The 72,089-nt window shown below is 38.5% G+C and overlaps 3 protein-coding genes across 3 annotated transcripts; 1 reads left to right on the top strand and 2 right to left on the bottom strand.

Moving 5' to 3' along the window:
- Nucleotides 1–3,417: 3,417 nt before the first annotated feature.
- Nucleotides 3,418–4,152, bottom strand: LOC127677687 (taste receptor type 2 member 7-like). Its single transcript, XM_052172713.1, is given in 1 exon segment — nt 3,418–4,152. A coding segment is annotated over 1 exon segment (735 nt).
- A 10,383-nt stretch (nt 4,153–14,535) lies between these two features.
- LOC127677686 (taste receptor type 2 member 7) lies at nt 14,536–15,474 on the top strand. Its single transcript, XM_052172712.1, has one exon. It carries the CDS (start codon nt 14,536–14,538, stop codon nt 15,472–15,474), a length of 939 nt encoding a protein of 312 aa, XP_052028672.1.
- An 18,989-nt stretch (nt 15,475–34,463) lies between these two features.
- On the bottom strand, nt 34,464–39,052 carry LOC127678131 (uncharacterized protein DDB_G0290685-like). The gene is made up of 5 exons (XM_052172917.1): nt 38,961–39,052; nt 37,762–37,788; nt 36,620–36,652; nt 35,244–35,555; nt 34,464–34,492 (listed from the first exon to the last, which is right to left on the bottom strand). Exons 1-5 carry the CDS (start codon nt 39,037–39,039, stop codon nt 34,464–34,466), a joined length of 480 nt encoding a protein of 159 aa, XP_052028877.1. The 5' UTR covers nt 39,040–39,052.
- Between the last annotated feature and the right edge of the window lie 33,037 nt (nt 39,053–72,089).

The raw sequence follows: 72,089 nt of genomic DNA, 5'->3' as shown, positions 1-72,089 counted from the left end.
AAGGAACAGAAACATAAAGAAATTTAACTATTCTTTCTGTAGTCCATTCACTGAGTTCTCATAAAGAAAGACTGAAAACTGTCCTCATTGCTATAGTAAAAGCACCTGTGCAAATCTGTAGTGTGTAGCTAAAGAAAACAAACCATGGTATTCCGGCTAAGCACTGGCATCGGCAGTCTCAGTCTGGTTGCTAGCCTGGTAGCCGAAACCACATGTTTCTCCTAGCCAATGCCTCTCCCACAAACACTTGCTTTGCCTCTCCAGAACACCATGTTCGATCTCTCAATCACCAGGGCCAGTTGACAGCTGCTCTCTCAAGTCTGTGCCCCACTGTGCCCCAGTGTGATTACCCCAGTGCGCCCCACTGTGGTTACCTCTCTCCTGTCCCATCTTGCTGTTCCAAAGCCTGGCTGAATTCTGGCCCTGAAAGGTTCTTTCCCTCTGGCCCACCTGAGTGGCAGCGAATGGAAAACAACAGACAATCTTAGTTTAAATTTAACAGATGACACAACCGCTGAACCCAGAACCGACCATCCTAAACACATCTACTACTCTATGCTGGAAATTTTCAGTCGGCAGAAGCTGCCACAAGGTCTAACAGTTCCCCGGCTACATCTTGATTCCTCTCACTTCCCATCTTTCTATTAAAAGGGTTGTTTCTTCTTCCTGTGTCCCCTCTTCCTCTCTTAGATTCAGTCCTCCTTTTTGCCCAGCAATTGGCTTGTCATCTTTATTATCTAATCAATTAATTAGGGGAAAATTCCCCTACACAAATCTGCCATTTAGCTTTCTTTCTTTTTCTTTTCTTTTTTTTAAATCTCCACATGATTTATAACAATTAATACACTGAGGAAGCAAGCTTTCCTATGTAAGGCCAATTTCATCCTAGCAAGGATAAACTCAGGTTGCCAGGCTTGTAAAACCTTTGCATTTTAGATTGTATTCCTGTCCCATTGCTTTAAAAAAAAATAACCTTTTAATTGTACTATCATTACATCATTTCCTTTTTCTCTCTTCTCCATCCGAACACTTCTATGTACAACCCCCTGATCTCTCTTATCTTTTGAAATAAACCCAGACTGGTTGTGAACCAGCCCTTTCTCACATCTGTCAGCTTGTCAAGTTCTGGAGTCACAGATTTGTATTACCATACTGGCATCTCTATAATGGAGATCCTTTATCCCTAGCTACATTTATTCTACTTCTTTTGGTTCTCTTCACCATGTTTCATCTCTCTCTCTCATTGTTTCATTTCCATTCTTTCCTGCACTTGAATTTTCTTCTTTTCTTTTAATCATTAAGTTTTTGATAGGATTATTACCCAGTTTTGGTAGGCACACAAAAGCATGTTCTTTTTTTAATTGAGTATCTTCTTCATTTACATTGCCAATGGTAAAACCTTTCCTAATTTCCCTCTCCCAAAAGCCCCCCTTCCCAATGATTCCCTCCCCGTACTCCCTCTCCCTGCATCCAAGCACAACACAGTCCCACATCCTCTACAATTTCCCCCAGCCATCTTTTTTCCCTTTGTTGTGGCCTCTATTGAGCCTTTACCTGACCAAAGACCACTCCTCCCACTGATGCCCCAAAAAGCATTCCTCTGCCACATTTTTGGCTGGAACCATGTATACCCCTTGGTTGATGATTCAGTCCCTGGGAGTCTTGGGGTGTCTGGTTGTCCGAAGTCATTGTTTTCCCATGGGGCTATATACCCCTTCAGCTCCTCCGGACAACCCTCCAGATCCTCCGTTGGGGACCCCAAGCTCAGTCCAAGCTTGGTTGCTAGTTTCTGCTTCTAAATGCGTAAGACTCTGGCAGGGCCCCTCAGGAGACAGCCATGGGATGCTCCTTTTGGTACATGCTTCTCATCATAGTGTCGGGGTTTGCTGACTATTTATAGGATGAATCCCCAGGTAGGGCACTCACTGGGTGGCCTTTACTTCAGACTGCTCCACACATTGCCTCCCTTGTTGCACCTGTGAGCATTTTGTTCCATTTCTCAGAGGAACCATAGCTCCCTCACTTAAGTCATTCTACTGGAGCTTCCTGTTCTGGGTTTCTATTATGACATTGACACATGTGTAAATCATGGTACTTGGCTCATAACATTACTACTTGTCATTGTCCTCCTCTTCTACCCCTTCACCTGTTTGTCTTTTCTTTCTCTAAGCAGTCCCATTCCTGCTTTCATGAAATACACACACACACACACACACACACAAACACGCATACAGCTTTGAATCTAGGTTCTATGTATGAGAGGATATGGAATATTTGTCTTCCTTTCACTGTATTATGCTTTCCTATATCTCTTCTCTGACCTTTAAGCTTCTTCGTACTCCCTAAAACTGACTTTTTAATTTTTATTCTACAACATACATACATACATACATACATACATACATGCATGCATGCATGCATCCAAGTCTATATTCTCTATTTCAGAAAAAAAAAATACGCAGGTTTTGTTTTTTGTCCACGTCTGGCTTATTTCAATTACAATGATCTCCAATTCTGTTCATGTTTTTTGCTAAATACACGATCCCATCCTTCTTTGTGCCCGAATACAATTTCATTGTGTATATGTACATTTTCTTTATTGATTCATTTATTGATGAATGTCTAGTTGTGCCATATTTTAGCTATTATAAATAGTGCTGCAATAAATATGACAGTCACAGTGCAAGTATCTTTGTGGGACACTGACATAGTCTTTTAGGTATGTACCCAGGTTTAGGAAATTTCATATACAGCAACTTTGCATGTCTCTATCGCTATTTTTCTCTCCCATTCAATATAAACTTACATAAAAATTAATTTTCAGAACAAATTATAACAAATAACTACAGAAGAAAGGACATTTTCATAGTCAGTTCTGAATCACTCCTCCAAATGCAAAGCTGCCTGACAAATTCAAAACAATTGTAACAGCATCCCACTGCTGTTTGCATTCTTTGGAAAAGCAGGTGATTTGTTCTTATGGCCTGACTTAGGGTTTTCTTCTTAGGTCATTGAACTATATTAATGATTGAAGAAGAGCCAATAACAAGTGACAATTTTTGTTGTGGAGACATGTGTTCCTTATGTGATTCTGACTGTCCTGGAGCCTTTTATGTAGTCTGTCATTGAACACACAAAGATCTGCCTGCCCCACCTGCCAATTCTAGAATTCAAACCTGGGTACATACCTAAAAGACTATGTCAGTGTTCCACAAAGATACTTGCACTGTGACTGTCGTCTTTATTGCACCACTATTTATAATAGCTAAAATATGGCACAAACTAGATAGATAGAGTTCATCCTTGTGAAAAGGATGTCACTACAGGAAATCAATATTCATATAAAAAGGAAGGATAATGATCTTGTCCTCCTTTCTCTTAGAAAGCAATAGCTTTTCTTCAGATATGTCCATGATGCTAATATTTTCTTCCCTTTAACATAGCCTTTACTCTACAAAGCACCCTCATGGATGCCTGTTTTAGTTTACTGTTCCCCAGGATCAGGATAAATGAATGGCTTGAAGGATAGATTAGAGCTATGAGCTCCTCCCAAATTACCACTAATGCACTCTCTGGCATAAGGTAGCTGGAGGTGGCTATGAGAAAGGCCAGGCAGTAGACAACAAACAGGGCAAGGAAGGAAATTACTGCTTTTGTGGCTTTCACATGAGCTGTTGTACTGGGATCTTTGTACCCTGTTACATTGGGTTGCATCTGCTTGGTGTGTCTCCATAGGGAGAGGATCAAGAGGAGAAATGAGACCAGGGAAACAGAAAAGGGGAATAGCATGACCAAGTTGAGATTTACCTTGACAGAAGCATGACCAGCTTTATTTACTTTGCATCTCAAAGTGGAGTTTGTTCTCTTCTTTGTCTTGACACAATGTCTGAAATCATCATTCAAATTTTCAGTGACTGAGAGGCTAAAACACAGGGAGAGAATCACGCATGCCAGTAGAGTCCTGAGAATTAGCTTGTCAATTCTCCACTTTATTCAGAGGAAAAGAGGGTGGAAGAAGGTTGATATCTTGAAGAAATAGAAAATGCTGAGGCAGGTGGCAAACCAGACACTTAAATGGTTGGTAAGTGTCCAGAAGAAGTCAATGGTCCTCATTTCTTTACCACTGTTGTAGGTGTCTGGATACCCCACCATGTAATAAGGACACATGCTCCACTATGTTCATAGCAGCCCTGTTTATAATAGCCAGAAGCTGGAAAGAACTCTGTTGCCCATCAATGGAGGAATGGATACCAAACATATGGTATATATATACACAATGGAGTACTATTCAGCCATTAGAAACAATGAATTCATGAAATTCTTAGACAAATGGATGGAGCTGTAGAACATCATACTAAGTGAGGTAACCCAGTCTCAAAAGATCACTCACGGTATGCACTCACTGATAAACAGATATTAGCCTAGAAACTTGGAATACCCAAGACATAATACACATGTCAAATGATGTCCAAGCAGAATGGAGGAGTGGCCCCCTGGTTGTGGAAAGGCTCAATGCAGCAGTATAGGGCAATAGCAGAACAGGGCAGTGGGAAAAGTTGGAAGGGGAACAGGGGGAGGGAAGAGGGCTTATGGGACTTGCAGGGAGTGGGGGCCAAGAAAGGGGAAATCATTTGAAATGTAAATAAAAATACATAGAATAAAGAAAAAGAAAAAAGAGATAGAGAACATGCCATGGGCAAACTGGATTTCAGAACACTGAATATTGTTCTGCACAATGATTTTACCATATTTTCAGACTGGCAATTTTTATTATTTCATGTTAATCAAAGTCCAAAAGTACCCCCAACCAAAAATCCAAGTGTTCCTGTGAGTATCAGAAAATAAAAAATATCTGAGAGCAAAGATGAAAAAAAGAATAATAGTGGATGACTTCAACACTCCACTCTCCTCAATGAACCAATCAGGAAAATAGAAACTAAACAGGGATACAGTGAAACTAATTGAAGCTTTGGAGCAATTAGATTTAACAGATATATATAGATCATTTTATCCTAAAGTTTTTCTCAGCACCTCATGGTACCTTCTCCAAAATCGATCATATAATTTGTCACAAGACAGACCTCAACAAATATACGAAGATCAAACTAATACCATGCCTACTATCAGATCGCTATGGAATAAAAGTGGTCTTCAATAGCAACAAAAACAACAGAAAGCCCACATACACATGGTAACTGAACAATACTCTACTCAATGATACCTTGGGCAAGGAAGAAATAAAGAAGGAAATCAAAGACATTTTAGAATTTAATGAAAACGAAGACACAACATACCCAAATCTATGGGACACAATGAAAGCAGTGCTAAGAGGAGAACTCATAGCCCTGAGTATCTCCAAAAAGAAAATGGAGAGAGCATACACTAGCAGCTTAATGACACACCTGAAAGCTCTGGAACAAAAAGAAGCTAATTCACCCAGGAGAAGAAGAAGACAGGAAACCATCAAACTCAGGGCTGAAATCAATTAAGTAGAAACTAAGAGATACACACAAAGAAACCAGGAGCTGGTTCTTTGAGAAAATCAACAAGATAGATAAACCCTTAGCCAGACTAATCAAAGGGCACAGAGACAGCATCCAAATTAACAAACTTAGAAATGAAAAGAAAGATATAACAGCAGAAACTGAGGAAATTCAAAAAATCATCAGATCCTATTCCAAAAGCCTATCCTCAACACAACTGGAGAATCTGGAGAAAATGGACAATTTCCTAGACAGATACCAAACACCAAAATTAAATCAGGACCTAATAGATCATCTAAACAGTCCCATAACCCCTAAAGAAATAAAAGGGGTCATAGAAAGTCTCCCAACAGGAATGGATACAGAAAATGTGGTATATTTACACAATGGAATACTACTCAGCAATTAAAAACAATGAATTCATGAAATTCTTAGGCAAATGGTTGGATCTGGAGAATATCATCCTATTCTCCAGTACAAGTAACCCAATCACAAAAGAACACACAGGGAATACAGTCACTGATAAGTGGATATTAGCTCAGAAACTCAATACCCAAGACACTATTCACATATCAAATGACTCCCAAGAAGAAGGAAGGAGAGGTCCCAGATACTGGAAAGACTTGATTCAACATTGTAGGGGAGTATCAGGACAGAGAAAGGGGAGGGGGTGATTGGAGAATGGGTGGAGAGAAGAGGGCTTATGAGACATCTGGGGAGGGGGGAACTGGGAAAGGGGAAAGCATTTGGAATGTAAACAAAGAATATAGAAAATAAAATTTAAAAAAGAAAGATATTATGATTTGGAAAATAGAAAAAAAGAATTTTATTGAGTATTTTTACATCAATATTCATAAGCAAGATTGGTCTGAAGCTCTCTTTGTTGGATTTTTGTGTGGCTTAGGAATCAGAGTAATTCAAAGAATTAATTAGGTAGTGTTCTTTCTGTTCCTATTTTATGAAATATTTTGAGGAGTGTTGGTATTAGGTCTTCTTTGAAGGTATGGAAGAACTCTGCACTAAACCCATTTGGTCCTGGGTTTTTTTGTTTTGTTTTGGTTTGGTTTGTTTGGTAGGTTTGGTTTTTGGTTGGGAGATATTTAATGACTTTTACTTTAGGGGATATAGACCAGTATAGATAGTTTACCTTCTCTGAATTCAACATTGGTAGATGATATCTGTCTAGAAAAAAATTATCCATTACATCTAGATTTTTCCAGTTTTGTTGAGTACAGGCTTTTGTAATAGGATCTGATGATTTGTTTTTTAATTTCTTCAATTTCTGTTATTTCTCTCCTTTTTCCTTTCTGATTTTGTTAATTTGGATTCTGTCTCTGAGACCTTTAACTAGTTTGGCTAGGGGTTTATCTTTCTTGTTGATCTTCTCAAAGAACCAGCTTTTGGTTTTGTTGATTCTTTGTACCATTCTCTTTGTTTCTATTTAGTTTATTTCAGCCCTGAGTTTGCTGACTTTGACAATTTCCTGCCCTCTGTTCCAATTTCATACAAAAAACTAAAAACCCAGGACATTGAAAACAATTCTCAACAATAAAAGAACTTCTGGAGGAATCACCACTCCTCACACAGAGCAATAGTGATAAATATATATATAAAAAAAAAAAAACCAGCATGGTAGTACAGAGACAGACAGGTTGATCAATGACAAAGAAGCCAAAAAATATACAATGGGAAAAAAGCATCTTCAATGAATGGTGCTGGTCTAACTGGCAAGTCCATATGTAGAAAAATGAAAATAGATCCATATTCGCCACCTTGCACAGAGCTCAAGTCCAAATGAATCCAACATAAAATGAGATACACTAAATTTAATAGAAGAGAAAGTGGAAAGTGTTTCTAACCCATTGGCACTGTGGAGGGTAGGTAGGGGATTTCTGAAACAGAACTCCAATGGCTTAGGCTCTAAGATCAAGAACTGATAAATGGCACCTCATGAACATGAAAAGCATCTGTAAGGTAAAGGACACAGTCAATAGGACAAATAAGCAACCCACCTACTGGGGGGAAAGTCTTCACTAACCCCATGTCTGATACAGGGCTAATATCCAAATATATAAAGAACTCAAGATGCTAACCTCCAAATAACCAAACAGCCAATCAAAAAATGAAGTATAGAAACAGAGAATTCACAACAGAGGAGTCTTGAATGCCCAAGAAGCTCTTTTTAAAAAACATTTAAAGTCCTTAGTCATCAAGAAAATCAAAGTCATCAAAACGACCCTGAGATTCTACCTTACATCAATCAGAATGTTTAAGATCCAAAACTCAGGTAACAGAAAATTTTGGCAAGGATGTGGAGAAAGATGAACACTCCTCCATCACTGGTGGGATTGCAAATTGGTATAACCACTCTGGGAATCACTCTGGAGATTCCTCAGATAATTGGAAACAGATATATATATGAAGACCCAGCTATGCCACTCTTGGGCATATACCCAAAAGATGCCCCACCCTATCACAGGGGCATGTGTACCATTATGTTCATAGTGGCCTTATCTGTGATAACAAGAAGCTGGAAATAACACAAATGGAAGATGTGGTTCATTTACACAAGGAAATACTATACATATCACATGAGTGATTAGGACTGATTATGAAACTCATGAATACATATATCCCTTGATCATTGTGACAGTCCAACCTGGGTCATTTTTTTTAAATTTTAAAAATTCTAATATTTTTAGAATTGCATGCAATATATTTTGATCATATTCAGTCTTGAATTCTTTCTCTAATTACTCCCTATCCCTCTCCTTACTCCTTTTTTCAATTTAATAACCCATAGAATCCAACTGGGGCTGTTCATGTAACTCTTGGCATGGGGCCATCCACGTATGATTGACCTAAACACATATATTTTTATATCACTTTGTTTCTAAGAAATTCTGTGTTCTTTAGTCTCTTCTTTCCAGCAAAAAAAAAAAAAAGTCAGTAAAAATTGTCTTAATTCACTCTTTCAAAGATTTTAATTTGGTGTGTGGTAAACTGCATCTTTGTTACACATACAAAACTTTTTAGATAAGAATGACATCATAGAATATTAGAAGGTATAAATACCCAAGAAATATTATATTAAAATATCATATAGTAAAGTGTTTTTCAGTAATCTTAAACAAGAATCAGTTTGTGTGTAAAGAGTAAGAGTTTAGAATTGTTCTCACAAATAATATATCTGTATAATAGACCTCCACCCAAGGCTAAAAGGATATTGCAGAAGAGAGAGTGAAGCTATTATAAGATCTATAAATTTAATAGCTGAGTAGTATTCCATAGTGTAAATATACCACATTTTCTGTATCCATTCCTCCATTGAGGGACATCTGGGTTCTTTCCAGCTTCTGGCTATTATAAATAAGGCTGCCATGAACATAGTAGAGCTCTTATAATGTATCCTTATTATATGGTGGGGAATCTCAGGGTATATGTCCAGGAGTGGTATAGCAGGGTCCTTCTGTAGTATCATGCCCAGTTTTCTGAGGAACCGCCAGATTGATTTCCAGAGTGGTTGTACCAGCTTGCAACCCCACCAGCAGTGGAGGAAGGTTCCTCTTTCTCCACATCCTTGCCAGCACCTGTTCTCTCCTGAGATTTTGATCTTAGCTATTCTGACTGGTGTGATGTGAAATCTCAGGGTTTTTTTTTTTTATTTTCATTTCCTTGATGGCTAAGGATGTTGAACATTTCTTTAGGTGTTTCTCCGCCATTTGATATTCCTCAGATGAAAATACTTCGATGAAGTTTTTAGGCAAGTGGGTGGAACTGGAGAATGTCATCCTGAGTAAGGTGACCCAATCACAAGGTATGCACTCATTGATAAGTGGATATTAACCCAGAAGCTCGGAATACCCAAGACACAATTCACATATCAAATGATGCCCAAGAAGGAAGGAGAAGCCCCTGGTCCTGGAAAGGCTCAGTGTAGCAGTGTAGGGGAATACCAGGACAGGGAAGCGGGAAGGGAGACCACCCATCCGGGAGAACAGAGGGATGGAAGAGGCCTTATGGGACTTTCAGGGAGGGGGATTCAGGAAGGGGAAATCATTTGAAATGTAAATAAAGAATATATCAAATAAAAATATGAAAATAAAAAGGCCTAGAAATTTTATGTGGCAACAATGAGTGTTTTCTAGACAATATAGGCCAGCCACACATACACACTCACAGTCATTATGGAAGCATGCACAAGACTCGTAGGAAAAAATAGACGAAAATCTCAACATGGAGGGTACATGAAGTTAGACGTAGTCCCACCCCTAAATTAGGAGCTCTTAGCAGTTGATAGCTAATAAGAGTGAGAAAAGTTGTTTTCTTTAAGAATGTGATCTTTGGTAGGTTAATCATGGCCCAGGGATTGTCCCCACACTCAAGAGTATTTAGGCAGCACAAATTGTACTTGTGGACTATTTAAGAAAAGAAACAAGTTGGAAATCAGGTAGATAAAGAGGTCAGAGTGTGTCTGGGGAGTTGTGGGAGGTATATGAATGTGATCAGAATACATTGTATGGAATTAATGAACATTTTTAAAAGAATATATACTATACTGGTATAGTGAAATTTATCTTCCTTGTGCTGCTAGAAATAAGACTTTAGATATTTAAGTGAGTTTGGTAATGGGGAAGGTAGAGCTAATATTGAAATATGGATTCTATATCTTATTTCCTAAACATAAATATACTTAAAGGCATTATTTATTTTGATAGATGTATTATGGATATTTGGAATGTGAAAAATAGCACATAAGAAGTGTGAGTAATTTGATTAATTTGGAGATCATCTGCCTATGATATCAATGTCACCATCATGAAAATGGACACTTTCAACACCTTATGTTTCATGAGAACATGTTACATGAAAAAGAGACATTTAAGATAATCAATAGCAGTTTTTATCATGGCTTGATTAACTTATCATATTACATATCATAAATTAAGGTGACCACTAAATGTGACTTTACCAGTAAGATGGCACATTAAGAAACATTAAAAATTCAGCTATGGAGCTCATGTCTGCAATCTCAGCACTTGGGAAGGTGAGGCAAAAATTATTTCCATGATTTTGAAGCCAGCCTGGGTTATCTAGTGACCAGCCTTGGCTACAGAGAGAGATTCTTTACTTTGGGATTTCATTTTATAACCATCAAATTGAACAAAACCAATAAAATGAGTGACAGCTCATGCTGCTAAGGATGTACAGTAAAAGAAACATTTATTCACTAATAATAGAAGTACAAACTCGTACAGCCACTATAAAAATTAGTTTCATGGCTCCTCAGGAATATAGGAGCCAATCTACCTCAAGATCCAGCTATACCACTCTTTTTTACACCTAAAGGTCATTTCATACTGCCACAGAAACAATATTCAATCATGTTCAGTGTTTTACTATACATAATAGTCAACAATTGGAAAAAAACCTAGATATTTCTCAACAGAAGAATGGATGCAGAAAATGATGCATTTCCACACTCAGCCATTAAAATAAAACAAAAATGAAATTTGAATGGAAATGGAAGGAACTAGGAAAAAATCATCCTGAGTGAGGTAATCCAGACTGAGAAACAAATATTATCAATGCCTTGCTCAGCCATCATCAGAGACACTTTCTCTTGCAGCTGATGGAAACAAACACAGAGACACACAGCCAGAGAGCAAGAACTCTTATAACACTCAAGTCTTTTTTTTTATTCAATATATTCTTTACTTACATTTCAAATGACTTTCCCTTTCCTTGATCCCCCTTCCCCAAAAGTCCCATAAGCACTTTTCCCTCCCCGTGTTCCCCAATCCACCACTTCCCACTTCCCTGTCCTCTTAGTCCCCTTCACTGCTGCACTGAGCCTTTCCAGGACCTCTCTTTCCTTCTTCTTGGACATCATTTGATATGTGAATTGTGTCTTGGGTATTCCAACCTTCTAGGATAATATCCACTTATAAGTGAGTGCATACCATGAGTGTTCTTTTGTAATTGGGTTGCCTCACTTAGGATGATATTCTCCAGTTCCATCCATTTGTCTAAGAATTTCATTAATTTATTGCTTCTAATGGCTGAATAGTACTCCATTGTGTATATATACCACATTTTCTGTATCCATTCCTCCGTTGAGGGACATCTGCATTCTTTCCAGCTTCTGGCTATTATAAATAGGGCTACTATGAATATAGTGTAAAATGTGCCCTTATTACATGCTGGGGAATCATCTGGGTATATGTCCAGGAGTGGTATAGCAGGGTCCTCCTGTAGTATCATGTCCAGTTTTCTGAGGAACTACCAGACTGATTTCTGGGGTGGACGTACCAGCTTGCAACCTCACTAGCAGTGGAGGGGTGTTCCTCTTTCTCCACATCCTTGCCAGCACCTGTTTTCTCCTAGTTTTTTATCTTAGTCATTCTGACAGGTGTGATGTGAAATCTCAGGGTTGTTTTGATTTGCATTTCAAGTCCAAGTGAATCAACGACATCCACATAGAACCAGACACACTGAAACTAACAGAAAAAAACTGGGAAAGACCCTTGAGGACATGGGCACAGAGGAAAATTTCCTGAGCAGAACCCCAATGGTTTATGCTCTAAGATCAAGAATTGACAAATGGGACCTCATAAAATTACTGAAGACATTGTCAAAAGGACAAAATGGCAACCAGCAAATTGGGAAAAAATCTTCACCAACCCTACATCTGACAGAGGGCTTATATCCAAGATATACAAAGAACTTAAGAAGGTAGACTCCAAAGAGCCAAATAAACCCATTAAAAATGGGGTACAGAGCTAAACAAAGAATTTTCACCAGAGGAATATCGAATGGCGGAGAAGCACCTAAAGAAATGTTCAATATCCTTAGTCATCAGGGAAATGCAAATCAAAACACTCTGTCTTAAATACATTGTTTCTATCAAATCCCTCTCCTCAGTGCTCAGTAAATGCTTAGGAAGAAGACTCAGAAATAATGTAAGCAATAGAGAGAACAGAGGTCAAAAGAAAGCAAGGCCCTCTAAATCAACATGATCAATGCCCATATGAACAGAGGCTGAGGCAGCATGGACAGAGCCTACACAGGTCTGCACCAGTCCATTGTGTATATGTTATGACTTCCAGTTTAATGTTTTTATGGGACTCCTAAGAGTGTGAAGGAGTGGTTCTGTTTTGTATGCCTTCTCTAGAAATCTTTTCCTTTTGTTTGTTTTGTGTTATTCTGGTGTGTTAGAAGCTTATTTATTTTATTATTATCCTTTACAAACTTCTTTCTTCTATACCAATAGAAATAAATGGAGTAAATCTGAATGGGAGGTTAGGTGGGAATAAGCTGGGAGGAGGAGAGAGAGGAAAACCAAAGTGAGGATATATTGTAGTGAGAAAATCTTTTTTCAATAAAAAGAAAAATAAGGAAGACCCTTGAGGACATCGGTACAGGGGGAAAGTTCCTGAACAGAACACCAATAGTGTATGCTCTAAGATAAAGAATTGACAAATGGGACCACATAAAATTACAAAGTTTCTGTAAAGCAAAGGACACCATCAAAAGGACAAATCGGCAACCAACAAATTGGAAAAAGATCTTCACCAACTCTACATCAGACAGAGGGCTACCCTCCTCACTGGCTACAGCAAAAGCATCCCACATACACATACACACCTCATTTGGGTGGCACAGTAGAATCGGTCCTGGTGTCATGAACACAGGTGAGCTAGCCTGCAGCAGGGAAGAGAGCTGGTCCAGCACCTCACAGGCTATAGCACTCAGAAGAACACTCTACATCTCACCTGGGCAGCACAATAGAGCCCTCCCTGGTGACATGGTCACAGAGAGCAAGCCCCAAGGGCATGAGAATAGGAAAGCTGGCCCTACCCCTCTAGGAATTGCTATACCACATTACGAGGTCAGTCCTATAGATCCAAAGCAGCAGGATCTTAATTACACAGGGCAACAGCAGAATATATGAAAGGAGTCTTAGTGAAGATCCGGTATTGATAGCATAGCAGAAACCAGATGCCTTCAACAGACCAATGTGTCATTGCAAGAAAATTTTCAAGCAAAAGTGCCTGAACAAAAGGGTATACTGTGACACACTATGGCATACTACAACGTCCACATGTTGTTCTTGGTTTTGGTTTTGTTGTTTTGTTGTTGTTGTTGTTGTTGTTAGGTTTTGGTAGTGGTGGTAGTGGTGATGGTGGTTGTGGTTTGGTTTGGTTTGGATTTGGGTTTTGTTGGGTTTTGGGAGTGTTGTAAAAACAGAGGGTGGGCATGGAGAAATGAGTAGAATGGAATTCATGATGTGAAATTCAACAAGAATCAATAAAAAGATTTTTTATGAAGAGTTAAATTCATAGGGAATGTTTGTTAAACTTTCTTAAAGGGTCTATTTCTCAATGTGAAGTCAAAATTTAAATTCCTTAATAATAAGAAACACAATTGTATACTATGATGGGAGTCCTCCACAAATTTCAACTACTGCCAGTTTTCTAATTGCTAGGAAATTCTTGAGAGCTGAGTTGCCTAAATTAACACAGAAACTCAACTAAATTTGGTTCAGTTGATCTTTTGCTACACTCTTAAGTTGTAAAATATTCTTTTAAAAATGTTCATTGTTAATCTAAAATTCAAATTTAACTGAGTGCTCTATGTTTTTATTTATTCAATCTAGTAGCTGTGATGAGGTTACTAGCATGATTTCTGAATCTCAAATTTGTAAAAACTTAGCCTCAGATAAAGAGCTTGGGACCATGGAAAGGAATTGGGTAAATTTGCATCTTAGCAAATAGTAGCTCAGTCTAAATTAACTGTGTAGAATGACCTCTGGAGAAGATAAATGGGCATACAATACACAAGCTAAGGATTGTCAAACAAACTGTTTTAAAGACAAATTGAGATTTAGATAAACTGTCTACAGTCTTCATATATAATTCTAATCTTCATCACAGGACAGACTGCAACATAAGAAGGTAAAGACAAGGACAGCGAAACTTAAACAGCCAAGTGTAGAAACCAAACTACATCAAGTCAGCCAGAAACTAATTGGATACTTCTCTACATTAAAATGACATATGAAACAGATACTACCTTAATGCTTATAGCAGTTGGTGAAGCCTTAGTAGGGATCTTAGGAAATGCATTCATTGCTCTGGTAAACTTCATGGGCTGGATGAAGAATAGGAAGATTGCCTCTATTGATTTAATCCTCTCAAGTCTGGCCATGTCCAGAATTTGTCTACAGTGTATAATCCTATTAGATTGTATTATATTGGTGCAGTATCCAGACACCTACAACAGTGGTAAAGAAATGAGGACCATTGACTTCTTCTGGACACTTACCAACCATTTAAGTGTCTGGTTTGCCACCTGCCTCAGCATTTTCTATTTCTTCAAGATATCAACCTTCTTCCACCCTCTTTTCCTCTGGATAAAGTGGAGAATTGACAAGCTAATTCTCAGGACTCTACTGGCATGCGTGATTCTCTCCCTGTGTTTTAGCCTCCCAGTCACTGAAAATGTGAATGATGATTTCAGAGGTTGTGTCAAGACAAAGAAGAGAATAAACTCTACTTTGAGATGCAAAGTAAATAAAGCTGGTCATGCTTCTGTCAAGGTAAATCTCAACTTGGTCATGCTGTTCCCCTTTTCTATTTCCCTGGTCTCATTTCTCCTCTTGATCCTTTCCCTATGGAGACACACCAAGCAGATGCAACCCAATGTAACAGGGTACAAAGATCCCAGTACAACAGCTCATGTGAAAGCCACAAAAGCAGTAATTTCCTTCCTTGCCCTGTTTGTTGTCTACTGCCTGGCCTTTCTCATAGCCACCTCCAGCTACTTTATGCCAGAGAGTACATTAGCGGTAATTTGGGGGGAGCTCATAGCTCTAATCTATCCTTCAAGCCATTCATTTATCCTGATCCTGGGGAACAGTAAACTAAAACAGGCATCCATGAGGGTGCTTTGTAGAGTAAAGGCTATGTTAAAGGGAAGAAAATATTAGCATCATGGACATATCTGAAGAAAAGCTATTGCTTTCTAATAGAAAGGAGGACAAGATCATTATCCTTCCTTTATACATGAATATTGATTTCCTGTAGTGACATCCTTTTAACAAACTTAAATGGAATCTTGGGAAATCTCATATACAGCAACTTTGCATGTTTCTATCACTATTTTTCACTCCCATTCAATATAAGTTGACATAAAAATTAATTTTCAGAACAAATTATAACAAATAACTACAGAAGAAAGGACATTTTCATAGTCAATTCTGAATCACTTCTCCAAATGCAAAGCTGCCTGACAAATTCAAAACAATTGTAACAGCATCCCACTGCTGTTTGCATTCTTTGGAAAAGCAGGTGATTTGTTCTTATGGCCTGACTTAGGGTTTTCTTCTTAGGTGATTGAACTGTATTAATGATTGAAGAAGAGCCAAGTACCAAGTGACAATTTTTGCTGTGGAGACATGTGTTCCTTATTGTGATTCTGACTATCCTGGAGCCTGTTATGTAGACTAGTCTGTCATCGAACACACAAAGATCTGCCTGCCCCACCTGCTGGTTCTAGAATTCAAGACCTGCACCACCACAGCTGGTTCAAATGACAATTCTTAAGAAATGTTTTAGAAATAAATATTTTACTAGAAATTAACACTGAGTGTAAGTGCTATTTAGGTATAAATTATGATTAAATGTTATATTTATTTAGAAAATTATTTAGGATTATAGAACCATGATGAAAAATATTCTAGACTAAGTTTTATAAAGAAACTTTCTGGAAAATTTCTATTTATTGCATATTGAAACAAATTTCTCCAAAAAAAAACCTACAAATTCGCTCTGGACATCTAGACTGTACCAAGCAGTGGTTATAAAAATATCATGAGAGGATATGACCTTTAGTACTGAAGATAGAATCATTTATACTAAACCTGGGTACATAATTAAAGACTATGTCAGTGTCCCACAAAGATACTTGCACTGTCACTGTCATGTTTAATGCAGCACTGTTTATAATAGCTAAAATATGGCACAAAACTAGACATTCATCAATAAATGAATCAATAAAGAAAATGTACATATACACAATGAAATTGTATTCGGGCACAAAGAAAGATGCAATCATGTATTTAGCAAAAACATGAACAGAATTGGAGATCATTGTAATTGAAATAAGCCAGACGTGGACAAAAAACAAAACCTGTGTATTTTTTTTCTGAAGTAGAGAATATAGACTTGGATGGATGGATGGATGGATGGATGGATGGATGGATGGATGGATGGATGTTGTAGAATAAAAATTAAAAAGTGGCTTTTAGGGAGTACGAAGAAGCTTAAAGGTCAGAGAAGAGATATAGGAAAGCATAATACAGTGAAAGGAAGACAAATATTCCATATCCTCTCATACATAGAACCTAGATTCAAAGCTGTGTGTGTGTGTGTGTGTGTGTGTGTGTGTGTGTGTGTTTCATGAAAGCAGAAATGGACTGCTTAGAGAAAGAAAAGACAAACAGGTGAAGGGGTAGAAGAGGAGGACAATGACAAGTAGTAATGGTATGAGCCAAGTACCATGATTTACACATGTGTCAATGTCATAATAGAAACCCAGAACAGGAAGCTCCAGTAGAATGACTTAAGTGAGGGAGCTATGGTTCCTCTGAGAAATGGAACAAAATGCTCACAGGAGCAACAAGGGGGGCAATGTGTGGAGCAGTCTGAAGTAAAGGCCACCCAGTGAGTGCCCTACCTGGGGATTCATCCTATAAATAGTCAGCAAACCCCGACACTATGATGAGAAGCATGTACCAAAAAGAGCATGCCATGGCTGTCTCCAGAGGGGCCCTGCCAGAGTCTTATGAATTCAGAAGCAGAAACTAGCAACCAAGCTTGGACTGAGCTTGGGGTCCCCAACGGAGGATCTGGAGGGTTGTCCGGAGGAGCTGAAGGAGTATATAGCCCCATGGGAAAACAATGACTTCGGACAACCAGACACCCCAAGACTCCCAGGGACTGAATCATCAACCAAGGGGTATACATGGTTCCAGCCAAAAATGTGGCAGAGGAATGCTTTTGGGGACATCAGTGGGAGGAGTGGTCTTTGGTCAGGTAAAGGCTCAATAGAGGCCACAACAAAGGGAAAATGATGGGGCGGGAAGTTGTGGAGGATGTGGGACTGTGATGGGTAGAGGTATATACATGGAGGCAGGGGGAGGGAGGGGGGAGCAAAGCATTGGGGAGGGGGGCTTTTGGGAGAGAGAAATTGGGAAAGGTTTTACCACTGACAATGTAAATGAAGAAGATACACAATAATAAAAAAAAAGGAAACATGATTTTGTGTGCCTACCAAAACTGGGTAATAATCCTATCAAAAACTTAACAATTAAAAGGAAAGAAGAAAATGCAAGTGCAGAAAAGAACGGAAATGAAACAATGAGAGAGAGAGATGAAAAATGGCGAAGAGAACCAAAAGAAGTAGAATAAATATAGCTAGCTATAAAAGATCTCCACTATAGAGATGCCAGTATGGTAATACAAATCTGTGACTCCAGAACTTGACAAGCTGACAGATGTGAGAAAGGGCTGGTTCACAACCAGTCAGGGTTTATTTCAAAAGATAAGAGAAATCAGGGGGACATACATAGAAGTGTTCGGATGGAGGAGAGAGAAAAAGGAAATGATGTAATGATAGTACAATTAAAAGGTTTTTTTTTTTTTTAAGCAATGGGACAGGAATACAATCTAAAATGCAAAGGTCCTTGGTTCACAAGCCTGGCAACCTGAGTTCATCCTTGCTAGGATGAAATTGGCCTTACATAAGAAAGCTTGTTTCCTCGGTGTATTAATTGTTATAAATCATGTGGAGATTTAAAAAAAGAAAAGAAAAAGAAAGAAAGTTAAATGGCAGATTTATGTAGGGAAAATTTCCCCTAATTAATTGATTAGATAATAAAGATGACAAGCCAATTGCTGGGCAAAAAGGAGGACTGAGTCTAAAAGAGGAAGAGGGGACACGGGAAGAAGAAACAACCCTTTTTACAGAAAGATCGTAAGTGAGAGGAATCAAGATGTAGACGGGGAACTGTTAGACCTGGTGGCAGCTTCTGCCAATGGAAAATTTCCAACATAGAATAGTAGATGAGTTTAGGATGGTAGGTTCTGCGTTCAGTGGTTGTGTCATCTGTTGATTTTAAACTAAAATTGTCTGTTGTTTTCCATTCTCGGCCACTCAGGTGGGCCAGAGGGAAAGAACCTTTCAGAGCCAGAATTCAGCCAGGCTTTGGAACAGGAAGATGGGGCAGGAGAGAGGTAACCACAGTGGGGCGCACTGGGGTAACCACAGTGGGGAACAGTGGGGCAGACTGGAGAGAGCAGCTGGCAACTGGCCATGGTGACTGAGAGATCGAACATGGAGCTCTGGAGAGGCAAAGCAAGTGTTTGTGGGAGAGGCATTGGCTAGGAGAAACATGTGGTTTCAGCTACCAGGCTAGCAACCAGACTGAGACTGCCAATGCCAGTGCTTAGCCGGAACACCATGGTTTGTTTTCTTTAGCTACATACTACAGATTTGCACAGGTGCTTTTACTGTAGCAATGAGGACAGTCTTTCTTTATGAGAACTCAGTGAATGGACTACAGAAAGAATAGTTAAATTTCTTTATGTTTCTGTTCCTTGTATGCTCAGTAGATAGTCATTCATAACTTAACTACATTCTGTAATGAATCACAGAAAACACTATTGAAGACAAATCATATTTAAATAGATGTAGTTACAAACCATAATTACACAACTGAAAGTTGCTTAAGATGAGGAATCATTTTATACTGATTCAGGGTAGATCTATATACCCAGAAAGTAAAATTAGAAAGGATTGTCAACTTGATGCATCTTGAAGTCAACACGATGGCATGCCTCTGGGTATTTCCTACAGGCAGATGAGAAAGGAAGACTCTTCCCCAGAATCATCAACATGTCTGCTGACAGCCAGAATAAAGATATTTGCATGAAAGGTGGTGATGGCTTTGCCTGCTCATCTTTACTATTTGCTAGTGAGTTACTCCATCACTGATACTTCTCCTGCAGTCGTTTCTTGATGTTGGGATCTAGACTTTTTTTACCCAGTCTTCCAAAGGTAGATTGAGGAAAAGCATTCGTTCAGATATCCCAAAGCTCTTTGATGCCAGATTGACACTGCTGAGACATCCATTCTCATACAATAAGAAGCTACTGGGTCCTCTAGTAGCCAGTATAGTTCTTTAACTCAGTCTACAAAAAAAATCACACCAGTAAATCATGTTTGTACTGTATATGAATTCTACCAGTGCTATCTCTCTAACTCTGACTAACTCAGGCTGTGGTACCAGAAATGGGGTCACTTCTGGGATAAACCTCTCCATGAATTCTTTTTTTTTTATTCGATATAATTTATTTACATTTCAAATGATTTCCCTTTTCTAGCCCCCCCTTTTTTTTATTCGATATAATTTATTTACATTTCAAATGTTCTCCATGAATTCTTATGTGGTTTTTTTTTTTTTTGAACTAGTATGCAGAAGGAATGTGGAAGAATCTGTCACTTTGAACTTTTAAAAAGTCTCAAATAGTAAAAGCAGTGCTTAAAGGATCATTTTGGGAGAAGTTTGATAGATAAAAATGCTAGGAGAAATGAAGACAGTGGAGGCTTGTTTCACAGTACTTCAGAGAGGAACAAGCGGGACTGGGTTAGAGTCCATTGATATGATATGCTACCAAGAATCTGATTGTATTCTTCTAGTGTCCCGAAAACTTTGGTAATGTTAAAATGGAAGACTATGATTAAGTCTGTTTATCCTTAGAAATTTCAAGACACGGTAGCATTCGGGCTGAGTCATAGCTATTAATGACCATTTCAATCAAGATCTATAATGGAAGAGGGGAAAACATGGAGCAGAACAATAAAACTTGAAATTTTCCAATAAAATGTATGTGTACAAGTGTAAAGGCTCATACAAGGAGAGTGCACGGACATTTCGCGTGATGAGTCCATGTCCTGTGATTAAAGTTAATGGGAACCTACAATATTGAATTCAAATAGAATGACAGATGGCCCAGGTCCTTCAATAATACAGCTTTGTGTCATAACTCCAGACAAAGAAGCAAAACCTAAGTAGGTGATTGTTTAATATGGAAAAAAATAAATAGGAAAAGAAGATAGTTATAAATAACAGCTAAGGCCATGTAACTAATTAAAGAAATAAGAATTATAATTCATATATCTCTGCCATATTTTAACATGTATACATATATATTAAGAATATTTTCCTCTTTTTCTATAGCATTAAATAGAGCAGTATAATAGAACAGATAATATTGGAATTTAAGAGTTGTAAATCTATATTGTCCAATTGAATTTTTGAAAAATTAATCACTTCTCAAGGGACTTAGCCATTTATTCAAGTGGAAGAAGACTGTTTTCTTTGCTGTCCATTGGACAATTATTCCATGTTAGGCAAAATTATGACCTTGCTATTGACTTCACTTGGCAACTAAGCATGGCATCAGATTGAATAGCTCCTTGACAACAGGTGGGCTTAACATGGCTAACTTGATTGTAAATGTGAATGAATATGGCATCAACTAAAAGAAATGCCTGGAGTAGAGACTAGAAGGGTAGAATACTAGAAGGATTAAAAGAAAAAGTATGGTAGTTGGAATAAGAATGTTCCCTTAGGTTTATAGTGCTTAGGGAGTAGCACTATGTCAAAGGATTGGAGGTGTGGCCATTTTGGGGAAAGTATATCATCAAAGGTAGGCTTTGGGGTTTCAAAAACCCAAGTCAAACCCAGAGACTCTCTTCTTCATGCTGCCTACGGATCAAGATGTAGACTCTCAGCTCCTACTCCATCACCATATCTGCCTGCCTGCTTTTGTCTCACCATGACAATGATGAATCGAACTTTTGAAACTGCAAACAAACCTTGATTAAATGGTTTCCTTTCAAAGAGTTGTTGTGGCCATGGTGTCTTTTCACAGCAATAAAACATTGACTAAGATAGAGGGTTAGTACATTTCTCAGAATAGGCAATACCTGGCAGTCAAGACAGAAGATGATTGAAGGAAACTCACTGCTGCATTCGCCTACCAGCCTTTACTATCTGCTAGGCTGTGTCTACTCTTTCTGCCGCAATCCTTCGACAATATTACAATCCAGTTTGGTTGGGTTTTCTTTGCTTTGTTTTGTTTTCATTTGCTTTTTGGAGGTTTTGGGTGGTATTTAATTTTTTGTTTGTTTGATTTGGGGTGGGGTGTTTGTTAGTTTTTGTTTTCCAATATGAACTCAAGACCAGGTTTCATCAGGGATCCTTCAGGCTATCTGTGATAGTTAGTAATTATGAAGGAGTCCAGACTCACATACTGAGCAGCTACCAGATTCTGTCTCTCCAGTGTTCAGATAGCAGTTGTTGGACTGTCTAGCCTATATCATGGAACCCAAAGAAATACATGTCGCTATCAAATCTGTCCAGCTGAATAAGGGAGATGACACGGGAGACTCTTCTCGACGCAGTTTATTCAGGAATGTTACTTCAGGAAGCCCCCAATCCTAGCCCATTGCCCCAGTTATATATCCCAGCCTGCACCAATCAGTGACCGCCATGTGGAGGCTCATGATAGGATCGAGAAGATGGCCTGGGAGTGGCGAAGATGACGTCAAAGGGTGCATGCTCACTTCTCCAGTGCGTAGGTGACTCTTAAAGGGGAATGTGGGGGAGCATTGCTGAGTGATGTGACTTGACAACCAGCCCAGGCTCCATTTTAGATTGGCCGCTGTGCCCGCTCCCCACATTTTCTCCTTTTTTATTTTGCAAAAATGGCAGAGAGAATGCCTGACTTAGGTTGTCCCGTGTAACACTGTTCCTTACCCGTCATCAAGTTACAAACAGCATTGGTTTGCTCTCTGTCTTAGGTTGGTAACACGTCCACGAGATCTTACCCGTCATTGACTACTTCCCTAGCATGCCGAGCCACACTTGAGGGGATTGACCCACCTCTATAGCCACGAAGGCTTGCACCATTAGAGCTTGTTATCTCGACTGTCTCGTCCTCATTTTACACAGACACCTCAACATGAAGAAGCTAATCAGAGTCAGGCATATGGCTAGGGACCCAATGCCCACCCACTCCTTCAGATGGGACATGGCTTCGGTCCTAAAAGGCAGCTATATCTCCATCAAAAGGTAAGGCAGGAAGCATCAGTGGGAGCAGTCCCACCAACAGTATCCATGGCTTCATCTTCCTTGTGCTGTGAAATAGGTCGTGTGGTGATTACCCACGTCAATCTTTCAGGGATCCACAGTGGTTTGTCTTGATCCTGTGGAAAGACACAAACAGACCCTCTTGCCCAAATTAACACAGGGTCAGGGCCATGCCATTTGCCCGTCAAAATATCCTTCCACATCACTTGTCCCTTTTCAGTGGTATCAGGATAAGCATGATGTTCACCTTGTATATCCGATTGAAAAAAATTCAAAGTCAGAAGAGCAAGAGAGACACATTCTTTAGGGGTTCAGCCTTGGCCAATTCCCCCTTTTTGTTTAAGAAGACATTCTTTGAACGTGCGATGGGCACGTTCGATGATACCCTGACCCTGAGGATTATAGGGTAAGCCATGTAATAAGGAAATTCCCATAACTTGGCAGAAGGCAACAAAGGATGAAGAAGTATATGCTGGACCGTTATCGGTTTTCAGAGAGCTGGGCATACCCCATGCACTCCAAGCCTCCAGACAATGAGCAATAACATGTTTAGTAGTCTCTCCACTATGGAGGGAGGCAAAAATTACACCAGAAGCAGTATCTATAGAAACATGCACAAATCTTAATCTTCCAAATTCTGGTATATGAGTCACATCCATCTGCCAAACATGCAAAGGGCACAAGCCTCATAGATTAACACCCAAAGAGGCTTGTGGAAGTAAAGGGGCACAGGAGGTACAACTTTTTACTATATCCCTGGCTTCTGCCATAGTGATCTTAAATTTAGCCATTTAGTCTTTGAATTTACATTAAAATTGGAATGAAACTTTTGAGCACAATCAAAAGGAGTGGAATTTAAAAAACGCAAAAATAGAGCAAGAGGCTCTATCTGCCAAATCATTACCTTCAGTCAGTGGTCCTGGCAATTCAGTATGTGCTCTAATATGTTGTACAAGAAACGGATGATCTCTTTGCCAAATCATGGCTTGTAATTGAACCAACAAATCCCCAATAGTACTTTTCAAATTTATTTGTCCAGTAATCTCCAAATGTTTTAAAATATTGACAACATATAAAGAGTCAGAAATCAAATTGAAGGAACCAAGAAACTGTTCAAAGACACACATTACTATTTGCAGTTCAATTACCTGTGGTGATGCAGGTGAGAATGAAATAACTACTGGCGGCGAGCCAGAAAGAACATAAGCTCCCGCTCCTGTCTTTGAGCTATCACTATATATTACAGGGCTATCTTTCAAAGGCATGGTGGAAGTCCTTTTTGGAAATATTATGGGATGTTCTTTAACCAATTGTAACAATGGATCCTTGGGATAATGATTATCAATAGTGCCACCAAACATACAGTGCACTATAGCCCAATCATCATCTGTGGCTGTAAGTACTCCGAATTATTGAGAGGAATAGGGGATAATTAGACTCGCAGGCTCTGATCCAAAATACTGCAAACATTGTTGAATTCCCATTAACACTAACTAAGCAACAGTGGTAGGATAATGAGACAGCATTTTAGCTGGAGAAATTCTAGGGTGTACCCACAACAAGGGAGTACGTTGCCATAGCACTGTTTTAGGTTGAACTTCAGTTGGTAAGAAATATTATGCTAATTTAGAAGTATCTTAGAGGCCTGTTTTTCCTGGGTTGGGTCACGCTATGTGTTGTTGTTTAATATAACTCCAACCCTGAGTTACTCGTTTTAAACTAACTTCTTTGTTACTAATATAATAATTTTTAATCAAGTCCAATAACTTATAAGCCGATACTCTATAGTCAAGACATGCAAAACATACTTATACCTTTAAGACCAATCAGAAACAAAAATGAAGCAACTACACGAATCTTATACATTTAAACCAAACTTTTTTTTTTCTAGGTGCAATTTCAAGAGAAAAAGCACTTTTTAAATAACCATCAGCCTACTTGCCCTACAATTTGAGAAGCTGCTGGCCCTTTTAAAAGCAGCTTTTCTCTAGCTGTGCTTAACTCGTAGCTAAATGCAGGGCAGCTTAAATCAGACTCTGCTGTGTAAACTGAGACTAGATCAAGAGATGGACCTCCAGTAGATGAAGATTTTACCAATTTTTTTTTCAACATGAAATAAAGTTTTTACCATTTTTTCTTTTCAACATGAAACATAGGACAATCATTCAAACAACTAAACAAGGACAGACACATGTGGACAAATTGGTGCACCAAATACAATACATAGAGAGGAAAGAGTACTTGTAACCAGTACTAATAATATCTCCAGTAGGGTCCATAGAGGAAACAGGACGTCTCCATGTTTCCCCTTGTCCCTAAGAAAGCTTTGAATCTATTTCCTTCTTTTTTTCTCTTTCTCTTTTATGTTTCTAAAATCTGTGTTTTGTCTTTTGCTCTTTTTATGTTATTTTATTTTATGCCCCATTCCTCTATCCAGTCTGGTTATTGGCAAATCGGCCCTGTCCTAGAAGCATCAAGGTGGTTCTGGAGCCGAGGGCTGGACTTTCAGCTTCACAGACTCCATTTCCTCCACTAACTTTTCCAGCTCATCATCCTTAGAACTATCAGAGCTGTCACCCTTCTCTGACTTTACTGAACGCTCCTCTTTCACTAGCTCAAGAGCTGCACTTCCTCTTTCAATCTCAGCTGTACACTTTCCTTCTCAATCTACAAGGCAAGAATGAACAAGCTTCCATATCGATTGCATACTCGGATGTACAATTCCTTGCTCCCTAGCAAAATCTATATCCTTTCCCAACTTATCCCAGCTAGGGAGAGTCAAATGTCCTGAGACAGCGAACCAGGGAGCAACTTCATTCACAGCCCAAAGAAATTTCTGTAATGTAGATTCTTTCAATTCTAACCCTTTCGCTTCTTACAGGCTCTTAAGCGCTGCAAGCAAAGATCTACTAGAAGATATGTTACCCATAATGAGTTATAGTCCAAACCTGGAACCTTATTGTCTCTTAACCCAAGAACTTTCACTTGTCCCACTTACCCGGGAACTTACCAGCTAGCTGCCCTGACTGCGACGAGTTCTGAGATCCCTATACGGGCCACCACTTGTCGCTACCAAATCAGTCCAGCCAAATAAGGGAGAAGACATGGGAGACTCTTCTCCATGTAGTTTATTCAGGAACGTTACTTCAGGAAGCCCCCGATCCTAGCCCATTGCCCCAGTTATATATCCCAGCCTGCACCAATCAGTGACCGCCACATGGAGGCTCATGATAGGATCAAGACAATGGCCTGGGAGTGGCCTGATATGACGTCAAAGTGCACATGTGCACTTCTCCAATGCGTATATGACTCTTATAGGGGAACGTGGGGAAGCATTGCTGAGTGATGTGACTTGGCAACCAGCCTAGGCACCATTTTAGACTGGCTGCCGTGCCCGCTCCCCACGATACATGCCCTTCGTGCTGTATATTCTTTTTAATGGCTCATTCTTCTAGAAAACCCTGCTAGTACAGATCAAAATTTCAAACACAATTAACGTAAAATACTATGGAGAAACAACAGCAACAACATATGACAACAGACTAAGTACAAAGACCTCCAGCAGAAATTTTCTCTATGTTCTATTTCCCATGTGTATTTTCTCTAGTACTTTGGGCTTCCTTTTATTTTCTGTGAAGTCATCTACTCCCTACCTACTATGCAGCTACTTATAAGCATCATGGCTTTCTCTCTTCACCGTATTCTTGCTTTAGTTAGCTGCAAAGACTTACAGTTTACCTACCTTACAATTTCTCTTTTAATCTAATAAAATTGTCCTTGAGCTTTTCCTGAGTTTTTCCTTAAATTATTTTGTTGAGAAGAATAAGAAATGTGGGAAATTACCCATTTCCCCAAGAACACATTGCACCATAGGGGCGGCTCCCCAACTTCAGTTACAAAAATTTGTATATATTTGAATTCTTTCTCAAGCATTTATTGCATAGTAAGCAATAGATAGTTAGGTATATAGTGAATTTAATTATTCTACCCTTAATCAGATATTGGCTATGACTGTGGACTCACTGTCTATTTTGTAATCTACCAGGTTTTCATTTCATTATACCAAACATATAAAGATAACCAACTATGAAATTCCATTTCAAGCTATTCATTTCTATGGGTATGGAATAACTCTATCTCAGATCAGGAAGATAGCCAATCAGTTAGAATTATATAATTAAGCTTTATAGTCAAATTTATGCAGATCAGCATGCTTTTTTTGTCTTTTTAAATTTTGTTTTTATTTTTATTTATTCATATATCTGTATAGATACATATGAGTGCATGCATTCATGGGAGGTGGAAAATAGTGTTTGATTCATTGGAACAAGGTGGTTGGAAGACAGCTGACATGATTTCTGGAAACAAAACTTGGTTTTTTGCAAGAGCAATAGGTATTCTTAATCTTTGAAGCTTCTGTAAGGGCAGGTGTTTCTAAATAATACCTCTGGCAGAGGCCTCTTGTCAGTACTGGGGATGAAAAGCATTGTTATTGCTATTAGGAATACAGGACTCAATAGAAGACAGTGCTTAGACACAATCATGACAGTTCTAAGAAAGAGAAAAAAGGTGTTTTAGCTACATGTGTGGACACTCCCCTGTAACCCCAGCACTTAAAAGACAGAGTCAGGAAACTCAGAAGTTCAGGGTCACCTTTGGCTACATATCAAGTTCAGGACTGTCTGGGTTGTATAAGACTTTATCTCAGAAATAATTATTGTATTACTAACAAGAGGTTGATGTCTGGAGTGGGAGAAAATGTGCTCACAGTGAGCTTTCATGTGATCTAGACTATGAAGGATCAGGGAAAATCAAATACTAATGCACAGCTAATTTTACACACATATCTTGCTGTTTCAGTAGGGATGGAAAGACATAAACCAGAAATGGAAATCAGTCCCATGCTGGTAAAGAGCTATGAACAGCATATCAATTTAGAGTTTGTTCTTCATTTTATTGACAATGAGAAGATTGTGGAAGTAGTGTCGTCAGACATGTCTTTGCCAGCATTTCAAACTGGCATATGAACTTTGTTGTTGAGAGTCATAATGGGACAAGCTAATATACTAGCAGGTGATCATCCTGAAATGCCTCCTTAGGATTATTATATTACCTGCAACAGGTGAGGACCCCATTCAGCAAGGCTGTGGAGGGCTAATTTTAGGAAAGATTCCTGCTATTAATATGCTTTTCCTGTTATTATTATACATATATAATAATAAGTAATAGCACACCCCTTTAGAGCAGATCTCTGCAGATCCATGAAGATGTACTGTCTTATAGTGATGCTGTGTAGACAAATAGATAACTTAAGTTTTAATGATGATCCTATAAGAATTCCTAAAATTATATCTGTGATTATTAAGCTCTTTTATTTTTTTATTTGATATATTCTTTATTTACATTTCAAGTGATTCTCCCTTTCCTGGATTCCCCCCTCCCCAAAAGTCCCATAAGCCCTCTTCCCTGCCCCTGTTCCCCAATCCACCCCTTCCCACTTCCCTGTCTTGGTATTCCCCTACACATCTACACTGATCATTTCCAGGACCAAGGGCCACTCCTTCCTTCTTCTTGGGCATCATTTGATATGTGAATTGTGTCTTGGGTATTCCAAGATTAAGCTCTTTTATAAACTACTAGGTCCTTTTCTGATAATCAAAATTGCGATGAGAACTATGCCAGTCTCCCAAGTGTCACAAGTTAATTGCTCTTAAATGGCAACCAGACTTTCCTACTCAGAGCACATTCCAAGAGGTTGTAAAACAATTAACTAAGGGTCATAAAAAGGGAACTAACTATTTATTATAGATGTTAGGACAAAAAATAAAATATTGACTGGGTTTATCTATACCAAACTTCACTTATAACTTAGTTATGGTTTTAAACTTTCTACAAACCTGTAGAGAAGGCAAATGATAGATGGTTACTCCTTATGTATATGCATGTGAACATTCTCTTTTGTAAACTTCTATTTCAATTTATGACTTGGTATTTTGTGTGAACTTGTGATGAACCTTGTAACATGTAATCATATATTCTGAAAGATGTATAAGCGCTGAGGACAAAGAAATGAGGGAGAATTAGAGTAGAAATTTTCCCCCTTCCCCATTTAGAGTAGAAATTTCCCTTTGTAGAAGAATTTTTCCCTTTCTCCACTTAGGATCCCTCTTAGAATTTCTGCTTTTCCCTCTTAGAAAGCTTTCATAGGGAACTTTTTACAACTTAGTAATAAACTTATTAACTACTTCCCTAAGTGTCCCATTTTTTTTCTCCCTGAAACTTCTGACTAGCAGGTTGAAAGTTAGAGCCCAGCAGCTCCTGCTGAGACAGTACAAAGGCAATTTACCTAATCCTTGGCAGTTTAAGGAAGAGGTGTTAAATGCCAGAAGCTGCAGTCTCTGGCCTCAGAGAATCACAGAAGGCAGGTCAGCTACATTAGCATAGTAACTTAGACTTAGATAAATAAACTTTTTATTATACAGCAACCCTAAATTTTCCATAAGACAAAATCTTACCCCAGAATTTCATAAGACAGAGCCTTATCCTCCACCAGCACTCTTCCCCATTCTGCTGCCTCAAGAAGAACTGACAAAAAGAAACACCTCTGCCAGGTCGGCTCCTGGCTCTTGGTGATACTATAAAGTTGTATGTAAAGAACAATAGAATCTCCTGACTGAGAAATTTGTTTTAATGTGAGCAGACTGCTAGTTTCTCTGTGGGAATAAAAAATAGATCAATGTGAAGGAGAAAAGAGATGGAAATTAGTACTCCTTTCAGAAGAAAGAATAGGAAGATAATCAACTTTAAGCAAGCAAGGCCAGTAGTTGGTATCTTGCTACAAAAACAAGGAAAGATATGATATGAACAGGTTTGTTTGTTAATGTCCTGCCTGATCTCCATCTTTGTGTTACTTAAGGCAATGCTGATTTGGATATGACCTTTGCTATGTAGTCCTCATTGTCATAGGTAGTAGGTCACTACATAGGAAATTATTATCCATTATTTTTTTGTCTGAGGTTACAAGGTTTACTGAGTTTTATTTTTACTTATTTTCTGCTTTTTCTAGATTTTAGATAAGTGTTTTCATGGATAATTGAGAAATATCAAAAGTAGAGGCTCCTAGCCTACTTGCATCATATGCAAATAACTCCTTTCATCCTCTCCTAAGTCAGTTTTCATATGTTTCTATACTCCAGTTTATATGTTTCAGACATTTTGTGTCATTCAACTTCCCCTGAGATACCTGCAGAGTGAAACCTGCAGAGTAGAAAGAGCCAGGTAGGTTGGGAGGGAGGGGGAGGATAATGAAGCCAAAATGCAGGTAGTGGAGGGCCCTCAGTTCAGGTGGCAGATCCATTGGGCTCTGCTACCAGAAGATTTAACTTAGGATGTCTTACAAATTAGTATGCCAGTTGTTGTGCCCAGCGATTGTGTTAACTGCTGATCCTAAACTGAGTTTGTGTAGTGTCTTCCTTCACGAGGTGACTCAACTGGGTTGCAGGGAGAAAGATATGTCAGCAAAGCATGGGTTTGCAAGAAGTGCACCCCAAGAAGCCATGGGAATTTGGAAGCATGGGGCTGACATGGCAGCAACCCTCCCTGGGAACTTAGTAAGCTGAGTGGAGATATTTCAGAGCTCTGGGTCAGAGAGTCAGCCAAAATGAGAACATTTCAGCCTGCCTACCAGTGCATGACCAACCTGCCTGCTAGTACCTTACAGGCATAGCGTGGTTTGGTTTTTGTTAATATTTCATGCTACAGATGGTGTCCAACATGGCAGGCTAGAATCCACTAGAAATTTAATACTCTTAGCCTGTGAGTTAGAAATTTTGTTAAAAACTTGGAGGTTTGGCAAGTGGAGCAGGATCAAGTCACATGACTCAAGCAGGGAATCTTAAAACAAAGAAAGGTCTCTAGTACCTCTGCTGTGAAAGGAGAGAAGATGGAAACTACCTACTTCTCGAGGCAGATATTGATTGAACTGTGAATTTATAAAATTGGGATTTTTTGAGAATATATTTATATTCAGATTTTGTCTTAATCATATGGGGAATTTCGCCCACGGTTCAGAACTAAGATAGGGAAAATTGGTCACTGACTCCAAGTAGAGAACAGTGACAGTTGCCTGCTATGAACAGGTATTGATGGAAGTCTGTGGCTCCAGGCAGAGAGCATAACAGATAGATATTATAAAAAGTATTTATAAATAGAAGTCTGTGGCTCCAGGTTGAGAGCAAAACAGATACGTGGTATATTAAAGTCTACAGGGAACTCATATTCTTTTAATGTGAGCTCCACATGAATTTTGGGCTGAAATCCTGTTTCAACTAGCTGCCTGCTTCTTATTAGCAAGTAATAATAGAAGCATGAATAAACTGCTTTTATAGTTAGTAGAAGAGAATACAGATTTTCAAAATGAGTAGGATTATAAGGCGTTTTGGTTGTTCTATTATTCCTCTGGAAGCGATGGCAGGATTTAAGATTTCCTATTTGCCAACTGAAGAATATGCTGATTGGGGAGAAAGGTCTTGTCTTTGTGTCTTTAGAAAAGGTGATTAGACTCTGGATACCCTCCAGAGTTACATGGATCAGATGTGATAGAGGCAGACAGCCTGAATATAAATTCAGATGAATCAAACGAAAAATATTCTTTGTGCCATCCATCACATGGCACAATTGAAGACTTATGATTGAAGCATAATTTCATCCTAACTAGTCTAAACATCTTGTACAGACCAATACAATCTATACAGATATCTTGATGATAGTAAAGTTTTGTTTTGAGAATTATATATTGCAGAATGTACAGCTTTAGTGAGATCAGCAGATGTGCTGAACTGACCTTCTTGAACTCCTGATCTCATGGACTTTCAGCGGGATCCAGTCAGGACATAGACATCATCAGAGTCTACCCTTCTTCCATCCCCAAAGATATCTCAATGCCCATGTTCAGTAGGAAGTAGTTATGAAGAGTCATCACCCTGGTTCCCTGGACTTGGAGATCTGGGGGCAGTTATTCTAAGTTATCTTTCTGGCAAATTTAGAAATGGTCATAATTTGAACATGGAAGAAATAGCTAGAATTTATTGTGTAGCCATAATCTTACTTGGTAGAAATCTGTATAATAGTTAGTAAGTTGAAGTCATAATGTCTTACTTTGGTGCAGAATTTACTTTGATACAAATTTATGGTTTTCATTGGTATAAATTTCTTATTGATATAAAATTGGGATTAATATTCTTATTCTCATATAGGCATCATGACTATACAACACATTTAAGAATACAGTCCTTCTATAACTGTTCTTATAAATTGATCTGAGGTGATTAAACATGTGAGTTAAGGGCCAGATAGTAAATTCATGGCTGTGAGTTTATTGTTATGGTATTTTCAAGATATCTTAATTAGAAATAGCTGAGAGTAGTTAAAAGACAACAATCCAGATTACTTTACATAGATAGATGATTTTCAAAAATATAAGAAATCCAGAGTGTGACATTTAACGTTATTTATTCACCTGTTATTGAGACATATCTGCACCTAACAGGATTCAAAGAAATAGCTGAGCATCTCTACTTCCAGGTGAGGTTATACATTGTGGCGAGGTGGCTACTAGGCAGAAATTGCCTATTTCTCCTACAGATCTGTACTGGTCTTGAGAGGACATAAGTTACAGGTTAGAGGAGCTTAGTTCTGCTGAGACAGAATAAGGTAGTACTTAATAATTCCTGTTTTTCAAGCTCTGGCAGAATATCCTGGGCCAAAAGACTGAGGACTGATGCTCCAACTCCCTAACATACTGGAGCTGTATAGGTAGGCAGCTATTTCTACAATTTGTCTCAGTTCTGAATGTTGTTAGACTTCCTATATTTTCAGATAATATTGGTCATCCTAGGATTTTTGACAGGGTTAAAAGACTAGTTATAGTCTCATAGCCAATCCAGGATATTTAGTATTGAGGGAAGACATTTAAGAAGAGTGTTTTCAGATAGTATACAAGCAAAACCAAGACATAACATGGATTTATAAGCCTTTTTTAAGTTAGGATAGTTAACAGAGTGTTCTATTTAATTAACAAAAAATGATGGACTGGGTGTTAGGTGTATTTTGTACTTTATAAATTATGAAATGGTAATAGTTGTGCTCAATTTATATATGAGAAAAGAGCCTTTTAATTGGACAAAAAGGAGAAGTGTTATGGATAGCCCTAGTGCTGATTATATTTTGATGTTAATTCTGCTTCCCCAGTAGGGGCCTCCTGAAACAAGGAGTGAATCTGATACTCATATGACTTCTTGTGAACCTTCCATAAATAAAGATTTCAAGGAACCAATCACTGGGCTAGGAGTAGGCAGGATTTGTGGGACAGAGAGAGAAAGGGGTAGGCAGGAGAAAGATACTTTCTTTGGACAAAAGGGACAATGAGGCCAAAATGTAGGTAGTAGAGGCATCCAGTTCAAGTGGTGGATCCATTGGGATCTGCTACTGGAGGTTTTAACTTAGAATAGCTGACAAATTAAGATGCTAATTGTTGCTCCCAGAAATTGTGTTACCTGCTGATCCTAAATTATAAAAAAAGAAAGAAAGAAGAAAAGAAAAGAAGAGAAGAGAAGAGAAGAGAAGAGAAGAGAAGAGAAGAGAAGAGAAGAGAAGAGAAGAGAAGAGAAAAGAAAAGAAAAGAAAAGAAAAGAAAAGAAAAGAAAAGAAAAGAAAAGAAAAAAGAAAAGAGCCAGGTAGTCAAGTTGCTCTGCTCAGATCACAGCTTAACTTTTTCAATAACACTAATGCTGAACATGAGATGTTTAGGACTTTGATGGAAGCCACTAAAGTATTCATTTTTATCTTCTACATTCTGGGATACTTGTATTCCACATGTTTCTGCAGTCAGGAAAGTGAAGAAGGTCTAGATGGAGTAGAGTCCTTACCTTGACTGTATTGAGCCTACCAGTTGCAAGAGGTGGCTAATCTAGCCAGTTCTCTCTCTCTCTCTCTCTCTCTCTCTCTCTCTCTCTCTCTCTCTCTCTCTCTCTCTCTCTCTCTCTCTCTCTCTCTCTCCCTCTCTCCCTCTCTCTCCATCACTCCTTCCTTCCCTCCCTCTTTCTCCATCCCTCCCCCTCTCTTCTCTCTTTTACCCTCCTTGCTTCATTTCCTCACTCCACTCAGAGACTTGAGAACACACACACACATACACACACACACACACACACATGTACATATATCATAAGTGAATTTCCTCTCATAACTTTTTCTAAGGTGCGATAACCAAGTTCCTCAAATTGGAGAGAAGGAGAAGATATTCCAACTTCACAAATATGTTGTATGTTTTGTTACAGTTCTGGATGCTGGAACTGCAAAATGTAAATAGGGCTCATTCCTTCTGAAAGGTGTAAGGAAGACTCTGTTGCAGGCTTTTCCTCTTACTTATGGTAGTCCTTGGGACTCTCTTAAATCCAAGATACCCAGAAATATGGAACAATAATACTTGAACATTGAAATATTGTCAGTGAAGCTTTCAATGTAAGTTTCTGTTTCTACTAAGAGAGGTTTGTATATTGATAATTTTGTCACTGATTTCAAGAATGTCATCTTTTGTTTTCAAAAATATGTTAAGCCACCACAAAGTTCCTAACATTTTGTAAAACTTCAGACCACAGATCAGGATGGGAAACCATAATCCTTCAAGGAAGACAGGAGCCAAGGTATTTATGCTGAGGATTTTATTGATGCTTTTAACTTGAGGAAAGGAAAGGCCAAGTGGTTTACTCCTGGAAGAATTCTGCATCATTCTCTGAAACAAAGAGAAGGATTTTAGAAGTCAAATAGTCCTAAACATGTGTCTGATATTTTAATATCCAGTAGTCTCATTAAAATACATTATATTGCTGGACATGATGGCCCATGAATGTAATAGCACTCAGAACAGTGAGACTGAAAGATCACTGAATGTGAGGCAAACATGCAATGCATAGTGAATTCCAGGCCAGGCTGAGCTACAAAGTGAAATCCTGTCTCAATAAAAAGAAAGAAGAAAGAAAGAAAAGAAAAAAGGAAGGAAGGAAGGAAGGAAAGAAGGAAGGAAGGAAGGAAGGAAGGAAGGAAGGAAGGAAGGAAGGAAGGAAGGAAGGAAGGAAGGAAGGAAGGAAGGAAGGAAGGAAGGAAGGAAGGAAGGAAGAAAAATATTAAGCAAGAGAAAAGGAAGGTAGAAGAGAGAAGAAGAAAAGGAAGAGTTTAGGAAAAGGAATGGAGAAAAAGAAGGAGAGATGATAAAAGAAAAAACTTAGGAATATATCAAACTAATGAAAGAAATTCAAGTGGGACAGAAGATACACTGCTGTGAGAAGGAAAAGGGACTTTCTATACATAGATGTGAGGTGGTAAGAATGGCAAGAACAGAGCAAGGAAAGAGTGTTGGAGAGAAACTGGAAAATTGAAAGAAGTTTATTAAATGATAGAATTTAATTAGTCCCGAGGGAATCACTGGAGACCATCTTTAGCTACCTCTCCTTTTCTTTGGTCATTGGGACTGCTGTTGTACTAACCATTCTGGTTTCTCTGACCACCTCTTCCGCGTTGCTTTTTCTGGCCACCTTTTCCTCTCTGGCCATTCTGGCCACCTTTTGCTTTCTGGCCATTCTGGCCTTTTTGGGCACTGCGACCACGGCCTCCTTGGCCACCTCTTCCTGGTTGACTTCCACCCTGACGATCCTGGCCATCCAAGCTGTCACCACCAGAGCTTCGTCTACCACGTTGGCCATTCTTCCCTTTCTTGGACTTGATGGCCACCTTACCATGCTCATTCAGTTGATCTTGAAAGTGTTTCTTTTCATTTAGCCCTGCATGTATATCACCAACTTTTCGGGAGAGGGAACATATGTCAAAAACAGAGAAAGGATCATCATGAATATAATGAGTTAACCATACAATTTATCACTGACTTAATTTAGTAAGAAGTTGTTTTACTGCTGTAGATGGCATTAGATAGTAACTAGGTCCAATATCTACAGTAATAGGGACAGAGGGATCTTGCTTGTGTGTGTATAATTACTTAGTAAGGGCTAATTTACTTCTCTGTCCCAAATTTATTCTCCCCTATCTTTTAATATATCTGCAATTTTTATATAGCACGATCTATCCAGAACATGGACTTAGCATGATACATATGAAAGTGCCTGTGTTCTATCATATTTCTCAGTACCTAAGAGAAATCATAATATAAAGATGTTGTTTTTAAGATAACGTTACACAATATGTCTTGCTTAAAGGATGGGTATAAAATCAACTTAACATATGTAATATTTTCACACCCGGATACTAACATTATCAGCTCCTCATAATTACATCAACTATATGGCATTTTAACCTTCTAAGACTAATGAATATATGTATAGAAAAAATTGTAAGCATAGATTTACCTGTGGGTTATACCATCTTTTGTGTAAGATCTTTTGTTCCCTCCTGTACTCTGATATCTATAGTTCTCTATGCCAAATTCCTTAACATTTAAGGATTATGCACAAACTTCATTATCTGTTAGATTCTGGGTAGCTCAAATACCTCATTTAGCTTCTGCATTGGTAAATATTCAGATCAGTTCTTTCAGAAAACCTGAAATAGGTGTGTCATCACAAGGACAGCCAAGGAAGGGAAACAAAAAAAGAGCTGTTTCTTCATCTTTCTCATTTCACTGTTATTATAATTTTTGTTTTGCATCTTTTGATTTCTGAGCCTTTTTACAATGTGAAGCTAATAACTAAATAGTAGAATAGTGGGGAGAGGAAATTTTTAAAGCCTAGGCATGAGGGTTTTTTATAATCTAATAAATTAGAAGTACTTTATACTAGATCTGTAATCCAGAAATTGGCAGACATTGTTCAGAACAACTCAAAATAACTTAATTGAAGCTGAAATATCTCACGTTGTTGGTTGGAGTCTCCTCCTTCAAAGTCTTCTGTAAAGAAAGAACAATAAATATGCACAAAGAAGTTAAAATTACACCACAAACTGAGTAGAAAGATCACTAACAATTCAAGAAACTTGCTGAAGATGAACGGCTACATGGCTTTCAAGGGTTTGTTTACTGACGTGGATTGAACCTAGAGTCTAATATACAAAAGGCAAGTGCTCTATCACTTGCCCAAATCGCCTATACCTTTTAGTTGCTAAATTGTTTGGACTAGACTTGAACTCACGCTGTAGCCCAGTCAGACATTAGACCTATGAACCATCTGCCTCTATCTTCTAAAAATAAAACCTTGTTCATTAATTTCCCTTATTTGATTCTCCTGTGTCTTTAGTGGAATATTTAATGATTGGATAACTATAATATTTAAATAAATTACATAGATATTCATTATTAAAATGAAGTATATGTTGCTCTAGCTGATATTGTATCAGCTTAACACAGCTAAAGTCATCTGAGAAAAATAAATCTCAATTGAAATAAATGCATCCTTAGGATCCTGCCCTAGGCAGACAAGCCCACAGAGCATTTTCTTAAGTAAAGATTGATTGGGAGTGGTTCAGCCAATGGTGGGTAGTGTACCCTTGAACATCTGGGCATGTGGTATATAAGAAAGCAGACCGAGAAAGTCTTATGAAGCAAGCCAGTAAGCCATGATTCTTCTCAGCCTCAGGACTACTGCCTGCACTTAGGTTCTTGCCTTGCTTGTGTTCCCGCCTTGATTTTCCTCTGTAATGGACTGTTAACCTGGAATCATATGTAAAATAAACCCTCTCGTATCCACAAGAAACTTCTGTTACTCCATTGTTAACTTTGGTCTGTGGGACTATTTATACAAAAGTGTTTACAAATGAATGTTGTTCCACTGACATCCAGACACTATCTCACCAACACAAGAGACATGGTATGAAAGGCTGGCTTGTGTTTAATACCATGACTGGGGGCTACTAAAACATTAGGAGTTTTTGCTCTTTTGCTTTTTTGAAACTTCCTAACCCCAATTTTTAGAACTTCTACATGATAAAGAAAAGTAAGCAAGATTTAAACTGTGATACGTTCTGAAGGAAAATGAAGTATATCCTTAAATGGAGACTGACCTTGTTCTTGAGAAGAAATTTCATCATCTAGGATTTTAAAAAATAAATATAATAATTTTATTATTTGATTCAATATATTTCAACTGTGCACTTGGATAAGTCATAAGAAGTTATTAACAAACCTAAGAAACTGCTAGGAAATACCTATATTTATGTAGTTCCAATAAAATGAACCATCATTTCCCAAAGTAGAAGCCTAGTCTCCTTTATGGAATGAAAATGAATAAAGAGGAAGTCAAGCAATCAATTGAATTTCTTCATTTACAGTGTACCACCATGCTTGATAATGTGACTCCTTGAACAGATACAACTTGAGAATCAAACCATCCATGGCGACTCATTGTTCACAATTAGCAAGACTTTACTAAGACAAGCTTTCCAAACAATGATTACTTATTTTAGGGAGTTATCCCAAACTTCCTTAATCAAATACAAGTCTTTTCAACTCTCGAATGCCATAATTGTTTATCCTCTATGATGTCTTTCATAGCCATCCATAGCCTCCATCATATCTTAAGTTATAGATTCCACCCATACTTAATGAAGAACTCATTCCACCAACCACACCCCAGAGCTTCATTTTTGAATATTCCAATTTTGCCTCCAGCTTTCACCCAACACATTAAAGGAAAGTTGCACTTTCTTTCACCAAATTAACAAGAAATTCATTTTTGGCCAGCAACATAATATTTTCAGTATATTGAGATATCCAAATTTTGGTAACATTCTAAGATATATTTTCATTCAAAAGTTGCTCAGATTTTGGTGAATAAATATTCTAACTGGAGCTCTGTACTTCACTGAACTCTAATACCCTGCATGTTTATAGCAAATGGCACTGCAAATCTGAAGAAGAATCAATAAATGAAATTTTTATTAAACATGAAGATTTAATAAAAATTCTCAATAATTCTAAATGTTCACATGTTCATTGGCAAAGAAACAAAATATCCAGATTAATTATAATGTTTCTATCCTATTCTCACAGAGTGGATATGAAAAATATATGGACATTCAAGTAGTAAATGTTACACTCTGAAGATGCTGACACATTTTAGTCATCAATAAATAAAAATGATATAGGAACTAATATGGCCTCCCCTTTGATTTGCCAATGCTATGAATATTAACAGATTTCAGAAAAGAAGTAGCCCAACTCTACACTTTTCCATGAATTTGAACCTCATTTCCCATCTTACCTTCATTGTCCCTTTGAGCTGAGGTCAGGGCCAGCAGGGATATAGAAAGCAGGACAAGAAGAATCCTGGAGGCAGCCATTGTGTCTCTCTCCCTTGATGCTAGAGGAAATTCAGAAACAGCTTTTATAAGACCCAGGAAAGCAATGTCATCTGGAAGACCATGGGATGGGCACTCCCCACCCATATCTAATTTGTTACTTGAACCTCGTCCAGACAAGGTGAATTAAAGAACAGCATGTGTTCTTCAAAGGGAATAAAGAATCTCTACAAGTTCTTTAAAACAATGGCTTATTCTCCTCATTTACTAAGTCTAAGTATTGCTAATTGTCTTTCTCACTTAACATTTCACCTAGAACTGTGCTTCTCTGTTTTCTTGCAGGATTCAACACTGTTCTCACTTTCCACTCTGTCACTGACTTCAGACACTTTCCTATAGAATGAGCCAACAGAATCAGAAAGAAAACAGACTTAAAACAAGAACACAATCATAGGAACAAAACATAGGTCCAAAAAATCTAGGATAAGTTATCTTACAGAGCTTGGAAAAAATCAAGAATAGTTGCCAATAAAAGAACAAGCCCAACATTTCATTATTTCAAAGACAATAACTACTTAGAACTGAGATCGTGAATAAACACACTGTCAAATCTTAATATGAAATAATCAGAATAATAGCTGGATTGAAATCCAATATCCTGTAAAGTTCACTGAGTGAACTAAAGGTGTTCAGTTTGGAAAGAGATGACAATTAGTTACACTTGTCACTCCATACTATCAAACAAAGAGCTATCTTGTTTGAGTCCTTTTGGGAGGTGCAATTATCAACTAAGGAAAAATGGACATTTTGTTGGTAATATAAAAATAATCCCATACTATAATTAAAATTGTCTTATGTTATTTTAATTAATTTTTAAATTCTTCAATTTTTTAAACACCTTAAAGTAAACTTAGAAAAATTGCCAATACTTCAATATTAATTAGGGTTCTCTATTAAAGTGGCCTATGAGTCAGTTTCATCCCCAGGCACAACTGATTGATATCTTTATTGCTTATCTGGCCACAATTCCTTTTTTTCCTTTCAGAGAAATGTGCTTTCTTCTTGGCTTTTTCTCCTAAGAAAGATATCACAGCTTCTCCATATATCCTTGAATATAGTATTTTAATCTCGCTTCATTTTCAGGATACTTCACATGTTTTCTTTCATTGCTCCAAACTTAATTTTTACATCTAAGCTTCCTTCTTTTGTTTTAATGCTCCATATAAAGCACTCAATAGATGATAGAATAATAAATAGACTTCTTAATATGTAGGTAGGTAAGATTAAAGACATCATAGAAATGGAGATAAATTACAGATGAAAGGTAGGTGGATAGATGATAAATAGATAGATGATAGATAGATAGATAGATAGATAGATAGATAGATAGATAGATAGATAGATGATAGATAGATACATGTAGATAATAGGCAGATAAGTATATAGATAACTAAATACATGATAATATATGATATACTTAATGTACACTTGGATTTGTTCTAAGTACTTATCCTGTGAGGGACTAACTCACTTGATCTTCATATACTTTAACTTTTAAATATTTGATATATTTAGCTTACTTACATAAATTTTCATCATTTATATAAAGAAAATTGGTTTCCATTTGCATTTACTCTTCAAAACGTGGTTCTCAGGACTGGTAGGATACCTCAGGAAATTAAATGCACCTCAGACCTAGTGATTATGAGCTGTCTGGTGTGGGTACCAAGAAATAAACTCATGTCGTCTCTAAGAATACAAATCACACTTAAACTCTTGAGCTCTTTCTAATAGCAAACCTCATTCCTATTCCTTCCGTTTCCAGTAGGACATCTTGTTGACAAACCAAAATAATTACTGAAAATGATGTTATTAGAAATATAGAAAATGCTTGTTTTCCACTGATCCATCAGTGTTCAAACTGTAACCCTGTTGATGCCAACATCATTTCAGCTCTCTAATCTATAGCTATTATTTCTGATTGTCAAGAATAATGTAAAACTTCATTCCAGCTGCTTTCAATGACTAGATGTTGCAATAGGGCCAGTCACTGGACTAACCTTTCTGGGTTAGATATGCAAAGTAGGTCATAAGCTGTTATGGAAAAAGTCCCTCATTGGACAGTGATTGTCCTTGTTTTCATAATTTTAGAATTATGATTTCAAAATGTTTTTTTATAGATCTTAGAAAGCCCCCTATGAAGGAAGAGGGAAAAGATTAGATGTTTATTCTCTGAGATATGCTGTAGGGAATCAAAGCAAGCAAGATGAGCCTTCTGTCTCTGTGACACAATGGCAGAAAAAAAGCAAAAAAAAAAAAAAAGAGAGAGAGAGAGAGAGAACAAAGTGACAGAGGAGAGCAGTATCAGAGACTCAGGCCTACAATTGCAATTCTGGGGTGGCAGAAACAGGGGGATTGGAAGCTCAAGGCCAGCCTGTGCTACCTCATAAAGAGCTTTCTCAGAAAACAGAGTGAAAGAGACAAGAGACAAAATTGAAAGGGAGATAGAAGAGGAAAGGACAGGGACAAAAAGAGAGGAGAGGAGAGGAGAGGAGAGGAGAGGAGAATGGAGGGGAGGGGAGGAGAGGAGAGGACAGAGGAGGAGAGGGAGGAGAGGAGGAGAGGGGAAGGGAGGGGAGCGGAGGGGAGAGGAGGAGAAGGGAAGGGAGGGAAGGAAAGAAGAGGAGAGGGGAAGGGGGGAGAGGAGAGAAAAGGAGGGGAGGGGAGAAGAGGGAAAAGGGGTGGAGGAGAGGAGAATGCAGGGGAAGGGAGGCCAGGGGAGGAGAGAGCAAATGGGTAGCTCCTTTAAATCTGCAACAGGAAGTGAGACAGAATGATATTGAAGACCAGAGTCTGCAGAGACCCCTGTGGAAGGCACAATTAAGTCTGGATTTGTATTTAGCTATGAACTTTAACTAAGAAGTAGCTGCTTGCAATTTGTAGACATTTAACTCTCTTTATTAAGGAGGAACTAAGGAGGTGAGCCACCCTTCCTTGAAGAACTATTCTGGTCAACATCAGGAACCCAGGAACTTGTCGCTTATTATCAATATCCCTTGAGACTAGACTTTACACTTGTTCATCATAAAACCTGCTGTTTAAGCTGAACCATAAATACAGCAGAACATAAGTCATCAAAATAATTCAGTACATCATGGATGTGAGAGTATATTCAAATTGACTTGATATGGACAAAAAATCTTTATATCTGTCTAGCCACTCACTTACTTGTCTATTTATGTCCAGTGAGTTTCTTTCATTTCTTGGTATGAGTGTGTGTGTACATATATCAGGCACTGGTGTCACAAAATATGTGAAATTATAAACAAATTATTAATTGGTTTTTTTTGTAAGTGAGATTGTGGTGGTCAGTTAGATTTTTTTCATTCTTTGTTAATTAAATATTTATGAGGATAATCTCTTACATTTAAAAATGTGTTAATAAAAATGAAGACCTTTGTTAGAAAATTCTGACCTGACACACTGAGAGGACCATATTATAATTTTCCTCAGCCTCAACTTTTTCCTTCATCCTTTGCTTCTTCCAGATTGTATACTGACCTTTAGCTATGACCTTGCTCCAGTCCACAATTGGCACATTACTTTCCATTATCTAATAATTAATGTCTCTCAATCATTAACTGTATTTTTCCTATCAGGTTATGTCTTTCACTATAATTCTTTAATTATACATCTCCCTTCCAAATATGCTTTCACTCACAATTGTTTTGAATTAATGGAAGTTATGACCTTGGTACACTGTTTATATGCCCAACATAGAGAATGATAATATTTTGTCATTAACCCTTCATGATCCTGGTTTACATGAACAAAATATTTTATCTTTAGGGTTATTCAAATTTTAACTAACTCTAAAAACCTTGTAAAGCAGGTTAACATTTTAAGTAAATAAATTAATGTTTAGATTATATTTGTCCTTGAAGTTTCAGAGATGAGATTTTACTTGGCCCATTTTTATGTATTTTATTTTTGTTTTATGCATATGGGTGTTTTGCCTGCATGTGTGCACCACATTCATGTAGTGCCATTGGTGGGCTGAAGTTCCCAGTGGATCTTCAGTCCCATTGGATCTCCTGGAACTGGAGTTACAGATGGTTAACCAACATATGGGTGCTTGGGACTGAGGCTAGGTCTTCTGCAAAAATGCAAAGAGCTCATAACCTCTAAGTCATCTCTATAGCTTCTTGCCTTGGTTCTTTGATTAGGCAAAACTTGTGAGTTTACCCCCTATGTTATGCCATATACTATACTTTGTTTATCCCTGTTCTATTATATTAACTAGCAGGTTTTGATCATTGTTCTTGGGACACAGAACATAGAAAGAAAAGGCAAATTTTTCCTTGGGTTTGGTATCGACTTTTTTTCAATTTATTTATTTATTTATTTAATTACATCTCCAGTTCTGTCCTCCCTCCTGGTCCCCCCTTCACTGAAACCCTCCCCTCTCCCCTCTCCATGCTACACTTCTCCTCTGAGAGGCTGGGGCCTCCAGGGTACCCCCACATCCTGGTGCATCAAATAACATGGACCTACAAAAACCAAAAGAAAGGTTAGTACATTTAAAGACTTTCCAAGAATTATGGATTTTGATAGATTAGACCCTCATTTTCAGTTTGGCAGATGGTACTGTCTATATGCTGAGTTTTACATCCTGAATGTTACTTCCATCACAGAGTCCACTGTGCTAAGATCTGTGGGCCTAATATAGAGTCTGGAGCCCTGTTACAGAAAGGACTTAATCTCTGTGCACTTCAAACATCTAGGAGAAAGAAAAAAGACAAAAAAAAATCCTAAATACAAAAGACAAGAAACAATCAAAACAATAGTTCTTACATCAAAAAATTAGATAATATAAACACCGTAGAAAATTCAGTGAAACTAAGAATTTGTTTCTTTGGATTTGGTTTTTTTTTTTTTTTTTTTTTTTTTTTTTTTGAGACAGGGTTTCTCTGTATAGCCCTGGCTGTCTGGAACTCACTCTGTAGGCAAGGCTGGCCTCGAACTCAGAAATCCGCCTACCTCTGCCTCCCAGAGCGCAGGGATTACAGGTGTACGCCACCATCACCGGGCAAGAATTTGTGTCTTTGAAAACAAATAAAATAAAGTAAAATTGACAATCTTTAACAAGACTAGAAAAAGCCAGAGAAGACAAGGAAACTAAGATTTTGCAATTGGTGCCACAGAAATAAAAATTATGGGAGGTAATTAAGAAAATTTCCACGACATGCAATAAAGACACATGCTCCATTATGTTCATAGCAGTCTTATTTATCATAGCCAGAAGCTGGAAAGAACCCAGATGGCCCTCAAAGGAGGAATGGACACAGAAAATGTGGTATATTTACACAATGGAATACTACTCAGCAATTAAAAACAATGAATTCACAAAATTTTTAGGCAAATGGTTTGATCTGGAAAATATCATCCTAAGTGAGGTAACCAAATCACAAAAGAATACACATGAAAGGCAATCTCTGATAAGTGGATATTAATTAGCCCAGAAGCTCTGAATACCGAACGAACAAATCGCATAACAAATGACTCCCATGAAGAAGTATGGAGAGGGTCCTGATGCTGGAAAGATTGATCTAGCATTGGAGGGGAATATAAGGACAGAGAAAAAGGAGGGAGGTGATTGGAGAATGGGTAGAGAGAAGAAGGTTTATGGGACATATGGGGAGGGGGGGATCTGGGAAAGAGGAAATCATTTGGAATGAAAACAAAGAATATAGAAAATAAAAATATTTAAAAAAGAAATTTCCACAGCAACAAACTGGAGAACAGGAAACATTTTTGTAAATTCTTTGAAGCATATATGTAGGACTGGAGTTATAACGCAGTGGTGGAGCACTTAGGTACTATATATAGGACCCTGGGTAACAGCAGGCAGGACCACCTACACAGACCATCACAGACTCACTCAAACTGCATCACCAAGTTGGGAGACAAGCCTTTTTCTGATTGTCTGACTATGAGATGCAGTTGTTCACATGACTGAAAGTCAGTGTGATGGAGCCCAGTGGTTTCATAAGTGTTACAAGCTTTTCAGTGCACTCAGGACAGTATCAAGGTGTTGAATGGGCTGAGCTGATGCACGAAGGACTGTACCAGAAAGTTCTTGGATGGGAGATTGAGATCAATTGCAACTGATAACTAAACATATGGTATCATTATCCACACTCCCACATATACACCTTGACCACTATCCCCATACTGCTTCCCACCAAATGGATTACTACAGGTGGCTTTGAATGCATATCTGCACCCCTTGCCTGAAGCAGTTGTGATGTCCTCTGCAGATAGTAAGGTGCCTTCTAGCCAGGTGTGTTAGCACACACCTGCACTACCAGCTCTAGAAAGTTGAAGCAGGAGACTTAATATCTATAGCTCAACCTGTGCTACATGGTGAGACCCTGTCTGAAACATCCAAAACTAATAGTCAGGCCTAGTGACATACACCTGCCATCAGAGCTACTCAACAGGCTAAGGCAGGAATATTATAAATTCCAGGAGTACCTAGCTTATGGCATGAGTTCAAGAACAGATTTAGTAACTTGGCAAAACTCTGACTCAAAATAAGAACAAATGAATAGGTCTGGGGAGATGGCTCAGTGGATAAAATGTTTGCTGTGCAAGCATGAGGTCTGGAGATGGGATCCCCAGAATACAAATGAAATAGTGTAACAGCTATAGGACTTTCCAGCATTCAAGAGACAGAGTCAGGGGATGCCCAAAGCAAAATGGCTAAATTGTCTAGCTCTGTATTCAACAAGAGACTCTGCCCAGGTAAATAAATGGGAAAGAGATCAAGAAGGATACTTGACATATAACTTTATGTCTCAAAAACACACCTGTACACACATGGGAAGATAGACAGATAGATGATAGATAGGTAAATAGATGATAGATAGATAATGATAGATAGATAGATAGATAGATAGATAGATAGATAGATAGATAGTAGATAGATAGATAGATGATAAATATAGATGCACACTTAGAATATCTCTTTAGAGCACTTGCCTAGCATGTATCAGGCTCTGAGATCAAGTCTCCGTACCAGAGAAAGACAAAGAGACATAATCACCACTTAATTAGTCACTTATGCTTTCCATTATTCTAGGAGTACCCCTGTCTCATCTTGACATTAACCAAGAAAATAACTATGCCTGATCTGTTAAAATGATGAGTAGCTGAGACTCACAGTATACAAGCAGGAGCCTCACAACAAGTATGATACATCTATATAGCTGGACCTGATTTAATAAAAAGAATTTGAAGAAAGATCTAAAGATGAAGAGATTTATTATAGAATGGAATTCTGAATGTCTTTAAAACAAAATATCAGTTCAAAACAACCATGTCCTCTGTACATGAAGATTTGTATGTTCAAAGAGGACACAAGCAGTAGCCTTTCATTGCCTGCAAGTCAAGTGTAGAAACACTTCTCATGTATCCTGTGATATTGTGGATCCATCTCTCCAGGAATCCTCTGACCAGCAGAGCCCTGCCTTAGACCATGCACACCAAGGGCCCACAAGTTTCCTTATTCTATGTGAGCAGTGGTGTGTGACTAGATAATGGGCAGCCCAAGATTCAAAGCTGGCTCTTTAAGAAGAAGTGATAGGAATCATTGTGGAGAGTTCCATTTGGAATTTTCCCATTGTCTTTTTAGAAGTTTGCCTAGTAAAGTATATGAAGGTGCTCTTTGATTAAGAGAGGGCATTTGCTTCTGTTTTGGGGTATGTTTAGGTTTTGCTAGAAAAGAGTAAGTATTAATGGGGCTTCTTTGGCCACAGCCATGGTAAGAAGGCTGAATACTGTGAAGCCTCTGAGAAACAGGTCAGATATTCCCTATCTGACTCATGATATAAACACACACACACTCACACACCATACATGCAAACTCACATACATACATACTGCACACATACCACACACACACCACACACATACCACACATACACACACATCATATATACATACACTAACATACATACAATTGCATATACACACACATACATACACACCATGCACACACACACATGCACACATGCATCTGCTCACCAGGGCCTCAGGATACTGTTTATTAACAGCTGACTCCTATGGTGTCTGGGGACAGACCCAGCTGGTCTTTCTTGTTCAGTTCCTCTTGAGGCAGAGGAGGGGTAAGAGCTTCAGTGGGGGGTAAGGCTTAGTCTTATGAGAAGTTTAGGATTGCTGTATAATAATAAAATGTTTTCCTATCTCCATACTAAGCCACTTCAGTAACAGAACTGCCTTCTGAGTTTCTCTGAGAGGGGAAAAAACTGTTTAGCACCTCATCCTAAAACATCAGGAGATTAAGTAAAGTAGCCTTTGTTCTTTTTCCACAGGAATTGCGCAGCTCTAAATTTCAGCCTGCTAGTTGAAGTCTCAAGAAGAAAAAGGGACACTTTAAAAAGTGATTTTATCCTTTATTTCTAAGTTCTAAAAAGTTTCCAATGTAAGCTCTCTGAGAAAAAGGGAGAAAGGAATTGTAAGTAACTGGGACTCAGAGATCTAAGAAAAAAAGAGACAAGGATGGTTAAAAAGCAGGACATGGAGATAATGCACTCCTCTCTTTGTCCTCCACACTTATACACCTTTCAGAATATATAATCACATAGTAAAAAAAAGTTCATCACAAGTTTATACATAAATACAAATCATGAATTGAGTAAAAAGTTTACAGCAGAAGAATGTTCACATGCATATCGATTAGGAGTAATTATCTGGCCAAACATTCATTAGCTGTCATAGCTCCTCAGGTTTATGAAGTGTTTAAAACCATAACTAGGTTATTAGTGGTGTTTTGTATAGATAAACCCAGTCAATATTTTATCTTCTGTCCTAGCATCTATAGTAAATCATTAGTTCCCTTTTTATGACCCTTTTGGTTAATGATTTTACAACCTCTTGGAATGTGTTCTGAGTAGTAGATGCCTGTTTACTAATTCATTTAGTAAAAGCAATTAACTCGTGACAATAAAGACTTGCAGAGTTCTCATTGTAGTTTTAACTATCATAAAGGATCTAATATCAGCCCCACTATAAAAGAGCTTAATAAATATTGATATAATTTTAAGAATTCTTATAGGGTCATTGCTAAGAATTAAGAAATCATCTATCTGTCTATATAGCATCACTACAAGACAGTACATCTTCATTGTTCTTCAGAGATCTGCGCAAAAGAGTGTGCTAATAACTACTGATTGTTCTATATCTTTAATAATAACAGGAAATGCATATTTATAGCAGGAAACTTTCCTAAAATGGATTGCTCCCGAGCCTTGCCTATTGGAGCAAATCCATCATATTTTTTTTAAGTCAAGGCAGACACATCTCAGCAAGATTACCTGCTAGTTATTAGCTTCTTGGCTCCTGACACTATTATAGCTATATTTTCAATTGAACTACTACACTGACAAGAAAAGCCTGTGTGTGTCATCACTGTTCCTAAAATTGCCAGGGTACTAGATACTTGGAACAAAACTAGGTACTCTATTCCTCAGGAGGCTACAATTGGAGAAAACATTTATAAATATCAAGCTTGAAAATCAAGCTAGCATCTCGTAACATCAATGGGCTCAATGCCCCAATAAAAAGACATAAACGAACAGAGTGGATATGTAAACAGGACCCTACATTTTGCTGCATACTGGAAACACACCAAAGTGTCAAAGACAAACACTACCTTAGAGTAAAAGGCTAGAAGATGATTTTAAAAGCAAATGGTCTCAGGAAACAAGCTGGAGTAGCCATTCTAATATCAGATAAAATTGACTTTCAAAACAAAGTCATCAAAAGAGACTTTGAGGGACACTTCTTGCTGGTCAAAAGAAAAATACACCAAAAAGAACTCTCAATCCTGAACATCTATGCTCCAAATGCAAGGGCATGCTCATTCATAAAAGAAACTTTACTGAAGCTCAAAGCACACATTGCACCTAACACAATAATTGTGGGTGACTTCAACATTCCACTCTCATCAATGGACCGATCAGGAAAATAGAAACTGAACAGGGACACAGTGAAACTAACTGGAGCTTTAGACCAATTAGATTTAACAGATATATGTAGAACATTTTATCCTAAAGCAAAAGAATATATCTTTTTCTTAGCACTTCATGGTACCTTCTCTAAAATTAATCATATAATTGGTCACAAGACAGACCTCAATAAATATAAAAAAGACCGAAATAATCCCATGCCTCCTATCAGAAAACTATGGAGTAAAAGTGGTCTTCAATAGCAACAAAAACAACAGAAAGCCCACATGCACCTATAAAATGAACAATATTCTACGCAATGATACCTTGGTCAAGGAAAAAAATAAAGAAATCAAAGATGTTTTAGAATTTAATGAAAATGAAGACACAACATACCCAAATCTATGGGACACAATGAAAGCAGAGCTAAGAGGAAAACCCATAACCCTGAGTGCCTCCAAAAAGTAAATGGAGAGAGCATAAACTAGCAGCTTAATGACACACCTGAAATTCCTGGAATGAAAAGAAGCTATTTCACCCCAGAGGAGTAGAAGGCAGGAAATCATCAAACTCAGGGCTGAAATCAATCAAGTAGAAACAAAGAGAACCATACAAAGAATCAGCAAAACCAGGAGCTGGTTCTTTGAGAAAATCAACAAGATAGATAAACCATTAGCTAGACTAACCAAAGGGCACAGAGACAGTATCCAGATTAACAAAATTAGAAATGAAAAGGGAGATATAACAACAGATACTGAGGAAATTCAAAAAATCATTAGATCCTACCACAAAAGCCTATACTCAACACAATTGGAGAATCTGGAGGAAATGGACAGTTTCCTAGACAGATATCAGACACCAAAATTAAATCAGGATCAAATAGATCATCTAAACAGTCCCATAACCCCTAAAGAAATAAAAGGGGTTATAGAAAGTCTCCCAACTAAAAAAAGCACTGGACTAGATGGCTTCAGTGCAGAATTCTATCAGACCTTCATAGAAGACCTAACACCAATACTCTTCAAACTATTCCACAAAATAGAAACAAAAGGAACACTACCCAACTCATTCTATGAAGCCACCATTACACTGATACCCAAACCACAAAAGGATCTAACAAAGAAAGAGAACTTCAGGCCAATTTCCCTTATAAATATCAATGCAAAAATACTGAATAAAATTCTTGCCAACCGAATCCAAGAACACATCAAAACGATCATCCACCATGATCAAGTAGGCTTCATCCCAGGGATGCAGGGATCGTTCAATATACAGAAATCAATCAATGCTATCTACTACAAAAACAAACTCAAAGAAAAAAACCACATGGTCATTTCATTGGATGCTGAAAAAGCATTTGACAAAATTCAGCATCCTTTCATGCTTAATGTCTTGGAAAGAACAAGACTTCAAGGCCCATACCTAAATAGTTAAAGGAATATACAGCAAACCTGTAGCCAACATCAAACTAATTGGAGAGAAACTTGAAGCAATCCCACTAAAATCAGGGACTAGACAAGGCTGTCCTCTCTCTCTCTCCATATCTTTTCAATATACTACTTGAACTTTTAGCTAGAGCAATTAGACAGCATAAGGAGGTCAAGGGGATACAAATTGGAAAGGAAGAAGTCAAATTATCACTATTTGCAGATGACCTGATAGTCTCCTAAGTGACCCAAAAACCTCCACCAGAGAACTCCTACAGCTGATAAACAACTTCAGCAAAGTGGCAGGTTATAAAATCAACTCGAGCAAATCAGTTGCCTTCCTATACTCAAAGGATAAGCAGGCTGAGAAGGAAGTTAGGGAAATGACACCCTTCACAATAGTCACAAACAATATAATGTATCTTGGTGTGACTCTAACCAAACAAGTGATAGGTCTATACGACAAGAACTTCAGGTCTCTGAAGTAGGAAATCAAAGAAGACCTCAGAAAATGGAAAAATCATCCATGCTCATGTATTGGCAGGATTAATATAGTTAAAATGGCCATCTTGCCAAAAGCAGTCTACAGATTCAACGCAATCCCCATTAAAATCCCCACTCATTTCTTCACAGAGTTAGAAAAATCAATTCTCAAATTCATCTGGAATAACAAAAAACCCAGGATAGCTAAAACTATTCTCAACAGTAAAAGAACTGGGGGAATCATTATGCCAGACCTAAAGCAATACTACAGAGCAATAGTGTTAAAAACTGCATGGTATTGGCACAGTGACAGGCAAGTGGACCAATGGAATAGAATTGAAGACCCAGAAATGAATCCACACACCTATGGTCACTTGATCTTCAACAAAGGAGCTGAAAACATCCAGTAGAAAAAATATAGCCTTTTCAACAAATGGTGCTGGTTCAACTGGAGGTCAGAATGCAGAAGAATGCAAATTGATCCATTCTTATCTCCTTGTACTAAACTCAACTCCAAGTGGATCAATGACCTCCACATAAAACCAGACACACTGAAACTAATAGAAAAGAAACTAGGGAAAAACCCTTGAGGACATGGGCGCAGGGGGAAAGTTCCTGAACAGAACACCAATAGCTTATGCTCTAAGATCAAGAATTAACAAATGGGACCTCATAAAATTACAAAGTTTCTGTAAGGCAAAGGACACTGTCAAAAGGACAAATCAGCAACCAACAAATTGGGAAAAGATTTTCACCAACCCTACATCTGATATAGGGCTAATATCTAATATATACAAAGAACTCAAGAAGTTAGACCATGGGGAACCAAATAACCCTATAAAAATGGAGTACAGATCTAAACAAAGAATTTTCATCTGAAGAACTTCAGATGGCTGAGAAGCATCATAAGAAATGTTCATCATCATTAGTCATCAGGGAAATGCAAATCAAAACAACCCTGAGATTTCACCTCACACCAGTCAGAATGGCTAAGGTTAAAAACTCAGGAGATAGCAGGTGTTGGTAAGGATGTGAAGAAAGAGGAACACTCCTCCACTGCTGGTGGGGTTGCAAATTGGTACAACCACTCTGGAAATCAGTCTGGCGGTTCTTCAGAAAACTGGGCATGTCACTTCTGAAAGATCCTGCTATACTACTCCTGGTCATATACCCAGAGGATTCTCCAGCATGTAATAAAGATATATGTTCCACTATGTTCATAGCAGCCCTATTTATAATAGCCAGAAGATGGAAAGAACCCAAGTATCCCTCAACAGAAGAATGGATGCAAAAAAATGTGGTATATATACACAATAGAGTACTATTCAGCCATTAGAAACAACGAATTCATGAAATTCTTAGGCAAATGGATGGAGCTGGAGAACATCATACTAAGTGAGGTAACCTAGTCTCAAAAGATCAATCATGGTATGCACTCACTAATAAGTGGATATTAGCCTGGAAAACTGGCATACCCAAAACATAATCCACAAATCAAATGAGTTACAAGAAGAACGGAGGAGTGGGCCCTGGTTCTGGAAAGACTCAGTGTAGCAGTATAAGGCAAAACCAGAACAGTGAAGTGGGAAGGGGTGGGTGGGAGAACAGGGGGAGGGAAAGGGGCTTATGTGATTTTCGGGGAGTGGGGGGCCAGAAAAAGGGAAATCATTTGAAATGTAAATAAAAAATATATCGAATTAAAAAAGAAATATATATATAATTTAAAAACAAAAAAATCAAGCTAGCATTTCTGCCTCTCCAACAAAATTCAAGGCCTAACAGGAAAGGGAACTTCACTACTGCACATCAAGAGTTGGCCTCCTCTAGCCGGGCGGTGGTGGAGCACACCTGTAATCCCAACACTCTGGGAGGCAGAGGCAGGCAGATTTCTGAGTTCAAAGCCAGCCTGCTCCACAGAGTGAGCTCCAGGACAGCCAGGGCTATACAGAGAAACCCTGTCTTGAAAAAAACCAAAAATCAATAAAAACCCAAAAAAACAAACAAACAACAACAACAACAAAAAACCAAAAAACAAAAAAGAGCTGCCTACTTTCTCCAGACACCGGAAAGTACATCATGAGGTCTCTGAAAGTTTGTGTAATCCCAATCTCAGAGCCTATTTGTGAAGAAAGAAGTAAAAGTCTTTCAGTAATAGTGTATTGGGGTTGGAGGGTTGCTCAGCATCAGAACAGCTGCCTGAATGTTTAAGGGATTGTACATGCAACCTTTGAGTCACAGCACAAGTAAATCAATAAATGATGCCTGCCTGCCTTGGCCCTGGCATCTGAGACCAGAAGTTGTGTATATCCAAACAATTGGAACAGGTCACCAGGCTCACACACCAAAGGGAGCTCTCCAGCTTGCCATAAATCTTTTTCCCTTCTAGACAAAGGCTTGTCCCAGTCAAGAAAAACAATGAATTCATGAAATTTGTAGGCAAATGGTTGGAACTGGAAAATAACATCCTAAGTGAGGTAACCCAATCACAAAAGAATATACATGGAATGCAATCACTGATAAGTGGATATTAACTAGCCCAGAAGCTCTGAATACCCAAGATACAAGTAGCATGTCAAATGACTCCCATGAAGAAGTAAGGAGAGGGCCCTGATCCTGGAAAGGCCTGATCCAGCATTGTAGGGGAGTACCAAGACTGAGAAAAAGGAGGGAGGTGAGTGGAGTATGGGTGTTGAGAAGGCTTATGGGACATATTGGGAGGGGGGAAACTGGGAAAGAAGAAAGCGTTTTGGAATGTAAACAAAGAATTTAGAAAATAAATAAATAAAAAGAAAGAAAGAAAGAAAGAAAGAAAGAAAGAAAGAAAGAAAGAAAGAAAGAAAGAAAGAAAGAAAGAAAGAAAGAAAGAAAGAAAGAAAGAAAGAAAGAAAGTCTCTATACAGAAATCCAGCAAGTTTAGGCAGGAAAGAAGTAGATAGGACTAAAGCCATCTAAACCAGAGCAAACCCTTGACATTTACCAAAAATGAAAATTGCTGCCAGGCTATATAGTTTCCCTTCGTCAGACACATTTCAAAATTTATGTTCTGAGTCTTGGAGAATGTCTTCCTGCTTAAGAAAAACAGGAAGTTTGAGGCCATCTAAATCAACATAGTGAGTTCCATGCTGCCCAAGGCTACATAGTGAGACACTGTCTTAAAAAAAAGAAAGAGAGAGGGGGGAGGGAGGGAGGGAGAAAGGGAGGGAGGGAAAGAGAGAGAGAGAGAGAGAGAGAGAGAGAGAGAGAGAGAGAGAGAGAGAGAGAGAGAGAGAGAGAGAGAGAGAGAGAGAGAGAGAGAGAGAAGAAAAGAAACAATGAACCAAACAGCTTCTGGATATGTTCTGTTCAGTATTATAATGAGCCAAGTTTATTCCACATGCTGCCTGGTTCCTCAGAAGTTCAATAGAACATTTCAACTGAAGCAGCAAAGTCATGATGGTTTGAAGGTGACTGGAAAGAAACTGAATTCCTATCCACAACAGGAATTGGGGTAAAGTGCCAGTGCTGTGGAGCAATTACATATGCAGAGCAAGGAGCCTGCCTGAACTGCTCTGGAACTCGGCTGTTTTGTTTTTGTTTTTTGATTTTTGTTTTTTGTTTGTGTGTGTGTGTCCGTGTGTCTGTGTGTGTCTGTGTGTTTGTGTGTTGTGTTGTGTGTATGTGTGTGTGCTATGTGTGCATATGTGTGTGTTACATGTGTGTATGTATGAGTGATGTATATATGTGTGTTGGGGTTGCATATGTGCATGGTATGTGTGTGTATATGTGTGTGATTTATGTAAGTATAGTATGTATGTGTTATGGTATGTTTACGTGGGTTGTGGTGCGTGTGTATGTGGTATGTGCATGTATGTGTGTATTCTGTATATATACATATATATATGAGTGTGTAATATATATTTGTACATGGGTTGTGGCGAATTTGTGGTGTGCATGTGCTATGTGTGTGTGTCTGTCTGTATGTATGTATGTGTGATATGTGTGTGATATGTACAGTGTGTGTGTGTGTGTGTGTGTGAGAGAGAGAGAGAGAGAGAGAGAGAGAGAGAGAGAAGGAGGAGGAGGAGAAAGAGGAGGAGGAGGAGGAGAGTCCTTGTCTGATATAAAGGCCAGAGATTGATGTCCAGATGTCTTTCTTTAGTACTCCAACTCTGTTTTTTGATACAGGCTCTCTCCCTGAACCTACAGCTCTCTATTTTGGCTAAATTGACTGGGCAGTAAACCCCCAGAATCTTTCTGTCTTTACCAATGACCCTCAGGTTAAAGTTCAATACTAGCATGCCCAGCTTGTTACATGGGTACTTGGGATGGTCCTATTGCCAGTGGATTCCTCTGTACAGGACTCCAATGTATACAATTCCTGAAATTATTTTTTTTAATTTTTTTTATTCGATATAATTTATTTACATTTCAAATGATTTCCCCTTTTCTATCCCCCCCACTCCCCGAAAGTCCCGTAAGCCCCCTTCTCTTCCCCTGTCCTCCCACCCACCCCTTCCCACTTCCCCGTTCTGGTTTTGCCAAATACTGTTTCATTGAGTCTTTCCAGAACCAGGGGCCACTCGTCCTTTCTTCTTGTACCTCATTTGATGTGTGGATTATGTTTTGGGTATTCCAGTTTTCTAGGTTAATAACCACTTATTAGTGAGTGCATACCATGATTCACCTTTTGAGTCTGGGTTACCTCACTTAGTATGATGTTCTCTAGCTCCATCCATTTGCCTAAGAATTTCATGAATTCATTGTTTCTAATGGCTGAATAGTACTTCATTGTGTAGATATACCACATTTTTTGCATCCACTCTTCTGTTGAGGGATACCTGGGTTCTTTCCAGCATCTGGCAATTATAAATAGGGCTGCTATGAACATAGTAGAGCATGTATCCTTATTACATGGTGGGGAATCCTCTGGGTATATGCCCAGGAGTGGTATAGCAGGATCTTCTGGAAGTGAGGTGCCCAGTTTTCGGAGGAACCGCCAGACTGATTTCCAGAGTGGTTGTACCAATTTGCAACCCCACCAGCAGTGGAGGAGTGTTCCTCTTTCTCCACACCCTCTCCAACACCTGCTGTCTCCTGAATTTTTAATCTTAGCCATTCTGACTGGTGTAAGATGAAATCTTAGGGTTGTTTTGATTTGCATTTCCCTAATGACTAATGAAGTTGAGCATTTTTTAAGATGCTTCTCTGCCATCCGAAGTTCTTCAGGTGAGAATTCTTTGTTTAACTCTGTACCCCCTGAAATTATTTTTATAGTAGCTTCCTGTTCTCCTTAAATTCAAAAGCAGGGCATCAAGCTCATTAGAAAAGAGTGTGACAGGATTTTAACTTTTCCCCCAAAAAAAGAGACTTCTTTCTCTCATCCCTAAAATGTTCTGTTGAGTTTGCAGTCTTGGCATAGGTAGGAAGACTGGTTTGAAACTACTTATAGATACTGTTGAGGGTATCTAGGATGTTAGACATTAAGAGAACTATCTCTGCTACCCTCACCTTCTTCTGCTTGCTTTTCTGTTTGCTTACTTGTATTTGCATTGAGTCTCACTTTGAATGTGGTATCTGACAAATAAATCTTAGAAAATAATCTCAAGAGACCTTAAAAGCAGTATCACTATTGGAATATCTGTTTGGATTTCCTGTGTGTGCATACACGCTCCTGTGTGTACACACACATTCCTGTGTGTGATTGTGAGCATATGTGTATGATAGAAAGCACTCCTGTGCTCATCAAGACTATCTCAGGTATCAACCTTTACTTTCCAGTTTGTTTGAAACAGGGTCACTTTGTTCTTTTCTGGCTGTGTATACCAGGCTACCTGGCCTGAAAGCTTACAGAGATTCTCCCTATTCTGTCTTGGTGACCCCTGTAAACAGTAGCAGGGTTTGCTGGCACTGTGCCTATATTTGGTTTTTTATATGATTTCTGAGGATTTATACTCGTGTCCACATTTTCACAGGAACGGCTTTTTAAACTACCAATCTATCACCACAGCACTATATTTTCCTTGTTGACATTAGTATTTACCACCATCAATGTGTACTTCAAATGATGCTGGCTTCTTTCCAACATCAAAATTATGTGAAAAGATTTTAGCCACACACAGTTCAGATTATAATCCCTGCACTTCCCCCTCCCCCCACAGAGGGTAGATTCTTTTTTTTTTTTGTAATCCCTGCACTTAATACACTATCTTACAATGAATGAAACCACCACAGATCTGAGAAATTATAGAGATAGAGATAGAGATAGAGATAGAGATAGAGATAGAGATAGAGATAGAGATAGAGATAGAGATAGAGATAGAGATATACAGATAGGGATAGGGATAGGGATAGGGATAGAGATGAAAATATGCACATCACTGATATTCTTCTTGAAACAATAATCAAAAACATTTGTTTCCAGTGCTTGATTGATTTACTAATGTTGCTCATTTTGTTTATTGTTTTGGTCATGAACTGTGGTATTGTAATCACAAATGCACAATATTGGGGCTGCAGAAATGGCTCAGTTGGCATGAGGCCCTTAGCCAGCATCTCCAATAGTCATTTAAAAAGTCAAGCACAACATCTACAGCTGCAATTTCAAAGCTGGGGAGGTGGAGACAGGAGGAACCCCAGAGCTGCTGGTTAGCTAGTCTAGCCAATTAGTGAGCTCTAGTTTCAGTTAGAGTCCATGTCAATGAATAAAGGTAGAGAAGCAATTAATGTCAACCTCAGCTTTCTGCACATACACACTCCAATGTACATGCACCTATACTCAAAAATACATGAAAGAAAATAAAAGATGGTGAATTCTGGAGGCTCTCCCAGGGACAGCCTTACACTGGCAAGGGTCTTAGGTTCCTTGCTGATAGGGTGGTCCTAAAGAGGATACAAGAAATTGGTGATCCCTGTTTTCATCCTCACCCCATATCCCACCCAGATCCCTCTCTCCAGCTAACTCCAATGATTATATTGTTTCCACTTCTGAGGGAGATTTGTGCATCCTTCTTTGGAACCTTATTATACAGATTATTTGGGTCTGTGGATTGTAGCATAGTTATCCTGCACTTTATGATTAATAACTACTTATAAATGAGTACATATATTACTTGTCTTTCTGGCTCTATGTTACCTCACTTAATATCCTCAAGTTCCATCAATTTTCCTTCAAATTTCACAATGTCTTTGTTTTTAATACATGAATAGTATTCCATTCTGTAAATGGATCACATTTTCTTTATTTATTCTTTAGTTGATAAACACCGAGAGAGAGAGAGAGAGAGAGAGAGAGAGAGAAACACCAAGGTTATTTCCAGATTCTGGCTACTATGAATAAAGTAGCTATAAACATAGTTGAGCAAGCATTCCTGTGGGATAGTAGGGCAACTTTGGGGCATATATGCAGTAGCATTATAGCTGTGTGCTGGGGTGGAGCTATTTCTAATTTTCTAAGAAACTGCCAAATTAATTTCCAAAATGATTGTACAAGTTTTCACTCCCACCATCAATAAAGAAGTGTTCTCCCTGCTCCACATCCTCAACAGCATGTGCTGTCACTGGGGTTTTGATTTTAGTCTTTTGGACTGGTATAAGATGGAATCTCAGAGTTGATCAGATGGCAATCAGATTCGGGAAGAGTAGGGAAGAAGAGTACTGGAAGTGAGATTGTAAAACTGTGGGAGGACATCTCTGGGACTAGCTGGAGGTCTGGGGTCAGGGGAGGCTACAGGGAGTCTATGGGGGGTGGCCATAGCTGATATTCCTACGAGAAAAGAATATATAGAGACTGAAGTGGATAGACAGACTTCCAGTGGAGGAAAGGGGCACATCAACCTGCCCACAAACCCATCAACCCTGAATTATTCCTGTCTACAAGGTGCTCAGGGCTAAAGATAGAGCAGAGGCTGAGGGAACAGCAAACCAATTACTGCCTCAACTAGAGACCCATCCCATGTAAAAGAGGCAACCTTAGACACTATTAACGATATTAATGATAAGCACATATTAATGATATGCTTGCAGACAGTAGCCTAGAATAACTGTCTCCTAAGAGGCTTCATGAAGCAACAGATGGAATCAGATGCAGAACCCCATACCTAAACATCAGGTGGAGCTCAAAGAGACTTGTGGACGAGAGAAGGATAGAAGTTTGCAAGCTGCAGAGGTTAAGGATACCAGAAGAAGACCTACAGTGTCAGGAGTCATAATAGGGGAGACTAAATCTAGCAGGTGACTTTTCTGGAGGTGATCCATCATTTTTGCAAGGCCTATGATGGGTGATCTCTGAGAGGCAAGGACCCAAAAGACTTCATATAAGAACTGCTTCTTGTGGCTGATATGCCTTTTCCTGTCATATTACATAGTCTCATGATTCCTGGGCATTAGTCTACTCTACTGGGCAAATTTTCTGCAGATCATCAAAGATGTATCATCAGGTAGTAATGCTCTGTAGTCAGATTGATGATCTCATAATTCCTGATAATGATTTTATAGAATTCACAATTTGATTCAAGAAATTTTAGTTAAGAAAGTTTTAACAAATGTTTTAGTTGGTTTGCCAGAAATATATAATAAAGTTAAAATCAAGTGTAAAATGTGCCCACTCCCGATAGACTAGTAAGTAAAGGCTACATATCAAGGAATATAGTGAGCTTTCACAATTACACTACAAAGAGAAATAGGCTTGCAACAAATTTGTAATCAAGGAAAAATTCATCCTAGGTTAGATACAAGGATGAAGATATAGGTTTGCATTATGGTAAAGCAAGGTCCTGTGAAACTGTTGCTTTGAACGTATAATGAGCTTATAGAATGAAACACTGCTTTGAAGTTAGTTATCAACATCCTTCTGTAATTCTCCTTTCATGTAGCATTTTATCTATGAGATAATTATTTTCTTTTTTGTATTTCTTTTTATATTTGTAATTCTTTTTATTTTTATTTTATTGGTTATTTTATATATCTACATTTCAAATGTTATTCCCCTTCCCAGTTAAACCCCCTATCTCCTCCCCTGTCCCCCTGCTTCTATTAGGGTGCTCTACCATCCACCTACCCCACCTCAGTGCCCTAGCATTCCCTTATGCTGGGTCATTGAGCCTCCACAGAACCAAGGGGCTCCCCTCCCATTGATATAATTTTTAAAAAAGAAATTTTGTCTAAGAAGATATAAAAAAGCCAGAGAAAAATAATAAAGTGTGGCATCTGGGGCTCTGTACCATCTATCAACCAAAGATATGTATGTGATTTGAGGGGCCCTGCCTCATCCACCAAGTGTACATGTCTGTTTATCTATAAGTGTGTGTGTGGGTATATGTGTATGTATGAAAGTATGCATAAGCACTTGTAGAGTTGACAAGACAGGTGGTCAGGTCCAACAAGAATCTCTGTGTATATAAATGTATGTGTGCCTGTGCATATTGCCTATATAAAAAATTTCTTTCTTTTCTTTTCTTCTTGGTTCATGAAGAGTTAATGAGTCCAAGCCTCTCACCTGGCCAGTGATAGGTTCTTCAGTGAGACAGAAGGGAAAATGGCTTATTAAAGGATAAATAGTAAGAAACCAGCTCTTATGAAAACACAAATAGGAAGAATGTTACAGAATAAGAAACCAGAACTTATTAAAGGACAAATAAAAAGAAATCAGAGCTTATTAAGCAAATAATAAGAGTATAAGGTCAGGGATCATCAGTCTTTAGACTTCATCCCATGCTGTGTCCTATCCAGTCCCATTCCCCTAAAGGCCTGGGCAGGACCCCAGAAGAGACAACAAACCTGGGACTATGAGGGCTTAGAGAGACTGAACCACTAGCAAAAGAGCATGTGTGGGCTGGACCTAGGGCCCCCTACACATTTGTAGCAGATGTACAGTTTGGTCTTCATATAGGACACCTAACAATTGGAGTAGGGGCTATCTCAGACTCCATTGCCTGCCATTGGATCCCCTCCCCTAACTGAACTGCCTGGCTGGGCCTCAGCAGAGGAGAATGTGCCTAGTCCTACTGGAACTAGATGTCCCAAAGTGGGGTGGCACCCAAGTGGGGTTTCCCCTTCTCTAAGGAGAAGGGGAGGAGGTAGTGGGCAGAGGGATTTGTAGGGGGAGAATTTGGAGGAGAGGAAGGAGGGGGAGCTGTGATCATGTAAAGTGAATAAAAAATGAATTATTGAAGAACAACAACAAAAAGAAGTTAGCAAGAGTAGGCAGTGAGTCAAGTGATGGTCAGGGAAATTTAATAGCTCTGACTTCATAGCAATCAAGCCGTTTCTGTGGCTCTGACATGCTAGCAATCCCGAGTTTCTTTATTTATACAAGTTTCACAGAACAAAGACAGACTGATTATCCTATAGTGCAGATTATGTGTTTGATTTTTCATTGCATGTCCAGGGTTCTGTGTTCAGTTACAATTAGAAAATACAAATAGAATAGATTTTATTCTTATTATTAGCCCTATAACTCCAATAGAAAGAATCTAAAGAATTTCTCCTCCCAGATAAACAAATATACTATAAGACAGCCTGCTTTTAGGCTGACAATGTTTGCTGTTTGAAAGCATTCCAAACAAACAGAAAATATCTAAACCTCTCTTTTTACAAGTAGCAAATACTAAAATCTGATTTATATTACTATAGGTTTCATCATCTATACTAAAAAGTAGGAAGAGTTTATTTTAGTCAATCTATTTTATTTACTGAATTCTGTTCCTCAAGGGTTGTACTGTGTATGACCCCTGATCTTTAAGCTACATTTTCAGAAACCTCTAAACTGATAATAAAAAGAGGCCTTGGATCTAGAACCTACTCTCCTCGATAGTCAGTTTGTCAATTGTCTCTGCTTACTTTGCATCAATTATACTAGTTGAGTTTGCTCATGGACAGAGACCCCAAGCAGATTCCTGGAACAATGGTGTCATCTAGCTCTGTGCTTATCTGTGATTAATGATCTCCGGGGCATAAGGAAGACTTCTGAATAGTGGTCAGATAAAGTTGGTTTTAGAATTTTCCTAAAAAAGATTCAAGTATAACTTTTTCAGGAAAAGATATAAAATGAATCATAATGCAGAAAGTCCCCAAACCCAAAGTGCAAAGACAAAACCCCAAAAGTTAGAGATGAAGGACGTGATTGTAACAATACCCTCAGCCTTGCTAGAACTGTGTCAAGAAGCTGTGCTAGCGTCATAGCACTTACCAGTGGATTCAACTGTTCCAAGTAAGTATTTTTTAAAGCATAGTAATATTTTTATCACATTCATTTGTTTTGTGTGTATGCATATGTGCACACACATATGTAATTCCAATGTGAGCATGGCATGGCACAGTGCATTTCCCTCTCTTGGTTCCATACCAGGCATCTCAAAAATCTTTTAGACCTCAAATGCATTCCTCACACAGGGAACCAAAATGAATGGATTATGACATTGGCTAAAACTGATGCCGTCTGTGCCAGACAGCAAGCAAGTACTATGACATCATTGTTTATTAATCAATATCCATACATGAATATTCATTTTAGAAGATTTTTTTTCAAAAACCTCTGTATTTACTGTTTTCAGCAAACCTGTACATTACTCTAAGTCAGAGACATGGGAGTACACATATTTAGGATTTCAATTATGTATTAGCTTAGGTTGTAACAGTTGACTACACAGGAATTCCAAGGCAAGTACACTTGATTATTGTTTTGTTCTCCTAAAGGCAGACTAAACATACTAGCTGAGTCCCCAACAGGATAGCAGCATCTTAAGTGACCTCCAGGCATATTATTAATTCTGGCTGTAAGGTATAGCAAAAGTTCTGTTGTGCCAGGGAAATGTTAGTGATCCCCCAAAACACACACAGGAGCCAATCTAATGCAACACACAGCAGGGTCTTTATACTATTGGAACTAGCTCAGGCCCCCTCGCCCCCAACCACAAACCCCCTCTCCCACTGTCACACAGGACAGTTTAGGTAGTAGGGGAGCCCTGAATGTCTATTGGGGCAAGGCTTTATAGTAATCAGCAAGCAGGGGGTATGTGTGCAAGCATCTAGTTGGAAAGTTACTGTGGCCTTTAACATAATTGGCTGGTGCTGGGAGTCCTATCACAAACTTAATTTCTACTCCCCTCTGCAACAGTGATCATTAGGGAAGGGGTGGACTTGTAACCTAGGGGTGCAGGTTTGCTGGGGTAATAACCTGGAGATGCTGGTCTTGTTGAGGGTATAACCTGGAGGCACTGCTCTTGTTGGGATTAGCCTAGAGACTGGAGCTGGGTTCAGGTTTTGTTGGGGGGGGGCAACTTAGAAACTAATACTAGGAATTAGCCTGTTAGTTTACCTGAGTTCAAACTTAGGTCAGGTTCTATAAAATGAAGTCTGAACTTAAAAGATTTGGCATCTCAGTTCCAGTGTCCTAGAATGTAGGAGATATTTTCATAGTGTAATGCTACACACAAGCACTTAAATAAGAAAACCTACATTAATGCAGGTATGCTGTCTGAGAATACATCCCAGTAACAGAACAACAACCTAGCTTACATGTGTTCCTAAATCCAGCAACTGGCTGTCAATGTAATAAAACAAAAAACAAACTCAAAAAACGAAAACAAAAAACAAACAAAACAAAACAAAAACCAGTTCTCACCTCAAAAAAGGGATAGTTTATATTTTATAATTTATTCTGGAGCCAAATGTGGTCTAGGAATATAGGTTTAGGTTTCTTCAAATTCCATGCTGCAGTGTGATAATAGTTTTTATGAAGATTTCATAATACGGCAAAGAAAGTCATCATCTACAGGCTTTCAGATTCGCAGGTGGAAGAATCACGTGGGCAGATTATAGCAATGTGGGAGTCCCCATAAGCTGTTTGATAACAGTGTTAGTGTTTGGGTGAGTGGAAGTTGTAGCTTTCAAGTACATCCCAAAGGTTCCATGTGATAATCACAAAGGATATCAGGTCACACACAGACATAGGTGATGAATGGTTTCAAGTGGAACTACATAAAGTTCAAGATAATGCATTCTGGATCTGCGCCATTGCAACTTCTTAACAGATGTTAAAGAGAAATGAAGCAATGTAGATAGACATCAGTAGAGGAATATTGAAGTCATTTTTAACATTTCTGTAATGTGACATCTCAAGCAACAGTTAAATATGAGATAGTTTTTATGAATTGGCATGTAATGATCTCTAAAATGTAGTATTAAGTAAGTAACTGAAAGTGGAAAGCACACGGTATATGATTAAGCGATAAAATAACATTTCATGTTTATAAATACTTCTATCCATTAATGAACACAAAAGGTCTGTTTTGGTAATAAATCGAATGACTGTTATGGTACTTCTAGAAAAGGTAATAGAAAAAATCCCTTTTTAGAGCATTATTATTATTATCATTTAATCCTTTTTTACAGTCTAGACTTTATCCTCCTCCTGGTTCACCCTCCGACTGTTCTAAATCCCACACCTCCTCCCCCAATCCCTCCAAGAGGACATCTCCACCCTATCCCAACCCCATCAGACGTCCCCATTCCCTGAGACCCCAAGTCTTTCAAGGATTAGGTGTATCTTCTCTGACTGAGTCCAGACCCAGCAGTCCTCTACTATATATGTGTTGGGAGCCTCATATCAGCTGGTGTATGTGGCCTGGTTGGTGGCTCAGTGTCTGAAAGATCCCAGAGGTCCAGGTAAGCTGAGACTGCTGGTCTTCCTATAGGGTCACACTCCTCCTCAGGTTCTTCCAGTTTTTTCCTAATTCACCCACAGGAGTTACCAGCTTCTGTTCATTGGTTGGGTGTAAATACCTGCATCTAACTCATTCTGCTGCTTGTTGGGCATTTCAGAGGGCAGTCATGATAGGCCCCTCTTTGTAAGCATACCATAGCATCAGTAATAGTGTTAGGCCTTGGGGCCCTTCTCCTGTGCTGGATCTCAATTTAGCCTTTCACTGAACCTCCTTTGAGAACCAGCAGAAAGAATTGAAACAGGCAACCTTGGGAAGTAAGAGGTGAGGTGAGCCTCTAGAAAAATTTCCTTTTTTATATAAAATAATTTAAGATATGTTTAAGATCTGGAGGGATGACTCAACAATTAAAAGCATATACTGCAGTCAGAGAGGACCTGAATTAAGTTCCCAGCATCCATGTCTGGCGCCTCACAATCATCTGTAACTCCAGGTCCAGATGATCTAATGACCCCTCCTGGCCACTGTGATACCTGCATCCATGTGCACATGTGCATACATACATACATACATACACACACACACACACACACACACACACACACAAACACATGCATGCACATAAACATAATTAAAAATAATTCTTTGAATAATATCAGCAAAATTTAAATTATGTTCATAAGAACTATTTTGTTTTTTTAAATGAAAACATAATAATTCATGAAAATTAATAACTAAATCAAACAAGTCAAGGTAATGGATAATAATCTAATTTAAAAGACTAGCAGTCTCAACTAATCTGGATTCCCGAGATCTCTCAGATACTGAGCCACCAACCAGGCAGCATACATGAGCTGGTCTGAGGCCCCCAACACATTAACAGCAAAGGACTTCCAGGAGTAACCTCAGTGAGAGAATCTGCACCTAACCCTTGAGAGACTGAAGGGCCCAAGGAGTGGTGAGGTCTGGTGGGATGAGGGTGGTGACATCCTCTTAGAGACAAAGAAGGAGGAATGAGATGAGGAATGGTCAGAGGGCAGACCAGGAGGGGATAAGGACAGTAAAAATGATTAAAGGGTCAATAATAATGATAATAATAATAATAATAATAATAATAGAACAACTAAAGTTATAAAAATCAGTTCTTTTTCTACCATAGCTCAAAGACCACCCTATGTGTAAGATTAATTGGAAACAAGACTAGCCTATTGCATTATGTAGCTGCTAGCCCATTGTTCTTCTGTGCTTTAGGAACATAGTCTGAATGGACTCAGTAAAGCAAAACAAGAACTATAGCCTCAGAGAAAAGGCAGGATGAATTCAAGCCTTGACCTCAGCACACTACTGAACTGTAGAGAAAGGCTGGACATTAAATTCTAGTAATCACACTTTTTTTCTATTTTCTTTTCTGTTCTTAAATCAAGAAAAAATGTGACTTAATCATTATATATCACTGCATATGACTTTAGAATTCTAAGAAGTTCTCTTGGGAAATGTACAAAACAGAAACACGTGCATAGATATCTGGCTGGAATTTCTGAGCTCCTTTTCTTCCCAACATAAGGACAAATTAAAATGTCTTCCAAGACATGGAAGTTTTTTCTACCAGATTCTCTTTAAATCCAAACAAGTTAACATCCATGTGATTAATATACCTTCATGCAATTAAATGTTACGCTTAATTTAAGCAATTCATAAATTAATGAGTTCCAAACTATAGAAAGGGGAATAATTCTTCACACGGAGAATCAGCGTTCTCAGTAATCCATTCTTTGCTTTAATTTGGGCAGATTAGTAAATGTCAGTGGCTTGGATTTCTTCCATCTATTTCCTCAGAAATAAACATTGAAAGATTAAAACAACATAAAATGAAAGATTAAAATAACACTGACTGTATCTCAAGATAGAGAAACTAGATAGCATTCAAACAGGCATTCCAGTGATTAAATGAAGAGTCATGACCTTTGAAAGTGTCCCTGCATCTTCTAAACTCCATTTCTTAAAATAAAAAAAAAAAAAAAAAAAAAACCTCCAGGTACTCCTCCTCATCTCAAAGAAGCCATTCAGGAGAACAGAGACTTTGCAAGGTCAGTTCATCCCAGATGTACCTAATACACTGCTGTTTGCATTAATGGACATGGAAGGAGTGATGTGTTATGTTCACTATTCGGGGCCTAGAAGGGGCAGCAGAACTGATAAGTAGAGCCCCACTAGATAGAGTTTACCTGTGCTGTAGATTACAGAAGAGAATAGAACATGAACTCCACCAAATCAAGCTGAGCTCACCTCCAACCACTCTGGAAGTGCCACAGCCTTCCAAGGCCCCATGCAGTCATTGCCACCTGCTCAAGTCTCCTGAGAACACCAAGAAAACTCAGATTCATGCTTATCAGTCAGGATGCAGTCCAGTTCGGTAGACTTGGGTCATGACTACCTCTTGGGACTATACTTCAAGAGATCCTTTAAATCCAGGCACCCTGACTCCCCTCGCCTGTAAAAGAAAAAAGGTCTATGTAGTGCTGGGCTTCAAACCCATCACTTTGCACATGCCAAGTAAGGGGTCTGTCACTGACCTATACCCCCAGTCTTTGAATGGGGCCTTTTAAGCTGAGTCAATACAAGGAAAAAGACATCATTCATCTAGTCCAGGAAATAAACAAGGTTGATCTTTGCACCAGAAAACCAAACAACCCTATTAAAAAATGGGGTACAGAGTTAAACAAAGAATTCTCACCTGAAGAACTTCGGATGGCAGAGAAACATCTTAAAAAATGCTCAACTTCATTAGTCATTAGGGAAATGCAAATCAAAACAACCCTGAGATTTCACCTTACACCAGTCAGAATGGCTAAGATTAAAAATTCAGGAGACAGCAGGTGTTGGCAAGGATGTGGAAAAAGAGGAACACTCCTCCACTGCTGGTGGGGTTGCAAATTGGTACAACCACTCTGGAAATCAGTCTGGCGGTTCCTCCAAAAACTGGGCACCTCACTTCCAGAAGATCCTGCTATACCATTCCTGGGCATATACCCAAAAGATTCCCCAGCATGTAAGGATACATGTTCCACTATGTTCATAGCAGCCCTATTTATAATTGCCAGAAGTTGGAAAGAACCCAAGTATCCCTCAACAGAAGAGTGGATGCAAAAAATGTGGTATATCTACACAATGGAGTACTATTCAGCCATTAGAAACAATGAATTCATGAAATTCTTAGGCAAATGGATGGAGCTGGAGAACATCATACTAAGTGTGGTAACCCAGACTCAAATGATGAATCATGGTATGCACTCACTAATAAGTGGATATTAACCTAGAAAACTGGAATACCCAAAACATAATCCACACATCAAATGAAGTACACAAAGAACGGAGGAGTGGCCCCTTGTTCTGGAAAGACTCAGTGAAGCAGTATAGAGCAAAATCAGAACAGGGAAGTGGGAAGGGTTGGGTGGGAAAACAGGGGGAGGGAAGGGGACTGATGGGTCTTTCAGGGAGTGGGGGTCCAGAAAAGGGGAAATCATTTGAAATGTAAATAAACATATCAATAAATTTAAAAAACATTGCTCTCAGACCCTTCACCTGAAAACAGCAATAGCAAACACTAGGGATCTTTGTCCTGATTAATAGCACTAGCCAGCCCACTTTCTGGTTACTATACTCATTGCTGGCCACTCACAGCTACCTGATCCCCTATGCATTTGCCATTTCCAGTGAGCCTCGAACTTTATCCTACAAACGTCTGCCCTTCTTCCTTCATGGAACTAAATCTGAGAATCAATTAGTATTCAAGGCCTTCCTCTAAGGTATCAGATGGAGCTAGTCTCCATGTGAATCCATGTTTCAGCTCTCCCTTGTTCCTTACTCTGCCTTATTCCCTAAGCCCTATACCTAGGGAAGTATTTGGGGAAGTATTTGGGAAGGCTTGGCTTCCGAAGTATCACTTTTGCCTTTTACTCTTTTTTGTTATTACTCGCTGCCACTTTTAGAATCCTTCTTCCCCTATCCAATAGCAAACTCAGAAAATGACTGAACTCATGGACATAAAGCACAAAAAATAACAAGTGGTAGCAATGAATGTGTTAACAAGACTATAGAGTCATACTGAGAGGGAAAAAACCTGGACAATGTTCTGTGCTAACTGTACTGTCTGTTCTGGGCATAGGGACTAAAACCCTACACCTTGGGTTGAATGTCAGAATAAGGCAGCCTCTGCCCAATACCTTACTCTCTAGATTAGTACCCAGTGGATCTTGTCTTTTGATTAGAAGCAAGGATTATTAAAATAGTCCCTAGGTTCCTGTACATAAGATTCATGGGACAGGGCCTTTTGTTACAAAATCCTATAGGTCTCATCATACAAGTAAGTGACTGAGCAAAAAGAATTAGCAACTGTGTGGTTTCAATTCTGTTCCATTGATAAATGAGTCTCTCTCTGTACTAATACTTTGCAGCTTTTATCAGTATTGCTCTGTAGTAGAGCTTGAGGCCACAGATGGTGATTTACCCCAGCCATTCTTTTATTGTTAAGAATTGTTTTCATTCCCATAGGAGGAACAACAATATCTACCAACCAGGATCCCTAGAGCTCCCAGGGACTAAACCACTAACCAGAGTACACATGGAGGAACCCATGGCTCCAGCTACGTATGTAGCAGAGGATGGCCTTTTCAGACATCAATGAGAGGAGAGGCCATTGGTCCTGTGAAGGCTCAATGCCCCAGTGTAGGAGAATGTCAAATCAGGAAAGTGGAGGGGGTGGTGAAGAATAGGGGAGGGGGACGGGAAAGGGGGTTTTTAGAGGAGATAACATTTGAAATGTAAATAAAGCAAATATCAAGTAAATTTTTTTTAAAAAAGAATTGTTTTCAATATTCTGGGTTTGTTGCCTTTCCAGATGAATTTGAGAATTCCTCTTTACATGTCTTTGAAGAATTGTGCTTGATTGGGATTGCATTGAATCTGTAAATTGCCTTTGATAGGATGACCATTTTTAATTCTGCCAATCCATGAGCAAGGGAGATCTCTCCATCTTCTGAGATCTTCTTCGATTGATTTTTTGAGAGACTTGAAGTTATTGTCATACAGAACTTTCACTTGTTTGGTTAAACTTAGCCCCAAGATATTTTATATTTGTGGCTACTGTGAAGGGAATTGTTTCTTTCCCTAATTTCTTTCTAAGTCTCTTTATCATTTGTATAAAGGAAGGCTACTAATTTATTTGAGTTAATTTTATATCCAGCCACTTTGCTGAAATTGTTTATCAGCTGGAAAAGTTCTCTGGCAGAAATTTTGGGGTCACTTATGTATACAATCATATCATCTGCAAATAGTGATACCTTTAAATGTTCTTTGCCAATTGGTTTCTCCTTGATCTCTTTCTGTTGTCTTATTGTTCTAGCTAGTACTTCAAGTATTATACTGAATAGATATGAGAGGAGTGAGCATTCTTGTCTTGTCCCAATCTTAGTTGGATTGCTTCAAGTATCTCTCCATTTAATTTCATATTGGCTACTGGTTTGCAGTAAATTGCTTTTATTATGTTTAGTTATGACAAAGAAGCCAAAAATATACAATGGAAAAAAGAAAGCATCTTCAATAAATAGTTCTCGTCTAACTGGCTTTCTGTATGTAGAAAAATGAAACTACGCCCATATTTGTCACCTTGCACAAAATTCAAGTCCAAATGGATCAAGGAGCTCAGCATAAAACAAGATACACTGAATCTAATAGAAGAGAAAATGGGAAAGAGTCTTGAACTCATGGGCACAGTGGGACATTTCCTAAACAGATCCAATGGCTCATGCTCTAAGATCAAGAATTGATAAATTGGACCTCATGAAACTGGAAAGCTTCTGTAAGGCAAAGGACATAATCAATAGGACAAAAATGTAATCTATAGACTGGGAAAAAATCTTCACTAACCCCACATCTGAGAGAAGGCTAATATCCAAAATATATAAACAACTCAAGAAGCTAATCACCAGAAAAACAAGCAATCCAATCAAAAATGGGGTATAAAATTAACCAGGGAATTTACAACAGAGGAATTTTGAAAGACTGAGAAGCACCTAAAGAAATATTCAAAGTCTTTAGTGATCAGAGAAATGCAGACTAAAACGACTCTGAGATTCCACCTTAGACCAACCAAATTGACTAAGATCAAAACCTCAAGTGACAGCACATGTTGGTGAGGATGTGGAGAAAGAGGAATACTCGTCCATTCCTGTGGAATTTGCAAACTAGTTCAACCACTCTGGAAATCAATGTGGAGGTTCCTCAGAAAATTGGAAATAGATTTGCCTTAAGACCCAACAATACTGCACTTGGTAATATACCTAAAAGATGTGCCACCAGGCCACAGGGACATATGTTCCACTATGTTCATAGTGGCCTTGTTTGTGATAGCCAATAGCTCAAAATAACCCAGATGTCTCACAACAGAGGAATGGATACAGAAAGTGTGGTTCATTTATACACTGGAATACTACTAAGCTATTAAGAATAAGGACATCCTGAGTTTTGTAGGCAAATGAATGAAACTAGAAAATATCATCCTGAGTAAGGTAACTCATACCCAAAAGGACATGTATGGTATGTACTCACTAATAAGTGATATTAGCAAAAAAAAAAAAAAAAGGTACAGTGTCTTAGTCAGGGTTTCTATTCCTGCACAAACATCATGACCAAGAAGCAAGTTGGGGAGGAAAGGGTTTATTGAGCTTACATTTCCACGTTGCAGTTCATCACTAAAGGAAGTCAGGACTGGAACTCAAGCAGGTCAGGAAGCAGGAGCTGATACAGAGGCCATGGATGTTTCTTACTGGCTTGCTTCCCCTGGCTTTCTCAGCCTGCTCGCTTATAGAACCCAAGAGCACCAGCCCAAAGGTGGAACCACCCACAAGGGGCCCTTACCACTTAATCACTAATTGAGAAAATGCCCCACAGCTGGATCTCATGGAGTCACTTCCCCAACTGAAGCTCCTTTCTCTGTGATAACTCCAGCCTGTGTCAAGTTGACACACAAAACTACCCAATACAATTGACCCCTTGTCAACTTGACACACAAACACATCACTATTAAGCCACAACCCTTACTTTCTTATTCATCCCCAAGATCTAAATTACTTTAAAAGTCCCACAGTCTTTACATGTTAAAAGTTCAGTCACTTTAAAATGTCCAATATCTTTAAAATTCAAGGTCTTTAAAAAGTTCAAAGTCTTTTAACTGTGGACTCCACTAAAATACTTTCTTCCTTCAAGAGGGAAACATATCAGGGCACAGTCACAACCAAAAGCAAAACTCAAACTCCAAATGTCCAATTTCTGGGGTCCAACTCACGATCTTCTGGGCTCCTCCAAGGGCTTGGGTCACTTCTCCAGCTCTGCCCTTTGTAGCACACAGCTTGTCTTCTAGGCTCCAGCTGCTTGTACTCCACTGCTGCTGCTGTTCTTGGTGGTCATCTCATGGTACTGGCATCTCCAAAATGCAGCTATCTTCCACTGAAATTAGG

This window comes from Apodemus sylvaticus, chromosome 2, assembly GCF_947179515.1.
Source record: "Apodemus sylvaticus chromosome 2, mApoSyl1.1, whole genome shotgun sequence".
NCBI classification, from domain to species: domain Eukaryota; kingdom Metazoa; phylum Chordata; class Mammalia; order Rodentia; family Muridae; genus Apodemus; species Apodemus sylvaticus.
Note: the sequence above shows the minus strand (reverse complement) of the source record. Positions and strands in the feature narration are given on the sequence as shown.

What these genes read in the sequence shown, in the direction of transcription:
- LOC127677686 (XM_052172712.1), top strand. Translation starts at nt 14,536, where the DNA reads ATGACATATGAAACAGATACTACCTTAATGCTTATAGCAGTTGGTGAA.
- LOC127678131 (XM_052172917.1), bottom strand. Translation starts at nt 39,039, where the DNA reads ATGGCTGCCTCCAGGATTCTTCTTGTCCTGCTTTCTATATCCCTGCTG. An exon ending in AATTTCTTCTCAAGAACAAG is followed by an intron (nt 36,653 to 37,761) that starts GTCAGTCTCCAT and finishes CTTTCTTTACAG; the next exon opens with AAGACTTTGAAGGAGGAGAC. An exon ending in TGGTCAGAGAAACCAGAATG is followed by an intron (nt 34,493 to 35,243) that starts GTTAGTACAACA and finishes TCTTTGTTTCAG; the next exon opens with AGAATGATGCAGAATTCTTC.